The sequence below is a fragment of the Dendropsophus ebraccatus genome, chromosome 9 (genome assembly GCF_027789765.1).
Source record: "Dendropsophus ebraccatus isolate aDenEbr1 chromosome 9, aDenEbr1.pat, whole genome shotgun sequence".
Lineage (NCBI taxonomy): Eukaryota > Metazoa > Chordata > Amphibia > Anura > Hylidae > Dendropsophus > Dendropsophus ebraccatus.
The window spans coordinates 13383962-13456050 of NC_091462.1; the positions used below are offsets into that span (position 1 = coordinate 13383962).

Here is a 72089-nt window from a genome sequence, read left to right on the forward strand (position 1 = left end):
TGATGCCTCTCCCCTGTACCAATCACTACACTGATGTCTCCCCCTGTACCAATCACTACACTGATGCCTCCCCCTATTCTAGTCACTACACTGATGCCTCCCCCTGTACCAGTCACTACACTGATGCCTCCTCCTGTGTCAGTCACTACACTGATGCCTCCCCCTGTACCAAACACTACACTGATGTCTCCCCCTGTACCAATCACTACACTGATGTCTCCCCCTGTACCAATCACTACACTGATGCCTCCCCCTGTACCAATCACTACACTGATGCTTCCCCCTGTACCAATCACTACACTGATGCCTCCTCCTGTACCAATCACTAAACTGATGTCCCCCCCCCCTTTGCAAGTCACTACACTGATGCCTCCCCCTGTACCAGTCACTACACTGATGTCTCCCCCTGTACCAATCACTACACTGATGCCTCCCCCTGTACCGGTTACTACACTGATGCCTCCCCCTGTACCGGTTACTACACTGATGTCTCCCCCTGTACCAATCACTACACTGATGCCTCCTCCTGTGTCAGTCACTACACTGATGCCTCCCCCTGTACCAATCACTACACTGATGTCTCCCCCTGTACCAATCACTACACTGATGTCTCCCCCTGTACCAATCACTACACTGATGCCTCCCCCTGTACCAATCACTACACTGATGCCTCCTCCTGTGTCAGTCACTACACTGATGCCTCCTCCTGTACCAATCACTACACTGATGTCCCCCCCCTTTGCAAGTCACTACACTGATGCCTCCCCCTGTACCAGTCACTACACTGATGTCTCCCCCTGTACCAATCACTACACTGATGTCTCCCCCTGTACCAATCACTACACTGATGTCTCCCCCTGTACCAATCACTACACTGATGCCTCCCCCTGTACCAGTCACTACACTGATGTCTCCCCCTGTACCAGTCACTACACTGATGTCTCCCCCTGTACCAATCACTACACTGATGTCTCCCCCTGTACCAGTCACTACACTGATGTCTCCCCCTGTACCAATCACTACACTGATGTCTCCCCCTGTACCAATCACTACACTGATGTCTCCCCCTGTACCGGTTACTACACTGATGTCTCCCCCTGTACCAATCACTACACTGATGCCTCCCCCTGTACCGGTTACTACACTGATGTCTCCCCCTGTACCAATCACTACACTGATGCCTCCTACTCCTCAGGATCCCTTGCGGTTAAAGGAATATTTGCAGCACCCTGAAGGCCCACTTGGCCACTGGGTGCTGCAGATGATGACAGCTCATTGGGCCTAGTGTACTGCAGGAGTGGGCCACCGGGCCCTGTGATGTGGCCAGGGGCGTAGCTAGGATTCATGGGGCCTCATAGCAAACTGTATGGGGCCCCATGAATCCTGTACGCCCCCCCCCCCCCCCCCCCCGCCAAACACAGACAATGACGCACATATACACACACAGAGGCACCATTAAGGTATATACAGATACTCCACTAACATACACACATATAAGCTGTAATGTGATGACACTAGTGCTGATGTATACACCATGAATAGACTGTACACAGGGAAATCATCTCAGTGTAATAAGAAATACTCAACCAGAAATAAAAGAAAATGCTGCAGATATTAATGGTGGGTTCTTTTATTAGAGCCCAGCATTAATAGAAGCTGCTGCAGAACATCTTTGGGAGCAAACCTGTCAATCACTTGAGACACTACTGACATACACACACACATACACACCAGTGTTACAGACATTGCTGACATACACACACATATAGCCACAGATACATACACACACTGACATAAATATATACACAGATACATATATACACACACTGACATATACCCACAGACACATATATACACTCACTGACACACATACACAGCACTTACAGCTCCCAGGCTTCCCCCTCCTCCTCCTGTAGTCCGGGCTGATCGTCACATAGAGGTATTGAGGACCTTTGGGTCATGTGACCCAAAGGTCCTTAATCCCTCTCCTGTGCTGTCTTGCAGGTCCTGCTCCTCTGTTCAGCCCGCTCACCCGGCACTACAGTGAGGGGGCTGAACAGTGCAGTGGGGGTCCCTCTTACTCTCTGGACCATGAAGGCAGGGCAGGCTTCCTCGGGCCCCCTTCCTGCAGGGGCCCCATAGCAGTTGCCTTCGCTGCCTTCATTGTAGCTACGCCACTTGATGTGGCGAGCCCCATAGCAGTTGCTATGGCTGCTATGGTGGTAGTTATGCCCCTGCTCACCACCAATACCCAAATCTTCAAACGTACCCTTAAAGGGGTTGTCCGGCGAAAAAAATTATTCACAGAATAACACACATTACAAAGTTATACAACTTTGTAATGTATGTTATGTCTGTGAATGGCCCCCTTCCCCGTGTCCCACCACCCCCACCCGTGTACCCGGAAGTGTGGTGCGCTATACATTACCTGTCACGTGCCGACCTCGGTCTCCGATCCTCAGCAGTGACGTCTTCTTCGGGAGGCCAGCGGATCTTCCCGAGTGCTGGCCGCCCTCTGCAGCGTCATCCGAAGCTCAGCCGCGATTGGCTGAGCATAACTGTGCTCAGCCAATCGCGGCTGAGCAGCTGATGACGTGGCCGCGTCATCAGCCGCTCAGCCGCGATTGGCTGAGCACAGTTATGCTCAGCCAATCGCGGCTGAGCTTCGGATGACGCTGCAGAGGGCGGCCAGCACTCGGGAAGATCCGCCGGCCTCCCGAAGAAGACGTCACTGCTGACGATCGGAGACCGTGGACGACACGACATGCGGTGAGTATAATGCACCACACTTCCGGGTCTAGCGTGGGTGGGGGGAAACACGGGGAAGGGGGCCATTCACAGACATAACATACATTACAAAGTTGTATAACTTTGTAATGTGTGTTATTCTGTGAATAATTTTTTATCGCCGGACAACCCCTTTAATACTCATCTTTTTAAACAGGTCTATCAGGTTCTCTTATTTGGTCAACACCCCCCAACATCCTACACCCCCATCAAGCACTTAGACCTGCAGCATGCAGGCATTGGTTGGTGACTGGTTCACCCACCTCTACCTGCACTGTCCTATTTATATAAATGGCAGGACTATAGTAACAATTAAGCACTTTTCCCCCTCTGCCTTTTGTCTCCATCCTCTCCTCATAGACTGTAAGCTCTTGTGAGCAGGGTCCTCACTCCTCATGAATAGCTCATCAGTACATTTCCCCCAGAAAACCCCTTTAAATGTAGGTGTCATGAATGTGCCTGTACCGAACTCCGTGCGCCCCTTGGCTCGTGCTGCGCGCCTGAGATGGCGCTGATATTCAGTGTTTTTGTATGTTTGTGCAGTGTCCTGAACCTTGTCTGAACACTGCTCTATTTCCTTCTGTGTTTCTTCAGCCACACCCGCTTTGCCTGAGATACTCCTGGCCACTCCGGAGTTAACTCTGATGCTGGTTAGCTAGTCTGATAGACTGTTCTCTCTGCCAGTCAGGTTGCTCTTGCCCCAGGTGTTCTGAGGAGATTAGGGCTCTGGTCCAATCAGCTCCTGCACTGGACCTCTGGTCTCCTATATAGTGTCTGCCAGCCTGCCTCTCACTGCTGGATATTGATTTGTCTCTGCCTGCTTGTGGTTCTGTTTCTTTGCTTCTCCTGATTCCTGCCTTGTATCTTTTGACCTCGCTTGCTTGCTGCCTGCCCCCGACCATATTGCCTGTTATTTGACTACTCTTTTGGATCCTGATTTTGTACCTTTGCTGCCAGACTGTTGTGACCCGGATTGCTGACCATTCTTTATTGTGTTTTGTCTGTCTGTCTTGTCTTTTTGTCCCACCAAGCCAGTGCAGGGACCGTCGCCCAGTTGCTGCCCTAGGGTTTAGCCTAGGGGGGCAAGTAGGTAGAGTCAGTGGGCGGGGCTGAGCTTAGGGCTCACTGTCTCTGTGTGTTTGGTGTGACGGGTCGTGACAGTAGGTATATACAGAAGATTTGGTCTTCTCAATTAGAAATATAGAACTCTGACCACAAAGTTCCATAATAAGCAACCATATTACCAGGGGCGTAGCAATCTACATATATATACTCGGTAGCCTAAAAATAAATCTCTTGTGGCCAGAGGCAGAATCCTGCGTGCAGCCACAACAGTGAGTGGCAGAGGAGAAAGCCAATGTCTACTTGTCCTGTCCATCCACTGTATTTAACTATAACAGAGTATTAGGAGCCTAATGGTTATATACATAGGTGCAGGAGCAGACTAACTTTAGCTTAACCCCTTATTTACTGCAGTGTGTAAGTGACCCAGTGTTCTCTTACATGCTGCAACACATAAAAAGAGTTAATACAGAAAACAATTAGCTCTCTCCTTAACTATTCCTGCACTGATAACCCCTGACCTCTGCAGGAGCTCAGAGGTCAGAGGTTATCAGAGTAGTGAGGGAGAGAGCTAATTGTCTTCTGCATTAACCCTTTTTTGTGTTGCAGCATGTAAGAGAACACTGGGTCACTTACACACTGCAGTACATAAGGGGTTAAGCAAAAGGACACAGGAGGCTCTTATCTTCCCTGGGCCCCCTCCCTCTATGGGCCCCATAGCAACCGCCTTCCCTGCCTCTATGGGAGCTACACCACTGCATATTGCAGGCTGCCTTTTCTTCTAGAACTACTGAAATACATTGCTTTAAAGGGGTACTCCAGCTGGGGGGCACTTTTTTTTGCGGCGGGTCCGGCATCGTGGCGCTCCGGTGCCCGGACGCTTCCTAGTGTCTGACGCGGGCCCGAGACGTGGCGTCTCAAGTCCACTCAGCCAGTCAGTGAAAGAGGCGGGATCCTTTTCAAGTCCACTTAGATCCCGCCTCTGTCACTGACTGGCTGAGCGGACCTGAGACGTATCGTCTCGGGCCCACGTCAGACACCAGGAAGCGGACGGAAACCGGGGTCCGGAGTGCCGCGATGTGGGACCCGCCGCTGGAACCAGGGAGATGAGTGGACGTCTTTTCCCTCAGCCACCTCCTCCCCGGTCCCAGCAAAAAAGTGCCCCCCGCTGGAGTACCCCTTTAAGTGAGTTCGGCCATCAGTATAAAGTGTATGGGGCTGTTCGGAGACTACTGATAGATGTCGGTGGAGATAGTGGTCAACCGTGATGGAATTTCACTGCCTGACCCCTTTGTTCTCATAGAGATAAGCTGTCACTAGAGCAGTTTGACTGCGGTTTACCCCTCCCTATAGAGAACACAGTAATGTGAGGCTGTGCCCAATGTTCATGTGCTTGGGGAGGATGGGAGATAACTGTGTCTGCCCGTTTTTTTGGCTGACAGTTATTGAAGGTGTATGCCCCTTAACTGTGGCTCCTCTCCTACACTACCATATGCCATTTGTAGTAAAGATGTTTTCATATAAAACAAAGGGACCTTTGAGCCCCTAGACCCATGTCCCAGATTTGGCTGCTTCCTCTGCACCACCTATAGCTGCCTCCATCTATGCCCTTTTATAAAATAAAAATCAAATAAAGATTCTCTAATGACAGGGATTGTTCCTCATGACTGGCACATAGCTAATGTGGTACCAATATTCAAGAAGGGGTCAAAGAGTGATCCTAGAAACTATAGGCCTGTAAGTCTAACATCTATAGTAGGTAAAGTATTTGAGGGTTTTGCAAGAGATGCTATACTGGAGTATCTTAATGAAAATAATTTATAACACAGCACCAGCATGGATATATGAGGGATCGATCCTGCCAGACTAATCTGATCGGCTTCTATGAAGAGGTCATTTATAGACTGAACCTGGGGGAGGCTGTGGATGTTGTGTATCTGGAGTTTTCAAAGGCATTTGATACTGTGTCTTATGAGGATGCTAGGACTACGGGAAAACATATGCAAATGGATAAGTAACTGGTTGAGTGATAGAAAACACAAGGTAGTCATTGATGGAATATATTCAGATTGAGTTTTAGTTACTAGTGGGGTACCACAGGGACCAGTGTTGGGTCCACTTCTTTTTAATATGTTTATTAATGATCTTGTAGAGGGGCTACAGAGTAGAATCTCAATTTTTGCAAATAATACTAAACTGGGTAAAGTAATCACCACAGAGGAGGATAATATATTACAGAGAGATTTGGAGAAGCTGGAGGCTTGGGCAGTGAAATAGCAAATAAAGTTTAATGTGGATAAATGTAAGGTTATGCATTTGAGCTATAGAAATAATAAGTACAGTTATGTGCTAAATAATAGAACTCTGGGTAAAACTGCTTCCAAAAGTGACATGGGGGTATTGGTGGACAGTAAACTCAACTTTAGTGATCAGTGCCAGGCAGCAGCTGCCAAGGCTAATAAAATAATGGGATGCATCAAAAGAGCCCGAGAGGTTAAAGATGAGAACATAGTTTTGCCTCTTTATAAATCACTGGTCAGACCACATATGGAATACTGTGTACAACAACGGCAGCGGTATATAAGAAGGACACAGCTGACCTGGAGGGGCGCAGATGAGGGCAACAAAGGTCATTAAGGGAATGGGTGGGTTACAGTACCAGGAAAGGTTATCAAGCTTGGGGCTATTTACGCTAGAAAAAAGACGTCTTAGGGGCGATCTGATCACAATGTACAAATATATGAATGGACAGTACAGAGATCTTTGTAGTGGTCTTTTTACTCCTAGGTCTGTAACCATGACAAGGGGGCATCCTCTACGTCTAGATTGAGAATATGGAACTATCTGCCACATGATGTTGTCATGGCTAATTCATTTAATAAGTACAAAGGAGGCCTGGATGCTTTTTCATATTACAAGTTATGGGCATTAGATTTCCGGTGATACGTTGATCCAGGGATTATTCTGATCGCCATTGGAGTCGGGAAGGAATTTTCTCCCTGTCATGGGGCAATTGTCATCTGCCTCATAGGGGTTTTTGCCTTCCCCTGGATCAACACAGTAGGGTTTCTTGAGGGACTCCTTTCAACCTTATCAATAGAGATGAGCGAACCGGGTTTGGGTTCGAGTCCATCTGAACCCAATTGTTCGCCATTTGATTAGCAGGGGCTGCTGAACTTGGATAAAGCTCTAAGGTTGTCTGGAAAACATGGATACAGCCAATGACTATATCCATGTTTTCCACATAGCCTTAGGGATTTATCTAACTTCAGCAGCCACCGCTAATCAAATGCCGAAAGTTTGGGTTCGGATGGACTCCAGCATGCTCCAGGTTCACTCATCTCTACTTATCAACTATGTTACTATGTAAAATATTCTTGATTGAACTAAGTGGCTTTCATCCTTCCAGAATCATCAGCACAACCGATTATCTGGTTTACTTGTAGGATGACTTCTGTGGCCGTTTGCTTTTCTTTAAATGGTTGACTATTCATCTCTTTCAGAACCAGAATCATGACTGGAAAAATTGTTCCAAAAAAACTGGCCAAAGGGGTTGATTTCTGTGGCGTTAACAAATATTATTACATTGTCAGATCCGATCTTAATTGTTACATGAGATCAAGCAACTTCCACCGTGCAGAAGATCTCTCAATCTTCAAGTTGCATCCAGCCTGTAGAGATGGAGATCATTACCTGGCTCATAAAGACGACCTCTTCTACATAATTAAGGGGAATAGTTATCGCCGTGTGTCAAACATGAACACAGATGAAGCCTCTGTGGTGTACACCTCGCCCCCACACATCTCAGAACGAGGAGAGTTTTAAATCTTTCAGTGCCGTAGAGCAAAAGTCTTTAGTCATTTTCTACAACCTGGATAACTGCTTTGAAGGGGTACTCCGGCGAAAGAAAAAAAAGAGGTTTTCAAATCAAATGTGGTCGAAAAGTTATACAGATTTGTAAATTACTTATTTTTTAAAAATCTCCAGTACTTATCAGCTGCTGTATGTCCTGCAGGAAGTGGTGTTTTCTTTCCAGTCTGACACAGTGCTCTCTGCTGCCACCTCTGTCCTTGATGGAAACTGACAGCAAATCCCAATAGAAAACCCTCTACAACCTCTATACAAATGTATTGCACTGATCTATATAAGCAATTGAATGATTGCTTATACAAGTCGCCAAGGAAGACAAAAGATAAAAATCTAATAAAACAATCTAGCAAACCTAATAAAAATCCAAACTAGCCCTCTTTTCCCTTTTTTTCCAAATTAAAAAACCTACCCCCCCCCCCTTAAAAAAAAAAAAAACAAAACACTACAGTGGTACCTTGGTTTAACAGTAACTTGGATTGAGAGCGTTTTACAAGAAGAGCACACAGTTTTTACAAATTGTAACTTGGTTTAAGAGCATCACCTTGGTTTAAGAGCTCCCTGTACTGGGTGGGAGGGGGAGTGGGGGAGGGGCATGGCCTGCATAGTGGGGTCTACAGCTCTGTACTCTGATCCAGGAAGCCTCCCTCACCTTCCAAATCCACTTCAGACTGGAGCTTGCATCAGAGGACAGTACTGTGGAGGTAATCTCTTCATAGCTGTAAACCCTCTCTCACTGGACATGCTGCATTTATGTGCCAACATACGTCCTGCTCATTCCTTCATGATCCCTGCAGTCTCTGCCAGCCCTTGTGTTTCCCATCCTCTTCACTGGTGCTATAATATGCCTGCACTCACACTCAGCTATACACACTGCTGCTATAATGTGCCTGCACTTACACTCAGCTATACACACTGCTGCTATAATGTGCCTGCACTTACACTCAGCTATACACACTGCTGCTATAATCTGCCTGCCCTCCCACTCAGCCATTCACACTGCTGTATAGAAAACTTTCTGTCACTTTCCTCCTGCACAGCTCTGTCATTCTCACTTCCTGATTGGTCCATGCTGAACACCCCCCCCCCTCCCCATTGCTGTCATGTGACCACACAGACCTCTGACAGCAGCCCTGTTTCTTCTTTCTAGCCTGATGTACTACGCTACTGCATTATGGGGATCTGCAGTTCCATCCTGTATCTCCAAACTGCTGCTGTGTTATCAGGTTTATACAGTTACTATACATTATACACCACATGCTGATTGCTATACTGTACAGTAACTTATAATATCACATATCCAGCTGCTGTGTTATCAGGGTTATACAGTTACTACACATTATACACCACATGCTGATTGCTATACTGTACAGTAACTTATATATCACATATCTAGCTGCTGTGTTATCAGGGTTATATAGTTACTATACATTATACACCACATGCTGATTGCTATACTGTACAGTAACTTATAATAACTGTTGACCATGACGTACAAGGCCGTCCACAACCTGTCCCCTCCTTACATCTCTGACCTGATATCCCGCTACCATCCCTCATGCAACCTTCGATCTTCCAGTGACCTCCGCCTGCGCTCCCCCCTTGTTAGTACCTCGCACAACCGCCTCCAAGACTTTGCTCGAGCCTCCCCCATACTCTGGGACTCACTACCCGGACACATCCGGCTCTCACTACAGCGACACATCCGGCTCTCATCCACCATCAAGTCTGCGGTATCCCGGTGTAACAGTGAGGGGTTGCTGGGTGTTATGGTGCAACAGGGGCCTAACTGGAACCTACTTGTCACGGTGGGGTCCGAGGGTGTTATGATGGCCCGGCCTCTCAGCACACTCACAGGAGATGCAAAATAATATGTACCTTGAAGTAAGCAATGTCCACACACTTGTAGGATGAAAGCAATAAGACACTTTACTTGAGGTAAAACTTTGGTACAGTTCATACAGTTGCATAAGGTGACAATATGCATGACCCGGGTAAGGCAGATTACGGGGTAGAAGAACAAACCCCATACCCAGCGTTACCCCTCACTTTAACAGTTCCCTTTTTACCCCCCACCCCCACCCCCAATAACGGACACCACACTGAGTAACGTTGGAAAATACTGGCCACAGCAGCCTCTTTATTAAATAGAAACCATAAATAACTCTGTAAACATTATATATAACTTTTAGATTGCATTTTGTAAACATAAGCCACAACATAGGGAGGTAACGGATAGCCCAACCAAGCAGCACAAGTGTAATCTATAAAACCCCCAGTCGCACCGCGCCGGCTCAGGGATGGCAAATATGCCATGTACTGCTGTCCACCTGGTTCCTATGGAACCTCAGAATAACCGCTTAAGCGGTAACCACCTGCACCAAATCCCAAACCGAACTGCAGATAACAAAAAACAGGGGTTTCCCATCACTTTAAATGGGCCCCTGAACCAACTCACTCAGGGCCATCCGTGACCACCCCTCCGCGGGCTGCCGCGATGATGATCAGGAACGAGCCCCACACCACCGGCCAGGCAAAGCAATAGGGCGGGCGGGCGGGCTGTCTCAGGTCCGGACGAGGCAGAATGAGGTAAGCCCTCCCCTAACCTATTTCTACCCCCCAGCTATGACACTCCCCCCACGCTCCTAACACTACCCCTATCGGCTCATTCATAGAGCCCCGCACTTCTGGATGGCTGCTGCCCCTTCACTATAGCAACCATGCTAGCAGACAGCTTTCCTAGCTTAACCCCTTCCTGCCCACCCTGTCATGTACGGGCTGCACTATACTGCGCCCGTTTCGCCCTTCCTGTCAGGATGGTCCAACACCAGGAGTTAGTTGTGAGATCTGTGGTAGCTTTCAGTGTAGTGATGAAATGGGGTTCTGAGGCAGCTAATAACTCTGATCCTCTCAGTTCTTGTATCTTTATGAGCAGCTTACTGAGGAACAGGTTAGGCAGAGCTGAGGGTCTCACATACACTCCGGCCTGTGCAGAAGGTCTCTGGAGCAGGGTGGACCTAATGACTGAAGTTTTCTGAATTGCAGAAATTAGAGAAGGATATCTCAGTAGCTTGAACTGGAGTGGGACACTTTGGTATACTGGTAAGTTCAGAGAAGTCCTCTGGCATTTGGGGATTCTATCCAGTAGATCACTTACTCTTACACTGATCCCAGATGATCTAGGCTCCTCTACCAAAGGAATCTAGTAGTTTTGGGAGTAAAGATGCTGCTTTGCTTCTCTTCTAATTCCCAGACCTGAAGGTGGACTGAGAACAGTGGTCACTTCACCTGGCAAAGCCGGACACTACACACTACACACTACACACTACACACTACACACTACACTGGTCCTAACCAGGGAATCTCACTCCTTCCAGAAGAAGGGTGGAGTTGGGGCAAAAGTTATCTCTTGGCCCAATCAGAGGGGTTCTGTCTTGGTACCAAGGATACAAGGCTTACCTCAAAGATCTCTTGTTAACTCTTGGTATACAGACAAGAAATACACAAGCACATGTTAGAACATGGATGTAGCTGAGATAGCTAATAAACAAAATGGAGGCTTTACAGAGGCTTCAGAGAGGCCGGACGAAGACGGAGTTGGAGGGAGGCCGGCATGACAGGGAAACTGTCGGGAAGGGGTTAAAAAGTAAGGGGGCAGGAGGAAGGAAGAGGGAGGGGGAGTGGGGGCGGTTTGAGCAGGGGAGGGGGTATAAAACCCCTCCTCTGTTCAACACGTGCAGCCACAGGTGGAGCAGGCAGCCAAAGAGTCCCACCCTCCCTCCCTAAGGTTGTTTGGGGGTTTACGGTTGCATTCGGGGGTTGGGAAGGGTTGTTTGTCATAGCAGCTGGGTTGGCGGGGTAGGGGGTCCTTGGGGTTGGTTACTATTATGGGGGGAGCACATAATAAGAAATGCACCCCCACTTTAACAGGTGGCTCACGGATAATGGTGAGGGGTATGGGCTCCTGTCTGGGTGGTGTCCCGGGGAGTAGTTGGTGGAGTTGGGAAGGAATCGGCCAGTGGTGATTGAGGAACGGAGGGCCCTTGAGCCTGAGGTAACCGGCTGGGGGCGGAGAACATAAGAAGAGGAGGATGGCCGGTTCGTACACGTAGGATTCTTAGCCTCAAGGACCCCCTTCTTCCTGTTTTGGGATGATTAGTTAGATAGCATATTATGTTGATATGTTATGTTGGATTGATTGTTCATGTTTTTATGTTATTTATGTTAATAAACATTGGCTGCTGTGGCCATATATTTTCCAAAGAAACAGGTGTAACGTGTTTCATTGAGGGAGGGGTTGGTTGGAGGTGCGGGGGGTTCTTTCGTGAGTGAGTTAGGAGGGCAGGGCTACGGCAGGGAGATCAGTTTTCCCCATGTCATGCAGTTAAATACACCACACCACAGAGTCAAACCTAGGGACACCGCATTCTACCTTACTTTGGGCAGAAATTACGTTGTCTCCTCCTGCCGCCACTTCCTGATTCTCCCCCCAGCCTGTTCCCGCTCCAAAACCACCACCCCCCCCCCGCCCGGATCTGCATCCCCCCGTGCTCCACCCACCTGGATCGCACGGCTTTGGGGGGTTACCATAGTAACCCAGACGCCTCCCAGTGCATATCTGGGTTACTATGATATATAACGATCAGGCCCCTGCACTGAGGCAGGGGTCTGATCGTTTGAACGAGCAGTCAGTGTGTAACACTGACTGCTCATTCTGTATACAGTATAATGTATCACAGCACTCACCATGTGCTGTAATGCATTATACTGTATATATGTACCTGAAAAGTTAAAAAAAAACACCACACACATAAATAAATAAAACAAATAAAGTAAATAATTAAATAAATAAATACATGAATAAATAAATAATTAAAATAAAGAAATAAATACAGTATAAATAAATACACACATTCCCTATCCCCCTTTATAAATGATCCCCTATAAATAAAGTACACATATTTGGTATCGCCGCGTCTGTAATGACCCCCTCTATTAACCCGTTACATTAATTATACCGCCCCGATTAATGCCATTAAGAAAATAAATAAAAAACTAGCCGCCCCCTAAAAAATTTAGAAAAAAGCTATCAATACGACACATGTACCCAAAAGGTGTACCACTAAAAATGTCAGCTTATGCCGCAAAAAAAATTCCCTCACATAACTCTATTGGCCAAAAAATGTAAAAAGTGCAGGTCTTACAATATGCAAGACACCAACAGTATTTATAGTATAAATGCCATAAACTATAACAAAAGCTATATAACATGGATATCACTGTAATCGTACCGGCCTGACGTATAACGATAACATGTCATATGTAACGTATAGTAAACGCTAAATAACATAGACATCACTGTAATCGTACTGACCTGACGAATGAAGATAACATGTCATATGTGGCGTATAGTAAACGGCATACAAAAAAATGATGAAAAAAAGCTGCTAAATTGTGTTTTTTATTCCTACCACCTCATAAAAAAATTTAATAAAAAATTATCAGGGTGTCACATGTCCCCCCCAATGGTACTGATGGCACCACAAGGCCTCTGTGACATGATATAATGGCTATAAAAAAACTGAAATAAGAAAAGACTCCAAAAATACACAAGGCTTCTGTCATGTATGCGGCCTGTGGTTGAGTCAGGGGACGCACTGCGGCCACATATGGGGGATTTCTAGAAACATTGAAACAGGGGAATAAATATTGAGTTCCATTTCCCAGTTAGTATTTGCTGTGTTAGAAGAAAAAATGAATTAAAATAGAATATCTGCCCCCAAAAAATTAAAATTTAAAATTTCCCCTCCAACGTGCTTAAATTTCTGCGTAACACCTAAAGGGTTAATAAACTTATGAAAAGTTCCTTTGAATACTTTGAGGAGTGCAGTTTTTACAGTGGAGAGGTTTATGGGGGTAACTAACATACAGGCCTCACAAATCCACTTCAGAACTGAACTGGTCCCTAAAAAATCTGAATTTGAAATTTTACTGAAAATTTGAAAAAATCGCTGCAAAATTTGGAAGCCCTCTAACATCGAAAAAAGTAAAAGGACGTTCACCAAATGACGTCACCATAAAGCAGACATGTTGTAGATGTTGCAGTAATAATTAGTTTATGTGACGTAACTATTTTTCTCAGAAAAAGAGAATTTTGAATATAAAGGATTGTAAATTTTTCAAATTTTTGCGCAAATGTAAAAAAAATGTAAAAAGAGTGTATCAACCAAAGTATAACACAATCATAAAGAGGAGATAAAAGGAGAGAGGGCGGGGGCGCCTCCTGGTGCAATAAATGACAGCAAAGGTATCCAGGAAAAGAGAGGATGAGTGGCACTCACCTAGTGGAGTTGTGCTAGGTTATAGGCACAACTCTATGTGAAGCGTGAATGGAGGGGCACTGCAACTCCTGCCGGGGTACGTCAAGGAAGTCGTACAGTTAACAATGTAATGTGCCGGCCGCAGCAGGCTACAGGACCATGGGAATCCCGGCTTGTGTAGGGCGCTGGTGCTCAGTAGACCACAGAATAGCGTGGTTATTCCATATAAAAAGATTTATTTAGGAAACACAACGCGTTTCGGCCACCAGGTAAAAGGGAGCCTTTCTCAGCACCAGCGCCCTACACAAGCCGGGATTCCCATGGTCCTGTAGCCTGCTGCGGCCGGCACATTACAATCATAAAGAGGAATATGTCACGAAAAAAAAATCTCAGAATTACTGCGGTAGTTAAAAGCACCGCAGAGTTATCACTACATAAAGAGAGACGGGTCAGATTTGAAAAATAGGCCCCAGGCATTAAGGCCAAAACAGGCTGCAGAGTTAAAATCTAACTGCATTGATCCTGCATGGTGAACAGAGTAAATGGTGTAGATTCTGTCTTTCACAGTTGAGGTGTCTCTACGATACATATTACACATCTCTCCATTCTTTGTAGGGGGGAAAACTTGTAAAATAGTCAGTGTATCCAACACTTATTTTCCCCCCTGTTCACATTTTGCGGAGCATGTATTAGCTCCTACATGGATAGGGGCACGCACACCAAGACCTGAGCGTTTATGTGCATGTATCCAACCTCTGAGCAAGCACTAATGATCTAGTGTGATACCTAATGAGATACCTACAGGCTTGATAAAGAGAGTAATATCTGCCGAAACATTCCGCAGCCCCCTGACAACGGCAGTGTGGGGACGCCCATACCGGGGTGGGCATACTCCAGTTGTTAGGCAGGGACACAACACATAATAATTGTGTTTTCTTTGTGTGCATCACTTTTTGTATGTAATAAAGCTTTTCATTACACATGATTATAGCAAAAGTTTGAAGCAGTGGTTTGATTTTGCTCTTATGTGGCTATACACAGCATGGGCAGATAACTGCCAATCAGTAGCTTGTGGGCCGAGTTTTCTGCTGCTCATGAATATCCAGGCTACTGAGCTCACGCACATAATGGAGAGGACTATTTATTGTCCATGTTATTCAGGAAAATATCTGTTGATCAACTGCACAGAACAATGTAAGTGATACATCATTCGGTAAGCTATTAAACAAGTCGGGTGTCTGTCCCTTAGTCAAAGTCCCTGCATTAAATAGATAAAGAATAAGAGGGAAGGTGCCTAAAACGTAACTTTTAATTATGATGATTAATAAACACCAACAAATAGTGTACCCATCACCTAGTTACAAATTTTAAAATAGTTGGTTGGATAGTCGCATATCCGGAGTGCGGACTCAACCACAAATAGATGTAATTAAATCATGTGGAGGCTAGATATGCCCCAGCTATAATACGTTAGCGTTGTATTCTCCCAACGCGTTTCTGCCACTGGTTATCGCGGCGTCATCAGGGGAGTATGTCCGCGCCAATGCCACAGTGGTGGAGATTAGCGCTTATAAAAAGTTCAAGCATACCCAAAAATAAGGGTCCGTAGCTATGTGTAAGCTATACACCTAAATACATACAGGGTATGCAAATGACGGGCTAAACAGTGTGCATAAGATCATGCTATTGCCGCTCAGCGGCTACTCACTGGCCCTTGTCTAAGACCAAACGGGGTGCGGTACACGGGAAGCACTGCAATAAAAACAACAATCAATTACACCTCTAAATCTAAGGTGATTGTTATGTAGGAAGAAAAACATCCCTGGTGGATTACTCACTGTGTGCTCCCGGACCCCAGGGTGACTGTATTTAGTGGCTGCAATGGCAGCACTACAGCAAAAATCTAGGGTGTGAAAACATAACCATTCAGTAATGATGCTCACAGACCAAGGGTGTGCTATCACCTCTGGTACAGTTTCTACTCACTGTTTCCCTAGTGCGGTCTCCGGATACAGAAATAAGTCAGCGTCTGCTTTGGCAGCGAACTGACTGAGCACGCCGGCGCTGGCTTTGAATGCCACGACCGGCCCACACCATTGCGTCAGAAGCGCGCGCCTCCAGATGGGAACGCCCCCCGCGTCACGTGACAAGAACGCGTCACTGATTGGGCGGGGAGCAATCCATCCCGCTCTAGTGAGGGAACGCCTACGCACGGTCATGTGACTAATCAGCCACACTTTCGCTGCGGGACGCCCCCTCCCTGGCAGATCCTACGTGGTACTCAGCAAGAGTGTCAGGTGAGCGGTGGAGCGCCGCTGTCCAGGTCCTGACTATGAGGTCGGGTACGGGAGCAAGGAAAATATGGGTTCAGGATACAACAATGAGAACTGCGTGGCAAGAAAAATGTAGTATTTGACAAACTCTGCATCACATAGCAACGGGTCTATTCTTGCCCTATAAAGTGCTATTGTAGGCCCTATTCCTAGGTGGGGTGGCCGCCCTAAAAAGGGCGGTCCCACTCGGGAGCCTAGACTAAATCAACCCTATTATGCCACCTATCTATCTGATGGACCTAGCTTATTGGTCTACTAAGACCCTCCCTGTCTGCCTAAAATAAGCCATCAGAGATCCAACCGGCCAAGGGAGGTGTAGGTCATAAAATGAGGCTGGAGTAAACGGGTGAAATAGGTGTTGTTTAGGTATAGGGAGGGGGTAGGGGGGGGGGGGGAAAGAAAAGAGAGAGGCGGGGGGGGGCGGGGGGCTAGGACGAGTCTAGATGAAGCAGGAGTAATTCTGATGTTCGTTAATACCTTCTGGTGCAATCGTATGTAGGGTATAGATCCATCTGCATTCTTTTTGCAGGAGAATCCTGTCTATGTCCCCTCCCCGTGCCGACCTCTGCAATAACTCCACCCCTATGAACATGAGTTGTCCCGTACTCCCTGCTTGACATGAATTCACATGTTGGGCCAGTGGGGTGTCTCTATAATTACGAATGTCCCCCAAGTGTTCCAACACCCTCTTTCGTAGTTCCCTGAGAGTTTTGCCTACATATTGGGCTGTGCATGGACAGGTCACCAAATAGATAACCCCTTTGGAGCTACAATTTATGAACTGTTTAATCTTATATGTCTGATTAGTTCTGTTGCTGCTAAATGTGGTTGTTTTCATGACATTTGCACATGCCTTACAGTGCCCACATTGGTAGCAACCTATAGTGCTCCTGGCACTCAACCAGGTACGTGACTGTGGTTCCGGTGATAGGTGATACATCATTCGGTTCAGCTTTTCTTCCACTATTTTATGCTATCCTGACATAGGACAGCGTCTCTTTAAGTTCAGTTTTATATGCTCAGGATATGTGTGCCACTTAAAAAAACAAAAACACTTGGGGATAATGGGGCAACCAAATGTTGGGAAGAAAAACTGATCATTACATTTCAAAACAAAATATGAGAAAGAAGGAATTCTGTAACCAAAAACCATGTACTCTGGCTGGTGGCTGGCTATACCCTTTCCCTGTGGTCAGTGACCTGCCGGGCTGTGAGGGGGACCCTTGGGTACTTTTCACAATGGTCCGGAGTGGAGTTGTGACCCACCTGGACTATCGGTACTGCCACCCACAGAAAGAGGAGATGACCCAATGATAATGTAACTACTGTGTAGGTGCTGTGGTCTCCATGACTGTGGAGTACTGTTACCATAAATAAAATCATCTTTACTGCATGAATACTTAGTACAGCGGCTGACAATAGACTTCTGACTTGACTGGACATAATCTGCGCTAAGAGCTTTAGGAGTAGTAGTAGTAAGAGCTGTGCTGACTTGATTGTGTGCTGAGAAATACAGGGAGTTCAGAGTAGCAGAGAGGAGTTGGTCCTGAGAGTCCCAACCCAGGGTAGAAGTGTGCTCTGCTGGAACTTTAGAAGAAGAAGAAGTAGAATACTTAAAGTGACTGTACCACCAGGCCCAGGCTGAAGCACTGGAGGTGGGACGCCCCACCCTTAGTGCGAGGAAACCCTAGCCCCTCTATGATAGGGTTCCATTGATTCTAAAGGAGTCACATCATGGAGGGGCTGGGGTTTCTTCCCACTGGGGGTGGGTCGGCCCGCCACCAGTGCTTTAGCCTGGGCCTGGTGGTACAGTCACTTTAAGAATACTAGAAAGTAGAAGACTACTTGTGCCTGTGTTTCGACCTCTCGTGACACCACCTATTGCCCTACAGTGTCGGGTGACCCGTCCTCCTAGGTTGACACAATCCCCAGACCTTGTTACCTGAGTTGAGCAAGGTGGCCAAATTACCTGGTTACACCTGGGCTGCAAGATAGAGAATGTAGGCTTGTAGCCTATGTAGGCTTTGCTCTATCCGGATCAGTTCCTCTTGTTTCAGAATACTGTCCTGCACTGTTAGAGATGTTCATGGCGTGGGTTGAGGTGATCTCTGACTTGTCCTCTCCTTAGTGGTTTAGCACTGCATAATAAGAATAAGTGTTACTTTGAAGAAGAGAAGAGTCTCTGTGCTGCCCATATCCCTTCCACTACCACACTCCCGACTACATCACTTATATTCCGCAGTAAGACATACTTCCCCACTTCAAATAATTGGTCAGTGCCATAAATAATGATAGGGAAAAATATAATAGGGGTTTAACTCAGCCCAAACTGACACCAAACCTACAAACAATTATACAGCTGAAAACCCAAATTTATATTTATAAAATCACTTTTTATTAATTTTCAATTAAAATACAAAATAATGATAAGAGAACGAATCAGCTCTGGATTGGCAGAGCACATGGGCGACTATATAGTAAATAAAGGTAAAAGGTAAGTGTTGCTTTGAAGAAGAGAAGAGTCTCTGTGCTGCCCATATGCCTGTCCACTACCACACTCCCGACTAGACTAGACTGGACTTGTTCTTTCGTCCCTGACAGGGGACCTGGTCGAGCTAGGGCCCAGCTGAACTACAGCAGGGGCCGTCTTGTCTTGCGTCCTCTCTCTACCAAGACTTGGATAAGACTTCGTAAGTGTGGGTGTGTACTTCCTCTCCCAATGTGACAACTTCCTACAGGGTGTGTAATACCTCCTGTGAGTGGTGGAGGAGAAAGTGCAGAGGAAAGAAAGGAGAATAGAGATAGGTGGAGAAAAGAAAAGAGCTCTTATTGGTGCGCAGATTACAAACAAACAATAACCCCTTGTTCACTATAGCTGTACAATATACAAGTGTATAGATACATAATAGTGACATCTAGTGGCAAAACTTAGGCATAATTTCAATACCACTTCCCTTGAAGTACAAACTTTTGCAAGGGGTATATAAACTAGTAACACCAGTGGTAGGACACCACATATGTACTCTGCTGGAACAAGTGTGTAGAGAGAAGTGATACACGTACTCATGGATGCCTAGTTGTAGCTCTGAACTGCCTATGCCCCCTAGTTGTGAAGTACCCATCTTAAGTGGGTAATATGAGCCCCAGTCGTTGGTTATCTGGATGTAGCAGGTTTACGAGATTTCCCAGTCGTCCTGCACTGTGCAGTAGGATACGTAGACCTTTTCCCTGGTAGCTTTGTCCTACTGGGGTCAGTTTCTCTTGTTTCAGAAGACTGCCCTGCACCTTTTAGAAGGGTTCCTGGCGTGGGCAAGGGTTATCCTAGGTGGCTTCTCTCACCTAAATTTAGCTTAGCACTGCATAGTATATAGTAGGATAACTTTGTAACAAGCTAGTGTCTCACACATCTGTCTGCTTAGACCTCCAGCTACTAACTCCTCACTTCCTCCACCAAAACTAAACCCTCCTACAGGGGTAAATCTAAACCCTCCTGTGAGTGGTGGAGCTGAGTTCTTTTACAAGAGAGAGAAAAGATAGGATAGGTTAGAAAGAGCAAGCACCCACTATAAGCAGCATGTTGCAGTTCCAATGCTCTCAATTTATTTTCTATTTTATATATAAATTCTCTTCTACTTGGATGACAATATACATAAATCACATATTACTTGCATTAGATCCCATCTATATCATAAAAATCAAAGTCTGTCTGTCTGTCTGTCTGTCTGTCCTTCTGTCTGTCTGTCCTCTATAGACTTCCAAACGCCTGAACCGTTTGACCCCAAATTTGGCACACAGATACATTGGGTACCCGGGAAGGTTATTGCGAAGGTCCCGTCCCCGCCAGATGTACAGGAGGGGAGGGGGAAGAGCGCCCCATAGAGATGAATGGGAAAATCTCCTCACTGCAAACACAGGTGATATAATTAGCTGCAGCAGACACGGCAGTTGGAGCCTTAGCAACCAATAGGATTACTGCTTTCATTTTCACAGGGAGCAATGGTTGCTAGGGAAGCTGCCTCACAACATCCACAGAAATAACTGGTAGGCCCCCTACTCCATCTATACAGTACATATATATACCGGACCCCCTACTCCATCTATACAGTACATATATATACTGGACCCCCTACTCCATCTATACAGTACATGTTTATACAGAACCCCCTACTCCATCTATACAGTACACGTATATACAGGACCCCCTACTCCATCCATACAGTACATGTATATACAGGGCCCCCTACTCTATCTATACAGTACATGTATACAGGACCCCCTACTCCATCTATACAGTACATGTATATACAGGGCACTACAGGTATACCAAACTGTGACTGGGTAACACTGCCACACCAGACCTGACCAATACCGCCATACTGTGACTGGATAACACTGTCATACCAGACCTGACCAATATCGCCATACTGTGACTGGATAACACTGTCATACAAGACCTGACCAATACCGCAATACTGTGACTGGATAACACTGCCATACCAGACCTGACCAATACCGGCAAACTGTGACTGGGTAACACCGCCACACCAGACCTGACCAATACCGCCATACTGTGACTGGATAACACCATCATATCAGACCTGACCAATACTGCCATAATGTGACTGGATAACACCGCTATACCAGACCTGACCAATACCACCATGCCGTGACTGAATAACACCGCCACACCAGACCTGACCAATACCGCCATACTGTGACTGCATAACACTGTCATACCAGACCTGACCAATACCGCCGTACTGTGACTGGATAACACCGCCATACCAGACATGACCAATACCGCTATACTGTGCTGGATAACACTGTCATACCAGACCTGACCAATAACGCCATACTGTGACTGGATAACACCGCCATACCAGACATGACCAATACCGCTATACTGTGCTGGATAACACTGTCATACCAGACCTGACCAATACCGCCATACTGTGACTGGATAACACTGCCATACCAGACCTGACCAATACCGGCAAACTGTGACTGGGTAACACCGCCACACCAGACCTGACCAATACCGCCATACTGTGACTGGATAACACCATCATATCAGACCTGACCAATACTGCCATACTGTGACTGGATAACACCGCTATACCAGACCTGACCAATACCACCATACCGTGACTGGATAACACCGCCACACCAGACCTGACCAATACCGCCATACTGTGACTGGATAACACTGCCACACCAGACCTGACCAATACCGCCATACTGTGACTGGATAACACCGCCATACCAGACATGACCAATACCGACACACTGTGACTGAATAACACTGCCATACGGGTAAATACAACCCTGCAGGTATACAGGACACTACAGGTATACAGGACCCCAAAACTATACACTACGGGTGCACGGGACCTCCACAAAACTATATACTACAGGTATACAGGACCTCAAACTTTACACTACAGGTATAAAGGACCCCAAAACTATACACTACAGGTATACAGGACCTCCACCAACTATATACTACAGGTATACAGGACCCCAAACTATACACTACAGGTATACAGGAACTCCACCAACTATAAACTACAGGTATATAGGACCCCAAACTATACACTACATGTATACAGGACCTACACCAACTCTATAATACAGGTATACAGCACCTTCACCAACTCTATACTACAAGTATACATGACCCCAAAGCTATATACTACAGGTATACAGGAACTCCACCAGCTATATACTACAGGTATATAGGACCCCAAACTATGCACTACAGGTATACAGGACCTCCACCAACTCTATACTATAGTTATATAGGACCCTCAAACTATTCACTACAGGTATACAGGACCCCCGAACTATATACTACAGGTATACAAGACCTCCACTAATTATACACTACAGGTATCCAGGACCCTCAAACTATAAACTACAGGTATACAAGACCTCCACCAACTATACATTACAGGTATACAGCACTAACTATATACTACAGGTATACAGGACCCCCGAACTATACAGTACAGGTATACAGGACCTTCACCAACTGTACACTGCAGGTATACAGGACCTCCCTCAACTATGCACTACAGGTATACAGCCCCCCCTCAACTACACACTACAGGTATACAGGACCCCCCCAACTATACACTATAGGTATACAGCCCCCCCAACTATGCACTACAGATATGCGAGACCCCTAAAAACTATACATTGTGGGTATACAGAACCACTCCAACTATGCACTACAGGTATACACTAATTCCACTGATTAACTCAGATGAAACAATACCTTTAGCTTGGCCTCCTGGGCACCTTAGAACAAATCTAATTAACACACTGACACTTTATACCCGGGCAGCGCCGGGTACATTTTCTAGTATAGTATATTCTTACATTCTGCCTACATATCTTATAGGTAACCAAGGCAACTGCTATGGGGCCTAGTAAAATGGAGGCCTAGCTCAAGTTAGCCGCCATCCCTACCCCTTGGGCAGTGTTTATCAACGGAGGATTCTCCTTCTACAAAGGCTCCATAATGTGTATGAAACTCTCTACACAAAGCGCTTGTGTTTGCTGTTAATTTCTAAATGTTCTTTTGAATAAACCACCTCATGATTTTGGCATACATCTGGAGTGCTGTGGACTTTTCTACATTTATACACAAAGAAAAAGAGAGGAAGATGGCCCCTCACTTTTATGTATGCAGCTGCATTTCCATTGCATTATCGTGCAAAGATTAACAAGATAAAGATGTAATAATAATAATATACCTTACATGATACAAAATGGTGCTGGTCTCTCCTGAAGGTGTCCTTGGGTCTGGTAAGTACAGCTGAGGGCAAGGGAGAGATCTGAGTTGGAGTGGTGAGCCGGTTATGAAACATATTCAGTGATAGTAAATATAGCATGCACCGTTCCCATGTAGCCAGCGCTCCATTCTTTCCCTATGGGGCATGTAAGTGTTGCATGGGTTTAAGCTGATGCTCCAATCCTGCACTTCAGGGGGTTATTAGTATAGTGGGGCTACGTTCACACTGCGTATGTTTCTGTCCGTAGTGCGAACTGCGAATATATGCATGTAGTTTTGAGGTTTATGCGTTCGCTGGGAAGTACGATGAGCTTAAGGCCGGATTGTATACGGCGCCGTAAAAAATGGACGGAAATGTTGAAACTCACGGCCGTGGATTTCAGTGCGGTCCGGTATGCAGTATTTAGTCCAGCCAAATTAAACTTGATTTTTCGATCCAAAAGGTTCTGTGAGTTTTATTGGGCTGGGCGACGATTTCCAAGTAAATGACCTGTTTCAGATCGCTACGAAAAAAGCTAGGGAAGCAGAACTGTACTACGGGCATATGTTCGCGGTTCGTACGCATCCGGCCGCATGTCGCTTATTCCCACGCCCCTAGTTTCAGCCGCACATGTACGCCGGCGTACGAACTACGGCCTGACTCATATGCAGTGTGAACATAGCCTGAATGTGTAAGGAGTCTCTCCCTGCACACATGCACCACTTACACCATTTACCAGCTGGATGGATACTTTTCCTCTTATGACTTCCGTTGTGACCGCCATCGTGGTTCTAGTGACAGTTCTAGGAGCGACTGGTGGGACTGCACAGATACTGTGTCAAAGTGAGCAGTGGGGTCATCTAAATGGAAACCACATTGCCAGAATCTTGTCTTTAAGGATCTTTGGAGTCATAGGTTTGGTAGTGTGGATACTCCACAAACTAATTTTGGATGTAGTGGTATTACTGCCCCTTGTATTCCTGAATTCCCTGTTGAGTCATTGCCCTCCTGGTCATCTGTTCTGCTTATGATATTTTTTTTTCTTAAAATCCTACATTATTAGTCTAATCAGCTCCTTGGGAATTATCCTTGGGTTCTCTACGTGTTATTATGACTGCATTCACATGGGTTTATCTACATGAAGCCTTATGACTGTATTCACATGGGTTTATCTACATGAAGCCTTATGACTGTATTCACATGGGTTTATCTACATGAAGCCTTATGACTGTATTCACATGGGTTTATCTACATGAAGCCTTATGACTGTATTTCCACTGGGTTATCTACAGTACATGTAGCCACATGACTAGATGCAAAACTATTCCTTCAGCTTTTCGTACTAATATGTTTCTGTATATTACTAAATGATACTATATACAGTTTTTTGTATGTTAAATTATATTGATTATATAACTATACATATATAAAGTTAATTAATCTGCACCTCTTACTCCTGTCTTCGGGACTTTACCCGGGTTGCACCAGTTCTATGGAATGCATTACCTAAGAATGTCAGACTCACTTCCAATACCCAAAGCTCGGGCCCTGAAAACGGGTCCTGAAAACTCATCTTTTCAAGCAGGTTTATCAGGTTCCCTAATTTGATTGTCTCCGGAGCCCACTCCATACACCCTAAGGCTATGTTCACATTACGTATGAGACCTGCCATACTGTGACCTGGCTGGGTCACGGAACGGCCAGTCTCCGAAAAGATCATCCTGGCCAGTACTTCAGTAGCAGCTAGATGATCTTTAGCCCCGCAGAGTTCTGATGCGGGCGCATCTGTACGTGCCCGCATCAGAACTCCCCACTGTACACTATGGAGCGAGCATCCGGAGCCGCTCGCTCTACAGTGTGCACTGACAGGGCTTTCTGTGGCCGCTGTTCAATGAATAGTCAGTTGTTTGCGGCGCCGCTAGGAGTCCCACCTCACCCCTGGACAGGGCCCCGCATACATACCCCCTCCTGCACGTCCCCCTACCGGTGCCGGTCCCGCCGCAGAGATCTGGAGCAATGATTTCCTATGGCCATTTGACTCCACTCATTTGCACATTGAGCGTGCAGATGAGCTACGGACAGATCTCCATGACATGAACGGCGCTGGGAGTGGGACCTGTAGGGGGGGGTATGTATATGTGGAGCCCTGTTCAGGGGTGGGTTCAGGGGGGCTGCCCGGGGTGACAGGTTGTCTTTAAGCACAGGTCGTTCTGTTTTAGGAGTAAAATGTATGTATGTGCATAGTGAATTGCATAGGAAAATAAATTGCATAGGAAAATAAATGTATCTCTTTCATTAATTCATCCATCAGAAGAACTAAAGTATTACCCACCCTCCAGGTTTTAATAAAAATTTTCAACTGTTTATCACTATGACCTATATAATGATGCCTATTCTTGTACCTGTTCTATGTTTGGTATTGCTTATTGGTATTGTGTTAGGGCCACGGCGGCATCCCGCGCTCCGGACCGCAGCCGTGACTCCTCACCCAGTTCCGCAGCAGCCGGTGTCCACATGCAGGGACCCGGCGCTGTGGCTACTTCGGCCCAGGAGGGCGCCTCACCTTGCCTCGTTCCTGCCCGTCACTGTGCCGGCCGGCGTGCGCGTCCCCGCCGGCTGTCTCACATTTAAAGGGGCAGTGCGCTCCTAATTGGTTTTAGTGTCAATCACTCCCCTATAAGTGCCAGCCCTGCCCCCTCCCAGGTGTTGGAGCCTCTGCATGCTTTCCATAGCGTTTGGCCCAGCTCCCTGTTGTTCCTGACCTTAGTCCTTGTCCCTTGTTCTTGTCCGCAGTCCTTGTCCCTAGTCCTTGCCCGCTGCCTTCCCATTGTTCCTGAGTCCTGTCCGCCACCTGCGATCACGCCTACAGACCTCTGCCTGCCTACTGCTCCTGCCTGGCCTCGCCTGCCGTCACTAGAAACCAAGCCAGGGGTAGCGACCTGGGGGTCGCCTGCCGCAGCAAGTCCGTCCCGCCTTGCGGCGGGCTCTGGTGAAAACCAGCGGCCCCTTAGACTCCGCTCCCTGGTGAGGTTAGTGCCATCGCTAGTGACGGTCCAGTGGATCCACTACCCCAGGCGTTACATATTGGTAATTGTATATCTGGGACCATGTGCATTTTTTTTGTTAATAATTTGAGTAGCAGGCTACAATTAACCTCTAAGCCCAAAGGAAGGGAAATCCTTCAGCCATGGTTCTCTAAAGGTTTCCTCCACATGGGGTTTTTCCTTTCCTGAGTGTTGTAGGATGACTCTGTGACTTTGTGAGGGGACGTTTGCCTTGTTTGGCACCATTCATAGTTATTGCCTTGTGTAGTTTTTTAGCTATACAATCATGGCATTGAATTAATATTAAAATGGACTTTAATATCATGTATGAAGGTTATGCATGGCATATATAACAAACTATCACTGTTTTTGTTTGGTGGTTTAAGAGTTAGGTGGAAGCTGCAGGCAAGTTATGGTGGAGTCATTTTAACTGTTTGAAGTGCTCAATGATTTCAACAATAGGTCTCTTTCTGACGACACATTTCCTTTAAGGACACCTTTAGGGAAACCATCTTGCCTGAATCTAGTCTTCAACTGTCTTTGTTTTGATTTCGGGTTGATATATAGAAACAGATAGAGTTGGTAGCATGGATTTAGGTACTGTGCAAAGGCATGATGGATATATAGTAGTACTAACTTGCTCTGTAGTCAGGAAATCTCGGTTGAATCACTGCCTTAGTGGTCATCTTGTTCTGCTTATAAGGTTTCTTTCTTAAGATGCTGCATCTGTTGTCATTAGTCTAACTAGTTCCGTGAGAACTATCCTTAGGCTTCTCTAAATGGTACCTTATGACTGTATTCACATGGGATTATCTACACGTAGCGTCATGACTATATTCACATGAGATCAGTAACATGTAGCCGTATAACAACATGATGACTTCTTCCATGTGGCCAAAAAATATCACTGGCAGCCCAAAAAATCACTGACAGAGCAGATAATCATTGGCTGCTTGCCCTGCACCATCAAATCTGCTGCGGATCCGCACCATCAAATCCGCTGCGATACGGTATGTGTGAAGCTACCCTAAGGGTTCATTAGGAGCCTTTATGGTTCAATTCATAGGTGCAGGGGCAGACTACCTTCTGCTTAACCCCTTATGTTCTACAGTAAACCAAAGTTCACTTACAAGCTACAAGGAGCTCTCTGCTTCACTGCTCCTGCACTGATAACCCCTGACCTTGAAGCTTGCAGCTGAGAACAGATGTCAGGGGTTATCAGAGCAGTGAAGCAGAAATCTTCTTGTCTTCTGCTTTTTAACCCTTTTTTGTGTTACAGCATGTAAGTGAACTTTGATTCACTTACACACTGAAGTACATAAGGGGTTAAGCAGAAGGACACAGGACGGCTCTTACCTTCCTGGACCCCCTTTGGCACAGGCCCCATAGCAGTTGTCTGGCATGCCACTATGGTAGCAACGCCACTGCAGAAATAGAAAAAAATTGGCCAGCACATCCAATAGGACCATTATAACTATGCAGGTGCACGCTGCCAATTGCTTCTGTATTCTTCAGTATTTTTACAGTATTTTAGCCATGGCAGTGCGCACCTGTGTAGTTAAATTAATTCTATTGGATACGCTGGCAATTTTTTGTCTTTCTGCATTATATGTGGGAGGGGCAGCTGCCTTCATATTGGAACGAGCACTCCACCCATCCTCCATGGGTGATTTGAGGGGGTCTTCCAGTCAAAATAGACCCATGCGAAAAGCTGATCAGTCAGTAATCAGTGGGGTGCTGACACCTGGCACCTGTGCTGATCAGCTGGTCAGAACCCGCACTGTGTAGCAGTGGTGACCTATAAATGCAGCTCAGCTCCTGTCCACTTTAAGGGGTTATCCAGCGCTACAAAAACATGGCTCCTCCCCCCCCCCCACTCTTGTCTCCAGTTCAGGTGTGGTTTGCAATTAAGCTCCATTTACTTCAATGGAACTGAGTTTCAAACTCCACCCAATCTGGAGACAAGAGAGGGGGAAAAGTGGCCATGTTTTTGTAGCACTGAATAACACCTTGAAATGGGAGCTGAGTTGCAGTTACAGGCTACCACTAGACAGTGAATAAAGGCAAACTACTTCCCGTTCACTGTGTAGTGTGGGTGCAGAACAGCTGATCAAAGTGGGTGCAAGTTGTTGGCAACCCGGCTATCAGTGACTGCACAGGATAACTCATTAGCCTATTTTGGCCGGAAAACCTCTTTAAAGTGAATGTACATTCGCTTTAAAGTGTCACTGTCGTATTTTTTTTTTTTTTTTTTTAGTCCAGGCGATTTTAAGAAACTTTGTAATTGGGTTTATTAGGCAAATATGCCATTATCTGCATTTAAAAAGCCTTTTCCCAGGTCCCCCCCCTCCCTCCTCTTTTCTATCCACAGCAAAATATCAGGAAATTGTGACTTGTTGCATTAGACATACCCAGTCTGTTCTAGGGAGAGGGGAGGGGGGAGGAGGGAGTTAGCCGGCAGCAGAGAGCTGAGAACAGAGGATTACAGGCACTGAGCTGGGTGACAGCGGTATTTAGAGGTCAGAGAGGTCAGTGCTGACTGTCAGAGGAGATAGCCAGGTAATGTAGTTGTAAATTAACTCTTTGTTGTCCTGTTTTGGTGTCTCATTTCCCTCTCTCCATAGGAGAACAATGAAGACAGGGGGGAGAGCATCAAATTGCTTTTTCATGATAAAAATTCATTTTTCAGCTAATAAACCCAATTACAAAGTTTCTTAAAATCGCCTGTACCAGTGACACTTTAAGTATTGCCCATGGATAGAATGATGCCTGTGCGGGGAAGCCGATGCCAGGGTGCTTTTTTATTGAACCGTGGCCCGGTTCCCGTGTACGGCGCCATTCTACTCACGGGCACCAGACCGGGGATGAAGCACTGGCGGCGGGCCTCTATGACGCGGCTCCATTAGAATCGAGCTTCAATCACCGGCTTCCCCGTGCCGGCGCCGTTCTATCCATGGGCAATACTTAAAGCGAATGTGCCTGACGGTACATTCACTTTAAGCTCTATCCTACATGCCCAGAATATGTAGATTCATTGTTAGCCCCAGGAGGGGCATATGTACAGTGTGTGGGGTTCATCTTATTGAGATCCCCTTGTCATGGTGGGATGGTGCACACTATTTGATTAAATGGTATCCTAGGACCTACACTTTTCTATAGCAGTATAGCAGCAATTTAAACAATCCATATCCTAGCATTTGCAGTGTGCTATTGTACTAGTTTGTGTTTGCTTTATTATCCCTTATTAGACAGCTGATCCTGATGCCTTATTGGGCGGTCCCTGTAACTAATATTTCCCATAAGACAGGAGGTCCCTATAGCTTATATCCCCCCTATAGGTAGTTCTCCTCATCAGGTAGTTTGTCAGTTTGGTAGTTAACACCAGCAGATAGGTAGGTAGGTCCTCACACCAGCAAAAATTAAAGTGAATGTGGTTACATTGCGACAGTCTGAAGGATGGATTTTTGGTTATTGCAACCAGACCCCATGCATCTATATTAGTTGCGATGCAGGTGCACAACATTTTGTAACCTCATTTGACTCAGATCCTCCACTAGTCACAAGGTTCCACTGCCATTGCACAGTCATCTGGGAGAAACTTTAGGTTGTGATATGTCACGCATTGCCAACAGCTATCTGTTCAGTGCAGCCAAGGATAAACTCGCCCTAAGCTATAGGGGTTACATAAGAGGAACATATAAAAGTGCCTATATCTGACTGCAGGTACCGAGGCTTCAGCGGAGCAACCACTTCTGTCCATAACCAGACTGCACACATTGTAAGTATTATCTCTGATCACAGGTATCACTATAGGCTGTAGCTATATAATGGGGGTGAACCTGTTATGAATGCATTTATGTTGACTCCTGTTATACATGACTAGTACCCTAACTCTACTACCCTTACTCTATTGGCACATGGTATTGTATGTATTGAGTTCCCCCTTAGGGTACACACCCACACACCGTATACACAGCAGATACGCAGCAAAAACGCAGCAGATCTGCAGCAGATTTGATGCTGTGTTCAGTTATTTAGATCTAATCTGCTGCGTATTTGTTGCGTATTTGCTGCGTATCGCAGCAGTAAATAAGCTGCGTATACGGTGTGTGGGTTTGTACCCTTAGGTACCCTCAGCAGATATGCAGCAGATTAGATCTAAATAACTGAACACAGTATCAAATCTGCTGCGTATACGGTGTGTGTGTTTGTACCCTTACACTGTATCCTTGACTGCTCAGCATTTAACTGTAATTATAGTGCTTGAAAAGCACTATATTGTAATCCGTATTCTTCTTCTTCTTCTGCTTCCGTTTCTTCTTCCAGCCATTTTTCTGCGCGTAATACAGCCCGAACCGCTTTGCGCACAGACTCCGTTCAAACTGCGTTTCGAAGCCCTCGGCGGTGTGTGGTGTGCTATCTATTTTTCGTTTCGATCCGATTTGTCGTTTTTAAGAAATTTACGTTTAAAGACCCCAAATTTCCCATAGAAAATAATGGCCCATTGCAAATAATGGCCACACTCTAACCGCTGACAGCCAATCACAGCACATATGCAAATAGCTGAAATATAGCAGCCAATAGGAACTCTAAGGTCTCGTCATGCATTGTATCACACCATCCACAGTCACATGTCCATTATTGGCCAATAGAAGATGTAATATATGGAAGGTCCTTAACCATTTTGTCTCCCTGACATGAGTAAGATTGTCATGGTAACCGAGCAATGATCTTTACCATTATAAGTAGCAGAGGTCAGTCAGTAAAATAGCAGAGCTGAGGCAGCCATGTAGCAGGTACGGGATCCAAGCTGCTCTTAAAGGGACGGTACCCAAGTCGCTCTTAAAGGGACCCAAGCCGCTCTAAATGGGTCCCTTTAAGAGCGAACTAAGTACCTGTAGGAGCGACCCAGGTCCCTTTAAGAGCGACCTGGGTCCCTTGAGGGGGTAAATGGGTCCCTTTAAGAGCTAAATATGTCCCTTTAACCCTTTAAGGACATGGCCCATTTTCGTTTTTACGTTTTCGTTTTTTCCTCCTTGTGTTTAAAAGGTCATAGCACTTGCATTTTTCCACCTAGAAACCCACATGACCCCTTATTTTTTGCGTCACTAATTGTTCTTTGCAATTACAGGCTGAATTTTTGCATAAAGTACACTGCGAAACCAGAAAAAAATTCAAAGTGTGGTGAAATTGAAAAAAAAAAACGCATTTCTTTTATTTGGGGGAAATGTGTTTTTACGCCATTCGCCCTGGGGTAAAACGGACTTGTTATGCATGTTCCTCAAGTCGTTACGATTAAAACGATATATAACATGTATAACTTATATTGTATCTGATGGGCTGTAAAAAATTCAAACCGTTGTTAACCAATATATGTTCCTTAAAATCGCTCTATTCCCCGGCTTATAGCACTTTTATCCTTTGGTCTATGGGGCTGTGCGAGGTGTCATTTTTTGCGCCATGATGTGATCTTTCTATCGGTACCTTGATTGCCCATATACGTCTTTTTGATCGCTTTTTATTAATTTTTTTCTGGATTTGATGCGACCAAAAATGCGCAATTTTGCACTTTGGGATTTTTTTTTTGCGCTGACGCTGTTTACCGTACGAGATCAGGAATGTGATTAATTAATAGTTCGGGCGATTACGCACGCGGCGATACCAAACATGTTTATTTATTTATTTATTTGTTTACTTTTATTTAAAACCTGGGGAAAGGGGGGTGATTCAGACTTTTATTAGGGGAGGGGGCTTTTTACTATTAACAACACTTTTTTTTTTTTTTTACACATATACTAGAAGCCCCCCTGGGGTTAGGGTTATTCCCCCCTGGGGTTAGGGTTATTCCCCCCTGGGGGACTTCTAGTATATACACTTGGATCTCTCATTGAGATCTCTGCAGCATAGATATGCTGCAGAGATCCATGAGATCGGCACTCGTTTGCTTTCGGCTGCTGCAGCCGAAAACGAACGAGTGCCGAGCCGAGGACGGCGCCATCTTGGACGCGTCCCCGGCCGGCATCAGTAACGGAGATCGCTCCTCCGGGACAAGGTCCCGGAGGAGCGATCTCCCCACTAGACACCAGGGAAACGGTGCCTCCGGTAATCGGAGGCAGCTGTCAACTTTGACAGCTGCCTCCAATTAGCTAATTAGCGGGCACGGCGATCGGACCATGCCCGCTAATAGCAGCGGTCCCGGGCTACTCGCGGCACCCGGGATCGCGGCACTTCAAAGCGAGGCCCAGCTTTGAAGTGCAAGTGAGGACATAGGACGTACCGGTACGTCCTATGTCCTTAAGAGGTTAAGAGCGACCTGGGTCTCTTTAAGAGCGAAATATGTCCCTTTAAGAGTGATCTGGGTCCCTATAAGAGCGAAATATGTCCCTTTAAGAGCGACCTTGGTCCCTTTAAGAGCGAAATATGTCCCTTTAAGAGCAAAATGGGTCCCTTTAAGACCGACCTGGGTCCATTTAAGAGCGAAATATGTCCCTTTAAGAGCAAAATATGTCCCTTTAAAAGATAAATTGGTCCCTTTAAGAGTGACCTTGGTCCCTTTAAGAGCAACCTGGGTCCCTTTATGAGCGAAATATGTCCCTTTCAGAGCAAAATGGGTCCCTTTAAGAGCGAAATATGTCCCTTTAAGAGCAAAATGGGTCCCTTTAAGAGCGACCTGGGTCCCTTTAAGAGCGAAATATGTCCCTTTAAGAGCAAAATCGGTCCCTTTAACCCTTTAAGGACAGAGCAAATTTCGATTTTTGCGTTTTCGGTTTTTCCTCCTTGTGCATAAAAGGCCATAGCACTTGCATTTTTCCACCTAGAGACCCACATGAGCCCTTATTTTTTGCGTCACTAATTGTACTTTGCAATGACAGGCTGAATTTTTGCATAAAGTACACTGCGAAACCAGAAAAAAATTGAAAGTGTGGTGAAATTGAAAAAAAAAACGCATTTTGTTTATTTGGGGGAAATGTGTTTTTACGCCATTCGCCCTGGGGTAAAACTGACTTGTTATATATGTTCCTCAAGTCGTTACGATTAAAACGATATGTAACATGTATAACTTATATTGTATCTGATGGCCTGTAAAAAATTTAAACCATTGTCAACAAATATACGTCACTTAAAATCGCTCCATTCCCCGGCTTATAGCACTTTTATCCTTTGGTCTATGGGGCTGTGTCAGGAGTCATTTTTTGCGCCATGACATGTTCTTTCTATCGGTACCTTGATTGCGCATATACGACTTTTTGATCGCTTTTTATTACAATTTTTCTGGATTTGATGCGACCAAAAATGCGCAATTTTGCACTTTGGGATTTTTTTGCGCTGACGCCGTTTACCGTGCGAGATCAGGAATGTGATTAATTAATAGTTCGGGCGATTACGCACACGGCGATACCAAACATGTTTATTTATTTATTTATTTGTTTACTTTTATTTATAACCTGGGAAAAGGGGGGTGATTCAGACTTTTATTAGGGGAGGGGATTTTTACTAATAATGACATTTTTTTTTAAACTTTTACACATATACTAGAAGCCCCCCTGGGGGACTTCTAGTATAAGTGATCTGATCTCTCATAGAGATCTCTGCAGCATAGATATGCTGCAGAGATCCATGAGATAGGCACTCGTTTACTTCCGGCTGCTGCAGCCGGAAGTAAACGAGTGCCGAGCCGGGGACGGCGCCATCTTGGAGCGGTCCCCGGCCGGCTTCATTTACGGAGATCGCTCCTCCGGGATAACATCCCGGAGGAGCGATCTCCCCACTAGACACCAGGGATGACGCTGCGTCCGGTAATCGGATGCAGCTGTCATGTTTGACAGCTGCATCCGATTACTGTATTAGCGGGCACGGCGATCGGACCGTGCCCGCTAATACCTACGGTCCCGGGCTACACGCGGCACCCGGGACCGGCGCGGTTCAGAGCGGGGCCGCCGCGCGGCTCCGCTCTGAACTCCCTTACCGGCATCAGGGCGTAAATTTACGCCCGATGTCGTTAAGGGGTTAAGAGCGACCTTGGTCCCTTTAAGAGCAAAAAATGTCCATTTAAGAGCGACCTGGGTCCCTTTAAGAGCGAAATATGTCCCTTTAAGAGCAAAATCGGTCCCTTTAAGAGCAACCTTGGTCCCTTTAAGAGCGAAATATGTCCCTTTAAGAGCTAAATGTGTTCCTTTAAGAGCAAAATGGGTCCCTTTAAGAGCAAAATATGTCCCTTTAAGAGCTAAATCGGTCCCTTTAAGAGCGACCTTGGTCCCTTTAAAAGCGAAATATGTTCCTTTAAGGGCAAAATGGGTCCCTTTAAGAGCAACCTGGGTCCCTTTAAGAGCAAAATGGGTCTTTTTAAGAGCGAAATATGTCCCTTTAAGAGCAAAATCGGTCCCTTTAAGAGCGACCTTGGTCCCTTTAAGAGCAAAATGGCTCCCTTTAAGAGCGAAATAAGTCCCTTTAAGAGCAAAATCGGTCCCTTTAAGAGCGACCTTGGTCCCTTTAAGAGCAAAATATGTCCCTTTAAGGGCAAAATGGGTCCCTCTATGAGCAACCTGGGTCCCTTTAAGAGCGACCTGGGTCCCTTTAAGAGCGAAATATGTCCCTTTAAGGGCAAAATGGGTCCCTTTAAGAGCAACCTAGGTCCCTTTAAGAGCAAAATGGGTCCCTTTAAGAGCGACCTTGGTCCCTTTAAAAGCGAAATATGTCCCTTTAAGGGCAAAATGGGTCCCTTTAAGAGCAACCTGGGTCCCTTTAAGAGCAAAATGGGTCCCTTTAAGAGCGAAATATGTCCCTTTAAGAGCAAAATCGGTCCCTTTAGGAGCAAAATCGGTCCCTTTTAAGAGCAACCTGGGTCCCATTAAAAGCAAAATATGTCCCTTTAAGGGCAAAATGGGTCCCTTTAAGAGCAACCTGGGTCCCTTTATGAGCAAAATGGGTCCCTTTAAGAGCAAAATGGGTCCCTTTAAGAGCGAAATATGTCCCTTTAAGGGCAAAATGGGTCCCTTTAAGAGCAACCTTGGTCCCTTTAAGAGCGACCTTGGTCCCTTTAAAAGCGAAATATGTCCCTTTATGGGCAAAATGGGTCCCTTTAAGAGCATTCTGGGTCCCTTTAAGAGCAAAATGGGTCCCTTTAAGAGCAAAATCGGTCCCTTTAAGAGCGACCTTGGTCCCTTTAAAAGCGAAATATGTCCCTTTAAGGGCAAAATGGGTCCCTTTAAGAGCAACCTGGGTCCCTTTAAGAGCAAAATGGGTCCCTTTAAGAGCAAAATATGTCCCTTTAAGGGCAAAATCGGTCCCTTTAAGAGCGACCTTGGTCCCTTTAAGAGCAAAATATGTCCCTTTAAGGGCAAAATGGGTCCCTTTACGAGCAACCTGGGTCCCTTTAAGAGCGACCTGGGTCCCTTTAAGAGCGACCTGGGTCCCTTTAAGAGCGAAATATGTCCCTTTAAGAGCAAAATGGGTCCCTTTAAGAGCGAAATATGTCCCTTTAAGAGCAAAATGGGTCCCTTTAAGAGCTAAATATGTCCCTTTTAAAGCGAAATATGTCCCTTTAAGAGCAAAATCGGTCCCTTTAAGAGCGACCTTGGTCCCTTTAAGACCGACCTTGGTCCCTTTAAGAGCGAAATATGTCCCTTTAAGAGCGAAATATGTCCCTTTAAGGGAAAATGGGTCCCTTTAAGAGCAACCTGGGTCCCTTTAAGTGCGACCTGGGTCCCTTTAAGAGCGAAATATGTCCCTTTAAGAGCAAAATGGGTCCCTTTAAGAGTGAAATATGTCCCTTTAAGAGCAACCTAGGTCCCTTTAAGAGCAAAATGGGCCCCTTTAAGAGCGAAATATGTCCCTTTTAGAGCGAAATATGTCCCTTTAAGAGTGAAATATGTCCCTTTAAGAGCAACCTAGGTCCCTTTAAGAGCAAAATGGGTCCCTTTTAGAGCGAAATATGTCCCTTTTAGAGCGAAATATGTCCCTTTAAGAGCGAAATATGTCCCTTTAAGAGCAAAATGGGTCCCTTTAAGAGAGACCTGGGCCCCTTTAAGAGCGAAATGGGTCCGTTTAGAAGCGACCTGGGCCCCTATAAGAGTTACCTGGGCCCCTTTAAGAGCAAAATGGGTCCCTTTAAGAGCAAAATATGTCCCTTTAAGGGCAAAAAGGGTCCCTTTAAGAGCAACCTGGGTCCCTTTAAGCACAAAATGGGTCCCTTTAAGAGCGAAATATGTCCCTTTAAGAGCAAAATCGGTCCCTTTAAGAGCAAAATATGTCCCTTTAAGGGCAAAATGGGTCCCTTTACGAGCAACCTGGGTCCCTTTAAGAGCGACCTGGGTCCCTTTAAGAGCGAAATATGTCCCTTTAAGAGCAAAATGGGTCCCTTTAAGAGCGAAATATGTCCCTTTAAGAGCAACCTGGGTCCTTTTAAGAGCAAAATGGGTCCCTTTAAGAGCGAAATATGTCCCTTTTAGAGCGAAATATGTCCCTTTAAGAGCAAAATCGGTCCCTTTAAGAGCGACCTTGGTCCCTTTAAGAGCGAAATATGTCCCTTTAAGGGCAAAATGGGTCCCTTTAAGAGCAACCTGGGTCCCTTTAAGTGCAAAATGGGTCCCTTTAAGAGCGACCTGGGTCCCTTTAAGAGCGAAATATGTCCCTTTAAGAGCAAAATGGGTCCCTTTAAGAGCAACCTGGGTCCCTTTAAGAGCAAAATATGTCCCTTTAAGAGCGACCTGGGTCCCTTTAAGAGCGACCTGGGTCCCTTTAAGAGCAAAATGGGTCCCTTTAAGAGCGAAATATGTCCCTTTAAGAGCAAAATCGGTCCCTTTAAGAGCAACCTTGGTCCCTTTAAGAGCTAAATGTGTCCCTTTAAGAGCAAAATGGGTCCCTTTAAGAGCAAAATGGGTCTTTTTAAGAGCGAAATATGTCCCTTTAAGAGCAAAATCGGTCCCTTTAAGAGCGACCTTGGTCCCTTTAAGAGCTAAATGGCTCCCTTTAAGAGCGAAATAAGTCCCTTTAAGAGCAAAATCGGTCCCTTTAAGAGCGACCTTGGTCCCTTTAAGAGCAAAATATGTCCCTTTAAGGGCAAAATGGGTCCCTTTATGAGCAACCTGGGTCCCTTTAAGAGCGACCTGGGTCCCTTTAAGAGCGACCTGGGTCCCTTTAAGAGCGAAATATGTCCCTTTAAGGGCAAAATGGGTCCCTTTAAGAGCAACCTAGGTCCCTTTAAGAGCGACCTTGGTCCCTTTAAAAGAGAAATATGTCCCTTTAAGGGCAAAATGGGTCCCTTTAAGAGCAACCTGGGTCCCTTTAAGAGCAAAATGGGTCCCTTTAAGAGCGAAATATGTCCCTTTAAGAGCAAAATCGGTCCCTTTAGGAGCAAAATCGGTCCCTTTAAGAGCAACCTGGGTCCCTTTAAAAGCAAAATATGTCCCTTTAAGGGCAAAATGGGTCCCTTTAAGAGCAACCTGGGTCCCTTTAAGAGCAAAATGGGTCCCTTTAAGAGCAAAATGGGTCCCTTTAAGAGCGAAATATGTCCCTTTAAGGGCAAAATGGGTCCCTTTAAGAGCAACCTTGGTCCCTTTAAGAGCAAAATGGGTCCCTTTAAGAGCGACCTTGGTCCCTTTAAAAGCGAAATATGTACCTTTATGGGCAAAATGGGTCCCTTTAAGAGCAACCTGGGTCCCTTTAAGAGCAAAATGGGTCCCTTTAAGAGCAAAATCGGTCCCTTTAAGAGCAACCTTGGTCCCTTTAAAAGCGAAATATGTCCCTTTAAGGGCAAAATGGGTCCCTTTAAGAGCAACCTGGGTCCCTTTAAGAGCAAAATGGGTCCCTTTAAGAGCAAAATATGTCCCTTTAAGGGCAAAATCGGTCCCTTTAAGAGCGACCTTGGTCCCTTTAAGAGCAAAATATGTCCCTTTAAGGGCAAAATGGGTCCCTTTACGAGCAACCTGGGTCCCTTTAAGAGCGACCTGGGTCCCTTTAAGAGCGAAATATGTCCCTTTAAGAGCAAAATGGGTCCCTTTAAGAGCGAAATATGTCCCTTTAAGAGCAAAATGGGTCCCTTTAAGAGCTAAATATGTCCCTTTTAAAGCGAAATATGTCCCTTTAAGAGCAAAATTGGTCCCTTTAAGAGCGACCTTGGTCCCTTTAAGAGCGACCTTGGTCCCTTTAAGAGCGAAATATGTCCCTTTAAGAGCGAAATATGTCCCTTTAAGGGCAAAATGGGTCCCTTTAAGAGCAACCTGGGTCCCTTTAAGTGCGACCTGGGTCCCTTTAAGAGCGAAATATGTCCCTTTAAGAGCAACCTAGGTCCCTTTAAGAGCAAAATGGGCCCCTTTAAGAGCGAAATATGTCCCTTTTAGAGTGAAATATGTCCCTTTAAGAGTGAAATATGTCCCTTTAAGAGCAACCTAGGTCCCTTTAAGAGCAAAATGGGTCCCTTTTAGAGCGAAATATGTCCCTTTAAGAGCGAAATATGTCCCTTTAAGAGCAAAATGGGTCCCTTTAAGAGAGACCTGGGCCCCTTTAAGAGCGAAATGGGTCCGTTTAGGAGCGACCTGGGCCCCTATAAGAGTTACCTGGGCCCCTTTAAGAGCAAAATGGGTCCCTTTAAGAGCGAAATATGTCCCTTTTAGAGCGAACTATGTCCCTTTAAGAGCAAAATCGGTCCCTTTAAGAGCGACCTTGGTCCCTTTAAAAGCGAAATATGTCCCTTTAAGGGCAAAAAGGGTCCCTTTAAGAGCAACCTGGGTCCCTTTAAGCACAAAATGGGTCCCTTTAAGAGCGAAATCGGTCCCTTTAAGAGCAAAATATGTCCCTTTAAGGGCAAAATGGGTCCCTTTATGAGCAACCTGGGTCCCTTTAAGAGCGACCTGGGTCCCTTTAAGAGCGAAATATGTCCCTTTAAGAGCAAAATGGGTCCCTTTAAGAGCGAAATATGTCCCTTTAAGAGCAACCTGGGTCCCTTTAAGAGCAAAATGGGTCCCTTTAAGAGCGAAATATGTCCCTTTTAGAGCGAAATATGTCCCTTTAAGAGCAAAATCGGTCCCTTTAAGAGCGACCTTGGTCCCTTTAAGAGCGAAATATGTCCCTTTAAGGGCAAAATGGGTCCCTTTAAGAGCAACCTGGGTCCCTTTAAGAGCAAAATGGGTCCCTTTAAGAGCGACCTGGGTCCCTTTAAGAGCGAAATATGTCCCTTTAAGAGCAAAATGGGTCCCTTTAAGAGCAACCTGGGTCCCTTTAAGAGCAAAATATGTCCCTTTAAGAGCGACCTGGGTCCCTTTAAGAGCGACCTGGGTCCCTTTAAGAGCAAAATGGGTCCCTTTAAGAGCGAAATATGTCCCTTTAAGAGCAAAATCGGTCCCTTTAAGAGCAACCTTGGTCCCTTTAAGAGCAAAATATGTCCCTTTAAGGGCAAAATGGGTCTCTTTAAGAGCAACCTGGGTCCCTTTAAGAGCGAAATATGTCCCCTTAAGAGCAAAATGGGTCCCTTTAAGAGCGAAATATGTCCCTTTAAGAGCAACCTGGGTCCCTTTAAGAGCAAAATGGGTCCCTTTAAGAGCGATCTGGGTCCCTTTAAGAGCGAAATATGTCCCTTTAAGAGCAAAATCGGTCCCTTTAAGAGCGACCTTGGTCCCTTTAAGAGCGAAATATGTCCCTTTAAGAGCGACCTGGGTCCCTTTAAGAGCGAAATATGTCCCTTTAAGTGCAAAATCGGTCCCTTTAAGAGCGACCTTGGTCCCTTTAAGAGCGAAATATGTCCCTTCAAGAGCGAAATGTGTCCCTTTAAGAGCAAAATGGGTCCCTTTAAGAGCTAAATATGTCCCTTTAAGAGATAAATCGGTCCCCTTAAGAGCGACCTTGGTTCCTTTAAGAGCAAAATATGTCCCTTTTAGAGCGAAATATGTCCCTTTAAGAGCAAAATGGGTGCCTTTAAGAGCGACCTGGGTCCCTTTAAGAGCGAAATAGGTCCCTTCAAGAGCTAAATGGGTCCCTTTAAGAGCGACCTGGGTCCCTTTAAGAGCGAAATATGTCCCTTTAAGTGCGAAATCGGTCCCTTTAAGAGCGACCTTGGTCCCTTTAAGAGCGAAATATGTCCCTTCAAGAGCGAAATGTGTCCCTTTAAGAGCAAAATGGGTCCCTTTAAGAGCGAAATATGTCCCTTTAAGAGATAAATCGGTCCCTTTAAGAGCGACCTTGGTCCCTTTAAGAGCGAAATATGTCCCTTTAAGAGCGAAATATGTCCCTTTAAGAGCGAAATGGGTCCCTTTAAGAGCGACCTGGGTCCCTTCAAGAGCGACCTGGGTCCCTTTAAGAGCGAAATATGTCCCTTTAAGAGCTAAATGGGTCCCTTTAAGAGCGACCTGGGTCCCTTTAAGAGCGACCTGGGTCCCTTCAAGAGCGACTTGGGTCCCTTTATGAGCAATATGATTCCCTTTAAAGAGCGACCTAGGTCCCTTTAAGAGCGACCTGGGTCCCTTTAAGAGCAAAATGGGTCCCTTTAAGAGCGAAATATGTCCCTTTAAGAGCAAAATCGGTCTTAAAGGGATCCATGTATCTCTTAAAGGGATCCATGTAGCTCTTAAAGGGACGGGACCCAAGTCACTCTTAAATGGACCCAAGTCGCTCTTAAAGGTATGGGACCCAAGTCACTCTTATTGGGACGGGACCCATGTCGCTCTTAAAGGAATGGGATCCAAGTTTCTCTTAAAGGGAAGTCACTGTTAAAGGGGCACTCTTTTCAAGCACTATGTATTTTCCTGGAAATGCAAATCTAGTTATAAATACTCCCCCCTCTCCACACTCCAACCTGTCAAAGGCGCCTGACTGTCATTTTCCGGAGTGGCAATCACATGACCATGTTAGCACCCAGTGTTGGACTGGAGTGCCTTGGGGCCACCAGGGGAAATCATTCTTGGTGCCAGGCCGGACTGGGACTAAAAATCAGCCATGGCATTTCAGAGCACACAGGGCCACTTGTCGTGCGGTGATAAGTTATGAGACCATGTTGTCAGTGCAGCACGGCTACATGTTGTATCATCACGGCCATGACTGGAATTATTGATAATAACACAGTAAATGGGGTCAGAAGCTTCTGTCTCTGTACTATGTTGCGGTGCTGCAGTTACAGGTCATCACTACTACACAGTGTACAGAGACAGACTGCTTCTGGCCCCGATCACCGTGCTGAGTTTAACACCACCACCACATACTGACTAATACCACTACATACTGACTAACACCACTGCATGCTGACTAATACAACTGCATACTGACTAATACCACCACATACTGAATAATACCACCACATAATGACTAATACCACCGCATACTAACTAATACCACCGCATACTGACTAATACCACCACATACTTACCAATGTCACAACATACTGACTAATACCACCAAATACTGACTAATACCCTCGCATACTGACTAATACCACCGCATACTGACTAATGTCACCACATACTGACCAATACTGCCACATACTGACTAATACCACTGCTGCTACTAAATAACATCCACTGTACACAGATCACTATTCCCTCATCCAGTCATATAGAGGTGGACGCAGCTCCACACAGGTTCTGTACACCATATGCATTACAGTGCAGTTACATCAGGTGACTCACAGGGGACGTCTTCTCTGATCAGAGTTCTTCCCTTTTCATTTTCTTCTCCGAGCCACAAATCCACAGAATCTGCCAGACAGACATATTAGGCTCCTTACTCTGGCACTATCCTCATCTCTCTACTAACTGCACATCTGTATTGGCCCCTTAACACCCTTGTTTAGTAGGTAGGCTGACTCTATGTGACCCCCTTATAGTATATGCATCCCTCTATGTAGCCCCCTTATAGATGGCCGCCTCTCCCCCTATGATGTCCCCCCACTTATAGATGGCCCCTATTCTCCCCCTTTTACACATGGCCCCTCCCCCCCTTGTAGATGGCCCCTTCTCCTCTTCTCCCCCCCATCTTATAGATGGCCCCCTCTCTCTTCTCCCCCTCCCTTATAAATGGCCCCCTCTCTCTTCTCCCCCTCCCATAAAAATGGTCCCCTCTCTCTTCTCTCCCCTCCCTTATAGATGGCTTCCTCTCTCCCCCCTCCCTTATAGATGGCCCCCTCTCTCTTCTCTCCCCCTCCCTTATAGATGGCCCCCCTCTCTCTTCTCCCCCCTCCCTTATAAATGGCCCCCTCTCTCTTCTCCCCCTCCCGTATAGATGGCCCCCTCTCTCTTCTCTCCCCTCCTTTATAGATGGGCCCCCTCTGTCTTCTTCCCCCTCCCTTATAGATGCCCCCCCCTTCCCCCCCCTTATAGATACCCCCCTCTCTCCCCCCTCCCTTATAGATGGCCCCTTCTCTCTCCTCCTCCTTATAGATGGGCCCCTCTCTCTCCCACCTCCCTTATAGATGGCCCCCTCTCTCTTCTCCTCCCTCCCTTATAAATGGCCCCCTCTCTCTTCTCCCCCTCCCGTATAGATGGCCCCCTCTCTCTTCTCTCCCCTCCTTTATAGATGGGCCCCCTCTGTCTTCTTCCCCCTCCCTTATAGATGGCCCCCTCCCCCCCTCATAGATGGCCCCCTCTCTCTCCCTCCTCCCTTATAGATGGCCCCTTCTCTCTCCTCCTCCTTATAGATGGGCCCCTCTCTCTCCCACCTCTCTAATAGATGGCCACCTCTCTCTTCTCCCCCCCTCCTTTATAGATGCCCCCCTTTCTTTCCCCCCTCCTTTATAGATGGCCCCCTCTCTCCCCCCTCCCTTATAGATGGCCCCCTCTCTCCCCTTCCCTTATAGATGGCCCCCTCTCTTCGGCCCCCTCTCTTCTCCCCCCTCCCTTATAAATGTCCCCCTCTCTCTTCTCCCCCCTCCCTTATAGATGGCCCCCTCTTTATTCTCCCCCCTCCCTTATAGATGGCCCCCTCTTTCTTCTCCCCCCTCCCTTATAAATGGCCCCCTCTCTCTTCTCCCCCCTCCCTTATAGATGGCCCCCTCTCTATCCCCCTCCTCCCTTATAGATGGCCCCCTCTCTCTTCTCCCCCCTCCCTTATAGATGGGACCCTCTCTTCTCCCCCCTCCCTTATAAATGGCCCCCTCTCTATTCTCCCCCCTCCCTTATAGATGGCCCCCTCTCTCTTCTCCCCTCTCCCTTATAGATGGCCCATTCTCTCCCCCCCCTCCCTTATAGATGGCCCCCTCTCTCTTCTCCCCACTTCCTTATAGATGGCCCCCTCTCTCTTCTCCCCACTTCCTTATAGATGGCCCCCTCTCTCTTCTCCCCCCTTCCTTATAGATGGCCCCCGGTCACCTCAGCCCGCTCCTGTCACCTCCGCTCCGGTCACCGCAGCCCTCAGGGCCTGTTCCGGTCACCGCAGCCCACTCCTGCCCGCTCCTCTAATCCAATCAACGTGGAGCAGTGTGGAGCAATATGGGGCCGCTGCGGGTCGGGCCATGCAGGCTGCGGTGACCGTAGCTTTTTTTTTTTTTTATTATGCAGCCTGGGCGGCCCACGTACTGGTAATCTGGCCAGCCCAGCGGGCATTTGCCTGGCTTGCCAGATTACCAGTCCGGGCCTGTTCGGAGCCCACCCTTCAGCCACTATACTTATCTATAGTAACATTAATAAGGGTCCAGTTACACAGCGTGATATGGGGCAGTGTAGGGCTGAATACATTTGCTAATCAGCAGGGCAGGAATACACAGAGATGTGCGGCCTACAGCAATGATTTTACAGCCGCACAAAAGATCAAATTAGCCGACTATGGGGCATTTGCTTGTCACCTGATCTCTGGCACTTTTACATGGGGCTTCCTAGGAGCGCTTGTTACCGATAATTGGCCGGGCTATAAGACAATTTTCTTTGCATGATATCACTGTATACTACTGTATGCTACCAATAACACCAGTATATAAAGAGCAAATATCCCCACACATATTACCGGCATACTGTTACTGACCAGATCCTGTATACCAAGACCAATATTACCAATAATACCAGGAGGGAAATGTTATCACCATATATATTACCGCCATAGTGGTGCTGACCAAATCCTGTGTACTATGACCAATATTACCAATATACAAGGAGGAAATATTAACGCCACACCACAACCACTACCATCACTATCATATTGTTACTGACCAAATCTGCCAAACTAAAACCAATGAACACCGCACCAGATTACAAAAAACAAAGAACACCATCGCATACTGACTAACGCCACCACATACTGACTAACACCACCGCTGCTAGTGAATAATCCACTGTACAAAAATCAATATCACCTCATCCAGTTATATAGAGGGAGACCCAGCTCTTCACAGGCTCTATACACCATATACATATATCTAGTGACTCACAGGGGACGTCTTCTCTGATCAGAGTTCTTCCCTTTTCATCTTCTTCTCCATCTGCCCAGGGACATTATGAGAACTTCTCCGAGCCACGGATCCACAGAATCTGCCAGACAGACATATTAGGCTCCTCACTCTGGCACCATCCTTATCTCTATACACACTGCACATCTGTATTGACCCCTTTAAGCCCTTTTTCAGTGGGTAGCCCTGATTATTTGTAGCATAAATGTGTGTATATATAGATATCTATATCTATATATATATATATATATAACCCTTATAGTATATTCCCCCCTCTGTGCAGACACATACTGTATATGGTCCCTTGTTCAGTCCTTCATATAGATGGCCCCATGTGCATCTACTATAGTAGAGTGCCTCCCTCTGTGTAGCCCCTTTATAGTAGATGACAACCTCTGTGCATATATCAGGGGTAGGGAACCTTGGCTCTCCAGCTGTTGCAAAACTACAACTCCCATCATGCCTGGACAGCCAAAGCTAAAGCTGTAGTTTTGCAACAGCTGGAGAGCCAAGGTTCCCTATCCCTGTACTATAGTATATGGCCCCTGTGTAGTCCCCTCAATATAGATGGCCCCTCTGTGTAGTCCACTATAGTAGATGCCCCCCCCCTCTGTGCGTGCCCCATTGTATACACACCGCCCCCAGTGTAGTTACCCTTATAGATGGCCCCTTTGTTGTTCCCCTTATAGATGGCCCCTCTGTGTAATTCCCCTTTTAGATGGCCTCCATTGTTGTCCCCCTCTGTGTAGTGCCCACTATAGATGCCTCATCTGCGTTGTCCTCCTTATTGATTGCCCCTCATCCAGTGCCCCTTATTGATGGCCCCCTGTGTTGTCCCCCTTATAAATGCCACCCTGCGTTGTCCCCCTTATAAATGGCCCCCTTGTGTTATCCATCCCCCATATAAGTAGTCCCCTTATGTTGTCCATCCCCATCCCCATATAGCCACCTTAGCTTGTCCATCCCCAATATAGCCCCCTTATGTTCTCCATTCCCCTATATAGCCCTCTTATGTTCTCCATTCCCCTATATAGCCCTCTTATGTTCTCCATTCCCCTATATAGCCCCCTTATGTTCTCCATTCCCCCATATAGCCCCCTTATGTTGTCCCCCTCTGATAAAAAGAAAAAACACAAGACAACTCACCTAACCACTTGCTCCCCCGTCGGTCGCGGGTCTCTTCTTCTCTCTTCCCTGACAGATGAGCAGCTCCATGGTGAAGTCCCGGACAGCGCTTTCACTGAGCTCAGTGTGCGCCGCAGCAGCTGGGACTTCTGGTATGCACTCCCTAAACCGGAAGTCCCAGCCCGCCGCGGCGCACACTGAGCTCAGAGGTGACACGCTGCCCGGGACTCCACCACGAAGCTGCTCATCTTTCGGGGGCAGGGAACACACTCTTGTGATCGAAAGCAAATCACTGCTTGCAGTCACAAGAGTGATTGACAGGGCGGGAAGCCTATGGCTTCTCGCTCTGTCAATCAGAACACTGCTACATTTAACTGGAAGTGATTGTTACGATTGCTTCCAGTTAAAAAGGAAGGTGCGGCCCCTGGCCCTTCTAGGGGCAGGGGGCCCCTCTTGGGCATGCTGGATGGAGACCACATTGCTGCAGTCTCCAGCCCTGTGTCCCCTGACTGAGGGGCAGGGCCCACTCCAGCTTGGGGCCCACCGGGGATTTCCCCGGCCTGGGAACTGGCAGCTGCAGTGGAGCTGGAGAGGTAAGTATACAGCTCTGTTATGTCCCCTGTAGCCTCATCAGCATCACAAAAGAGCAATTCACACCAGACAACCGCCTTTACATGAGTAATACCAAATATATATAGCATGACCTATTCTGGCCCCATGTTGTTTTTATTTTTCTATCTACACAGCTGTATGGGGGCTTATTTTTTACAGGGTGAACTGTAAAATTTGAGAGGCACTTTAATCCCTACTTTTTGGCAGGAGGCTAAGTTGGCAGACATAAAGGCCTTCAGTGCCATCTTAACGTCTTAGAATCACCACATTCATGTAGCGAGGGGGGACATAGGAAACAGCCATGGCATCTATGTCAGGAACGCAGGGAGTGTGAGAGCATACATAGAAAGTATACATTTATGTGCCCCGTAATGCCGCTCGTGGGTCTGTCTGATCTTTGGACGGTATCTGGGAATGTCACATACCCGACTCGGGGTGCTGCAATGTCATGGGCCCGCTGATGGATAGTCCATTTAGCCAGTCAGTCTATTCACTAACTGGATAAGCGGGCAATCCATCAATGGGGTATGTCACGTTGCAGCAGCAGAATCTGCTGGAGGCCATCGGGGAGATAATGCAAAGGCATCACTACGGGGCCACAAGGATGGGTAAGTATTCTTTCTTTTTATTCCCCCCCCCACACACACACACACATACCTGCTTATGTTTTTTTTTTTTTATTAATGGGATTTATCTTTTAACCCCTTAATGACCAGCTCATTTATTGTGTTTTGTCTCTTCCTGTGTTTGAGCAGCCAAAACATTTTTATTTTTTGTTATTGTCGCGGCTGTATGAGATTATATTTACGCAGCAGAAATTGCATTTTTTTTTTTCAGTGTAGTTTGGTGGTAGATAGAAAACTATGTAATTTTTGTAATTTCCTTTTTTGCAGGACGAATGTTGAAAAGGAAGTGATTGACATTTTTTATTTTTATTTTATACGGTTCGTGGTGAATATTACATAAGCTGTTAAACTAGTTCTTCAGGTCAGGGGATTACTGTTTTACAACTCTTATATGCTAATGCATTATACTGTGTGTCACTTTACACGGGCTGCTACTAGGGGTACACTTGGAAGGCTGTTCGCCACAGTAGAAGGATCTTAAAGGGGTTTTCAGGTTTAGAAAGACATGGAAGACTTTTTTTTTTTTTTTTTAAAAAGGGCATGATTCTTGTCTCCAGTTTGAGTGTGGTTTGCAATTAAGCACCATTCACTTCAATGGAACCGAGTTGCAAAACCTGCACCTACATTGGAGACAAGAATCGTGCCTTTTCTAAAAGAAAAAAAAAGCCATGTTTTGATAACCCCTTTAAATTAGTTTGTTTATATACTTGGAAATTTATTGCATTTTTCTTGAAAAATTAAAAAATTACAGAAATAACTAAATAACAATGAACTATTGCAGTCCTTAGGGTAAGTCTGGAGAATTTGTTAGGAGGGGTCAACTGCAAGTTAAAGGGGTTTTCCGATTAAAATTGACTTGTCCCTTATCTACATGATAGGGGACAAGTAGGAGATTGTGGGGGGGTACAACCTCTGTTCCCCCAGCAATCACCAGATCGGGGCCTCCGACTCCTTTGTTTTGTATAGAGCCATGGGTCAGCACATAACCCGCAGCTCTACTCATTTTCGATGGAGCCGCCGGAAAGAGATGAGTGCTGTACTCGGCTCTCTCTGGTGGCTTCATAGAGAATGAATAGAGCTGCAGGTTACGTGCTGACCCATGGCTCTATACAAAACAAAGGAGTTGAATTTTTAAGAAGATTTTTAGGGGTTTGTCTCATACGCTGGAAAATGTTAACCCCCGCTTGACCGCAGCAGGGTTTACTGTGGAGCATCCCCGGTGGTGTTAGTCGGAGGAGCGGACGGTCACTTGTTAGGTGTTGTAGTGTAACATCACTCCGGTGGTGGATGGCCGAGATACAGCCGGACCTTGGGATGTTGTCACGTGACGCCAGTGCCTGGTGGGCACACAGGTGTAATGGCACACCTGCTTTTAGTTTACAAGGACGGTTGTACCCTTTTCCCCTGTGGTCAGTCTCCTGCCAGGTTGCTACTGGGTCCTTTGGGGTTATGTCACGCATAGCCAGAGTGGTATAGTGACCCTCCCGGATGATAGGACCCGCCACCCACAGAAAGGGGAGAATGTTCCAAAGTTGCTGTGTGTGCTGTGTTGGTGGTGGCGAATAATCACAGAGTCTTGAAATAAAGTTGAGTTGGTTTACTACTTGTAAATGTGCAGCAGGTATTACAGGAGTGACAATATAAGGTTTCTTTGAAACACACTTGACAACGTTCCAATAAACACTTGATAAGAGAACGACCAGATCTGTAGGATAAGTGCAGTGTACAATATAGTCGTGTCGGTTGAGTTGTGCTGAGTGTTAGGGCCACAGCGGCGTCCCGTGCTCCGGACCGCCGCCGCACCCTCTCTCCTACATCTGCAGCAGCCGGTGTCCGTAGGCAGGGACCCGGCGCTGCTGTTGCTTCGGCCCCGGGGGGCGCCTCACCTCACCGCGCTCCTGCCCGTCGCTGTGCCGGCCGGCGCGCGCGTCCCCGTCTCCTAGGGCGCGCGCGCGCCGGCTGTCTCAGATTTAAAGGGGCAGTGCGCTCCTAATTGGCTTGTATGTTAATCACTCCCCCCTGTTCCAGCCCTGCCCCCTTCCAGGTGTTGGAGCCTCTACATGCTTCCCATAGCGTTTGGCCCAGCTCCCTGTTGTTCCTGATTCCTGTCCACTACCTGGTCCCTAGTCCTTGTTCCTGATTCCTGTCCGCTACCTGGTCTCTAGTCCTTGTTCCTGGTTCCTGCTCCTGTGTTACACTATTGCTCCTGTGTTCAGCCTGACACCTGCGGTTACGCCTACAGACCTCTGCCAGCACCATCTCCTGCCTACTGCTCCTGTCACGCCTCGCCTGCCGTCACTAGCAACCAAGCCAGGGGTAGCGACCTGGGGGTCGCCTGCCGCAGCAAGTCGATCCCGCCTTGCGGCGGGCTCTGGTGAAAACCAGCGGCCCCTTAGACTCTACTCCCTGGTGAGGTTAGTGCCATCGCTGGTGACGGTCCAGCGGATCCACTACTCCAGGCGTTACACTGAGTTATACAAGAAGTAGAGTAGCAGAGAATAGGATGCCGTGAGAGTCTCAACCCATGTAGGATTGTGCTCTGCCGGGAAGCTCCCAAAGCTCTTCCAGCAGGTGAGCATCTCCGAGCTTCTCCGATGAGACACTCTACTGCCCAGAGAGCTTCGGGGACCTCTGGCCAGACAGTGTGCATCACACTGCCAGCGCCGGGAACGGGACAGAAGATGCGCAGCTGCCGGGAATGGGTCACAGGTGAGTTGAATTGTTTTTGTTTTTACAGGGGTCGCCGCATACGGTGGGGATGCGGCCACTGTAAAAAAGTCGTCTTATATGCTGGAAAATACGGTATGTGTACAGTTATGGGTGTATAGATGTGTGTTTATATGTTTTGCATTCTACCAGTAACCACATTTCCCTCCAAATGTTCTGAAATGGTAAATGGTGCCGTGAGAAGGTAATCCCCTTTGATCATGCCATGATCGTAGACCGTGGCGGCCAAAGGGTAAACAGGTAGAATCTGAGTTTTTTGCTGCTAGACTACCTTCTGTGGCTCTTTTTATTTTTATGGAAATTTTTATGTTTTTATCTCTTTCAGAACAACAACAATGAGTGGAAAAATTGTCCCTCAGAAACTGGCCAAAGGGGTGGATATCTGTGCTACCGACAAATATTTTTACATTGTCCGGTCAGATCTTAATTGTTACATGAGATCAACCAACTTCAACCGTGGAGAAGATCTGGTCATCTACAAGTTGCATCCTGCATGCAGAGGCGGAAACCATTACCTGGCTCATGAAGATGAATTCTTCTATATACTTAAGGGGAATAGTTATCGCCGTGTGACAAACATGAACACGGATAGTGATGCAGTGGTGTACACCTTACATCCCAAATGCCAAGGAGGAGACTACTACCTGTCGGCTTTTAATCATTTCTATATAATTTATCAAAGCCGAGGAATTTACCGTAAAACCAAGAACTTGAATAAGGATGAAGACAGTGAAGAATTCCCTCTGCACCCCAGCTGTAAGGATGGACTTTATTATTTCGGCATAGCTGATCACTATTACTTTGTGAAGCCTCATGATGAGTGGGGGATCCAATACCTAAAAAGCACTAATTTCAACACCAACGACAATCCTGAGACCTTCTCCTTCCATCCCAATGTCATCAGCTTTCTACCAGGGGGTCTTGGGGTTACTATGGGGGCATCTTTTGGTAACTGGGTATGTATCAAGACCATCAGTAATGATTCCAATACCCCTATTCAATGGCAGAAGAAGATCACCAAGACAATTGGATATGAAAAAGAGAAGATGTCTAGTGTAGAGAGTAAATGGAATGTGGCCACTACCGTCTCAGCAGAAACCGGTGGTCTGACGGCCACAATTGCCAAGAGTCAGTTCTCTGTTACAGCTGAATATGGTGGATGCAATGTCAACACAGACAGAGAAAGCTGGAACCAAGCCACCCAAGTTGAGGAGACCATTACCGCTACTCTGCAACCTAATCAGAAGATATATGTCTGGACCTACCAACTTGGCCTTGGTAAAGAGCCTGTGCTGCACTGCCGCGACATGAGAATTTTAGATAACTCAAAACCCCCAACTAATAATCCATTGCCCCCCGCTAACTAGTTATCAAACAGGCCTGATGGAGCTATTGCAGTGTGAGTAAACTGTCATGACTAGAGATGGGCACAACTTGAGCATGCTCAGGTCCATCCGAACCTAAGCGTGCGGCATTAGATTACCGGTGGCTGAAGAAGTTGGATGCAGTCCTGATATACATGGATACAGCCTATGGCCTATCGCTATATCCAAGTTTTCCTGGATTCCCTAGGGCTGCATCCAACTTCTTCAGCTACCAGTAATCAAATGCTGCATGCTTAGGTTCGGATAGATATGGATACATATTTTTGCGGCCAAACATATACGCGGTAAACTCCGGCCGGGGATTTACGCTACTTGCGGCCAGCTACGTACGGAGCGCAAACTTACGCCCGCAGTCTACTTACGCTTCCGAGCCCCTACGTAGCGATCTGACAGTGGTCTTTTACTTGGATATCTTCGCCTAGCCCCGGACACCCCACAGAACCTTTTGGATTGGCACAAAAAGATGGCAAAATGAAGAAATCACCACTACGTACGGGACCGGATGTTACGAGAAGGGACAAAGTCCCAATGCTTCACCTATACTAAGTAAAAGGAGGGAAGATGGCCACCCCCACGAGGAGGACCATTTCTGTTTATCATTGCCAGGCCCTTAATTATAATAATAATAATAATAATAATGATAATAATCCATATGAAATACCTGATATGTAATCTGTAACAGCAGCTTCTCTCAGAATCATGCCGCCATTATGGTAAATAAATCAGTATATAAAGTGTGGACCTGCAGTCATGTTACTTTATTATATTCATACTGGAAAACCCAACAAAGTCAACGACAATATGAGAATATGAAAGTATTTGTTCAAATGACCAAAACAAGGGTGTAGGTATCGTGCGCGGTACAGTCATGTCCGGACCGTAGTGCTTGATGGGACTCAAAGCTGAGGACGGAGGTAAAAGTTTTATCCAGGCCGGGTGCTTATCAGGGCTTATGGGACCCTCAGCCACATGAGAAGACGCTAGTAATGTAGTATACCAGAACATGGTTCCTGTGGCTGGGCTGAGGATGGCACCTGTCAACAAGTGTTATTATATATTTAACATGTTTTATGTGCAACTATTCTGTGTATTTCTGTTACTGGCAGGCAGAGATGGGTTACATGCTTTACACTGCACACAACACACTACAGCGACATCTACTGACCGTAGTGGGAACTGCTCTAGGTAGTGTGGTAAGCTTGGAAGTTGCTAGAAGGGGGTGTGGTTATGCAGATAGGCCCCCTATATAAGGCTAGCTGTTGCAGTGTTTAGCTGAGACAAGCTGAGACAAGAGACAGGAGACAAGAGACCAGTGAGACAAGTGACCAGCTGTAGAGGGAATAACATCACCTCAGGAGATCACCACAGAGAGAAAAGCTGCTGAGGGGAACAAGGAGAAAGATCTTACACAGAGCAGCAAGAGAACAGACAGCTGGAGGTGAGAGAAAGAGAGACCTTGAGAGACAGTTTGTCAGGTGCACCCTCAGGAAAGGGGCAGCACATATACAGTCAGTGGGAATCCTAAAGACAGACACCCAGTGGAGAGACTTGGCTGTAGGAGGGAGCCGAGTTAACTTAGCCTCGGCACCCATCTTCCTGACATTCGGGGGGTAGGATTGACTAGGACCCCTGGATCCTCTGGGAACCGAAAGTTGTGGCCTAAGGCCCGGCCCAGTAACTTTGCAGGAAGCTCCCTGGCAGACAGGGAGGGGAGAAGCAGACTCAAGCACCATTGGGAGAAATCCACAGGATCACAGTGCTCACCAGCGTCCCACACGTACTGGCAGACCAGGACCTAAGGCAGGTCGTCTCTCTTCACACCACCAGGCTCTCACAAGCACAGTAGCTCAGTCAAAGCCGCCAGTAGTCACTGCTGTGTACCAAAGGACTGTATAACACCTGCAAGTCTTACAGTAAAGGAGTTGTTGTTACACTGCCTCCCTCCTTGTCTCCCTGTTGTCTGGTCCACCTGCACCACACCACCATCAAGGGCCATATCACCGGACAGCAGTATTTTGGGGTTGGCCCCGGGGGAACTACAAGTCCACACCACCGACCACTTTACACACGGGTGCAGCCCCCCTACAGAAACCGCTGCAGCAGCCACAGAAGAGAGAGAGATACCCGGGAAGCGCCAGAGAGTCCCCCTGTACCTGCAGAAGCCCTCGTGCCCACCTGTGACCGTGACAAAGTTCCAGCCATCCTGCAGGTATAGCACACTCTCCCCCTGCAGCCCTCAGTGCATCCCCTCACAGAGGAGCTCAGCGCCACACTACCAGGAGAGACTACCAACACCATCATCCTCTCCTCACTCCCCTCACTCTCTTCCCATTACCCCGGCTCGCTGCATAGTTCTCTTTTGGCGTCACGAACAGGATAGGCTGTGTGCCTGTCACAAAGTACCAACACCTCAGCTGTGAGAAAACTGCCCTCAAGTGTGTGCTAACCGCAAAAGAGGGGGAACACTGTACCCACAGAGACTTTAACTGTATGCTGCTTGTGAGAAAAGACTGCTAAAGTGTTTCTGCTACTGTTTTACTGAACTGTTTCGCCTGAGAGAAACTTTGCTTAAAAGAGGGGGAAGATGGAACCCATTTCCCTGTGTGTGGATTTGCAGATGTTCAGCATGGACCTTGCTTTATTGAAAGAGACTTTACAAGCCACCATGTTTGTTTCACTGTGCCACCTTTACTGTGCTCTCAGAGACTTTGCCACTATCCTAAAGAAGAAGGATTTGTTTGCTGCGTCACAGTCGCAGTGCACCGCCCCTCAAGGGGTTAACTACAGCTCCGCTGAAGCGCGGGAAAGAGTAAGTCCCGCCTCACCTCAGAGCAGCTACGCAGCACCACAACAGCAACGGTCGCCCGCCAAGTCTCCTAGAGGTCTGCACAGACAGCGCTTCCGGAGTCCACTGTGTGCCGCCATCTTGGGTGAGTCCCAGCCTCATAGGAAAAAGAGCGCCTCCGTCCCACACAGAAAGTGGGCGGAGCCTGGACCACCCGGAAGAGGAGGGGGTTCAGTAGCGAGCAGCATAGCGAGCAAGCAGCAACCCGAGACCGGAGTTCCCGCATCCGCCATGTCCGCCAACCCGGATGGCATGCCTGAGCCGCAGCCTGCCCCTCACTCCTCGGAGCAGGTCTGCATTAGTATGCCTCCGGATGCAGCGCTCGAGACAACAGACTCAAATGAGGCAGGGGTGCTAGAGGCTCCACAGTGCCAAGTTCCCGTCATCCCCTGGGAGGAAGGGGCAGCGATACAGCCCCGTTTGATGGACGGTCGGCCACCGAGCCCGGAGGAATCCGTGATCCCCAAGTGGTGCTTTGGGGACGAAGGCTGCCTGCAGCAGATCCTCACTGAGATCCGGGAAGCCAACGCAGTCCAGGGGACCCAGCCCCGACAGCGGCCAAGCACCGACACCGACCAAAAGTATCGGCAGTTTTACCAGGAGAGGACGGACCGAGAGCGGGAGATCCGCCAGAGGCTGAAGGAGCCCACTGAGAAGGACGCACGCCCCTTACGGCTGCAAGGGACTGTCCGTGAGTTCAGCCGGGACCGGGGGTATGGGTTTATTGAGGACAACCACGGGCCCAAGTGGTATTTCGTGAACCGGGCTTCGGTGAAACGCCCTGACCTGCCGGAACACTTGCACTCCCTGTTCCCAGGAGAACAGGTGGAGTTTACCCCCATGCTGGGACCCCGAGGGTGGTGGGCAGCGGGTGTCACCAGGGTACCGCCCCCACCTTATAGCGGCCTAGATGAGGACTGGTCAGAAGACCCCCACAGACCCTCCGTAGCCCTCCGTGAGACCCCAAAGGGCCTACGTCTGTTGCCGCTACCGCCCCCAGACACTGATGGGAGTGCTCCCAGCTCCAAAATGGCTGAACCAGCGCCTTCTCCCCCTTCAGCCCCAGCAATAGCTGCAGAAGCGGCTCCGCCTGATCCGGTCCCCACTGTCACAGCTCCAGCGGTACCCACCGTCACCATAGAGGTACCACCCGCAACTACAGAGGCCACCCTGGTGGTTGCAAAGCCTGTGTCCACGGCAACCTGGTCCACAAGCCTTCCGGGTGTCCGGGACGTCGCCACCACCACCATTGTGGAGGCGAATGCCACCTGGCATATGCACTTAGCGCCAGGGGTGAAGGTGCTCAGTGGTCCTAGCACATCCACCGGAGAGGAGAAAGCAGTGTCTGCAGGGGTCTCGGCTGAGTCCTCCATCCCCACACCATCAGGAGTAGCAGCAGCACAGCTACCAGCGTTTCCGCCACTCCCACCAGGTGAAGAGCGACCACCCTTATCCAGCGCTAAGGGCAGAGCCGCCATCTTGGCTCTCTACAAGTTGCAGCAGCGCTGAGTTCGTCTGAGGTACTGTTTACCCACTGTTGGCAGGAATGCCTTAGTTACCTCAGAGACTGCAAAAAGTTAAGTTTATTGCAACGTTTAAGATATGTGCCTGGCATCTGCCATGATCCAAAGTATACTTTTATAAAGTTTTATGTGTGCTGCAACGTTTTCTTTTCTAAGTAAAAGTGCCTGGTCTTAGGACCATGAAAGTATTGCATCTAAAGTGCTATTGTTTGGGGGGTTATGTTTTTGTTGGGGTTTAGTGTGTTAAAAAGACACATATATGCCATGGACTGCCCATGCCAGTGTTTCACTTTTACCCAGAGACTCTAATGGACGCTACCCAGGTCATGTGCCAAAGAGTTTGTTTGCACTACTACACTGTTATTGCAGCCATGTGTATTGCTTATTCAAAAAGAGCACTCTAATATGGACGCTGTGCTAAGTGCCAATAGAGAGACTTTAAGAGTTCCCTGTTGGGCAGGAGCCCACTATGTTTACAAAATTGTTTGCACTATATTTGCCTATGTGCCTAATGAAACTTTTACACTTTTATACAGGTATGGTGCCTTTTATTTGTGTTTCCAGCTTTCATCCTCGCCCCAGCCCGTCGCCGAGGCCGGCTTATTTTTAGAGGGGGAATTATGTAGTATACCAGAACATGGTTCCTGTGGCTGGGCTGAGGATGGCACCTGTCAACAAGTGTTATTATATATTTAACATGTTTTATGTGCAACTATTCTGTGTATTTCTGTTACTGGCAGGCAGAGATGGGTTACATGCTTTACACTGCACACAACACACTACAGCGACATCTACTGACCGTAGTGGGAACTGCTCTAGGTAGTGTGGTAAGCTTGGAAGTTGCTAGAAGGGGGTGTGGTTATGCAGATAGGCCCCCTATATAAGGCTAGCTGTTGCAGTGTTTAGCTGAGACAAGCTGAGACAAGAGACAGGAGACAAGAGACCAGTGAGACAAGTGACCAGCTGTAGAGGGAATAACATCACCTCAGGAGATCACCACAGAGAGAAAAGCTGCTGAGGGGAACAAGGAGAAAGATCTTACACAGAGCAGCAAGAGAACAGACAGCTGGAGGTGAGAGAAAGAGAGACCTTGAGAGACAGTTTGTCAGGTGCACCCTCAGGAAAGGGGCAGCACATATACAGTCAGTGGGAATCCTAAAGACAGACACCCAGTGGAGAGACTTGGCTGTAGGAGGGAGCCGAGTTAACTTAGCCTCGGCACCCATCTTCCTGACATTCGGGGGGTAGGATTGACTAGGACCCCTGGATCCTCTGGGAACCGAAAGTTGTGGCCTAAGGCCCGGCCCAGTAACTTTGCAGGAAGCTCCCTGGCAGACAGGGAGGGGAGAAGCAGACTCAAGCACCATTGGGAGAAGTCCACAGGATCACAGTGCTCACCAGCGTCCCACACGTACTGGCAGACCAGGACCTAAGGCAGGTCGTCTCTCTTCACACCACCAGGCTCTCACAAGCACAGTAGCTCAGTCAAAGCCGCCAGTAGTCACTGCTGTGTACCAAAGGACTGTATAACACCTGCAAGTCTTACAGTAAAGGAGTTGTTGTTACACTGCCTCCCTCCTTGTCTCCCTGTTGTCTGGTCCACCTGCACCACACCACCATCAAGGGCCATATCACCGGACAGCAGTATTTTGGGGTTGGCCCCGGGGGAACTACAAGTCCACACCACCGACCACTTTACACACGGGTGCAGCCCCCCTACAGAAACCGCTGCAGCAGCCACAGAAGAGAGAGAGATACCCGGGAAGCGCCAGAGAGTCCCCCTGTACCTGCAGAAGCCCTCGTGCCCACCTGTGACCGTGACAAAGTTCCAGCCATCCTGCAGGTATAGCACACTCTCCCCCTGCAGCCCTCAGTGCATCCCCTCACAGAGGAGCTCAGCGCCACACTACCAGGAGAGACTACCAACACCATCATCCTCTCCTCACTCCCCTCACTCTCTTCCCATTACCCCGGCTCGCTGCAGTAATATAAATGGCACATGGTAGAGATAATAATATGGGGCCAAGGGACTGCAAGCTACTCCTCGGGTCAGAACCATTAAAGGGGTAGTGCGGCGCTAAGAAATTATTCACAGAATAACACACATTACAAAGTTATACAACTTTGTAATGTATGTTATGTCTGTGAATCGCCCCCTTCCCTGTGTCCCCCCACCCCCGCACGTGTACCCGGAAGTGTTGGTGCATTATACATTACCTCATGCGTGTCGCGCCCGTCCGCCATCTTGTGCTGCAACGTCATCTTTGGCCGGCCGATGTTCTCCGTTCTTCCGATTGCGGGCCGCCCTCTGCCGCGTCATCAGATGCTCAGCCGCGATTGGCCGAGCACAGTTATGCTCAGCCAATTGCGGCTGAGCATCTGATGACGCGGCAAAGGGCGGCCGCCACTCGGAAGATCGGAGAACATCGGCCGGCCAAAGATGATGTTGCGGCACAAGATGGCGGACGAGCGCGACACGGATCAGGTAATGTATAATGCACCAACACTTCCGGGTACACGTGCGGGGGTGGGGGAACACAGGGAAGGGGGCGATTCACAGACATAACATACATTACAAAGTTGTATAACTTTGTAATGTGTGTTATTCTGTGAATAATTTCTTAGCACCGCACTACCCCTTTAAGCTCTGATCACTATTACCCATTGGAGAATGTAATGTCATGATAAGTAAGGTCACGGTCTGAACTTTCTTGGTGTGTATATACTGTGCATAGGCCATGTAAGGGAATGTTTATATGACAGCAGTGTAGGATGTCCTTGTGCAGTCGACTTCTATGGTCATGGGAATGAACATCTGAAGCGGTCAGGCCAAGGGGAGCAGCAGCGAAACAGGGGGGGCAGATGTTGGGTAGGTTGGTAGCCCCCCCTACGGTCACTTGTCACGATGAGCCCCCTCCAAGGGGGACCAGCTGGCCACCGTTGAGCGCTGGTTCGGCAGCACCACGCGCAGTTGAGAGTTGTAGTCGCTGTAGTGCAGTGTAGAGAAGTGAGCCTGACACAGGTGCTGGAGTGTGGAAAGAAACGGATGACTAGACTCAGATTAAGTAAACCAGGAATAACTTTTACTTGTAATGTTGTGAAGGTCATATATAGAATCTTGCAGCTTAGAATACAACAATCCTTTGTTTAAGGCAATAAAAACTCCAGCAGGGAGGCAAAGTTCTCACATGCTTTTGCAGAGATATATATATAGTCCTGATGAGACTTGACAATCTTTAAAAATACAACAGTGCCTTGTAAGACTTGAATACACTTTAGATAAGACAGCTGCTTAGAATATACTGGAGACAATACTGAAAATACTGATGCTGAATTGATTATAGGTAGACAATATACTGTAGGTGAGTTAGTGTTGGTGAAATAGACTTTATTGGTGCTGCAAGGTTATGTTAGGATGCTGACAGTAATGGGATTGGGGCCTATTTAGGCACAGTGGCTCAGCTGGGGCTGTCGAAGACAAGTCCTGAATCCATGGAAAAAGATATCCGCTGGTATTATTATGAGGGCACAGAGTGACACAATAATAGGATCCACCTAGTGGAAGAGCTAGTTGACTGGGGGATCCTCAAGGGACATGCCCTGGCTAACTTCAGCAGGGATGCCTACTCTATGTGTCCTCCTCCCCAGAGAATCAGAGGGAAACTGACGCTACACTTCCTCCCACCAAGCGACTACTTCCTACAAGGGTGTGTAAGAGCCCCTGTGAGTAGTGAAAAGAAAGTCTGCAGAGAGAAAAGCATAGGGATAGGTAGAAGAGAAAGTGACCTCTCCATATGGCCACAAGATCACACAATACAAAAACAAAAAGTAACTCTGTTCACTATAGCTGTGCAACAAATACAGAATACTGACATCTGGTGATGAAACCTTTAAATACCTTCATCACCACCTAACTTTGAGTGAAGGGCTTTTGCAACAGTTGCCAAACAAGGAACACCCAAGGTGGGGCACAACATACACACAGTACCGACCTATATCCACATATACAAAGTAGTGGACATCCGCTCTTGGACACTGCATAAGTGTTCAAGATGAATCCCCTAATCATTTCTCTCTTTGCTACAACTGATGGGGGCTTCCTGTAGAATGGTTCGTTGTTTAACCCCTTCACGTCAGTAATCTGTATATTTATGTTCCTGACTGAGGGGATATAGATGTGTGCGGGACCGCTTTAGATGTGTGCGGCCCTGCACACATCAGTGTAACGGGAGCCCAGCATAATGACAGACAGGCAGCTGCTATCCTGCAGCTTCCTGTCAAAAAACCCTTAAACGCTGTAATGCACAGTGACCGCAGCATTTAGGGTAGTCAGTGACAGGACAAGCTCCTGTCACTGACTGATCGGGACCTCCGACAGGTCACTTACCTCCGTCCTGTCGGATCGGTGTTCTATGTATAGAGTCTGCTCTCAGTGCTCCGGGACGAGGATTTAACTAATAACAGCACAGCACAGGTTACATTTATCTAATCTGCTGATAGTTTCCCTTTAATAACCAGCTTTTATATTGTCTGCTGCTAAAGTCTAAAGGCTACTACTTTGTGTAAAAACTTGTTCTTCAGAAGACAGGGTGACACCTATATAGTTAATAGGATTAGGCTCCCTGTGCACCTTCAGTGAAATTGGCATTGAGGTTTGTAAAACTGGGGCCAACCTTGTACCCACTACTGCTCCCTTTCCTAAATAGTGAGCATTGAGACAGTGTTTTGTAAAAGTGTCTTCCTCAGATGTCACTCCTCTATCATGTATTGTGTATAAAATATTGGAGACTAGAATTTTATACATGTCATACACAAAGCTCAGCACTAGATGGCGACAGCTGACTGAGAGAAAAACTTCACCTGTCGAATTTGCGCAGCCATGAGAAAGCATCAGTCTGTATCCAGCGGTGAGAAGAGACGTTAGATTCCAGTAAGACATTATTTACGGTCACAAGGTTTCCTAAAATAACTTGGATTCATGTGATAATGGATCAAAATTATATTAAAGTGATATTTTATTGGAATGGTGCAAAAAAATAGTGAAATACTCTTCTGTCCTAGAGCATAACACAAATACATGGAAGGGTCTGCTATTTGTACGACTGTGACAATAAGATGGACATCCGAGGCTTCATTTACTGGGTCACGTTATAACTTACTGGTAAGAATTAAAGGGATTGTCCAAGATTTGCACTTGGATTTTTTGCAGGTGAGAAGTCGCATGCAACTTGGCTACAACTGACCTCAGTACAAGACACATGCGACTCGGACCTGCTTGGGACTTCTATGCCATTTAGTTATTTCTTTTGACAGTCAAAATGAATCTTTTGCAGCCAAATATCACCAAAGTCTCCATATAATTTATATAACAGAGACGACTACATGTAATACCAGTTTCACCACTAGTGGTCGCCAGAGGACACTAAATAACTAGCTTTTTCCCCGACAATATCATCTGCTTCCAAGGAGTCTAGAGAGCCAGTCCTGCAGCGGATTGTTGGATGGCTCTAAGATTAAAGGGATCATCCGTTAACAAATAATAAGAGAATAAAAAATACTGATATATATTTTGGATGCATGGCAAGCATTGGTCTAATGGTCAGGCACTATTAGGATACCTGTTGAGCTCATCTCTTAAAGGGGTACTACAGCAAAAAAAAAATCTTTCAAATCAACTGGTGCCAGAAAATGGCAGAGATTTGTAAAATTACTCCTATTAAAAAATATAATTCTTCCAGTATTTATCAGCTGCTGTATGTCCTGCAGGAAGTGGTGTATTCTTTCCAGTCTGACACAGTGCTCTCTGCTGCCACTTGTGTCCATGTCAGGAACTGTCCAGAGCAGGAGAGGTTTTCTACGGAAAGTTCCTGACATGGACAGAGGAGGCAGAAGAGAGCACTGTGTCCTACTGGAAAGAATACACCACTTCCAGCAGGACATGCTGCAGCTGATAAGTGATGGAAGGCTGAAGATTTTTTGATAGAAGTAGTTTACAAATCTATATAGCTTTCTGACACCAGTTGATTTGAATTTGTTACCCCTTTAATGGACAGGACATTGCCTTAGCTTCACTTATCTCACTATACTTTTGCTGTATTGGTGTGACCAGCAGAGTTCCAGTATAGCAGCTGCTGTGGGTGCTCACCTTCAGGGGATGTTGTCTGTAGTGTTGCAGTGGAGGTGAAGAAGGGAGGAGAGGTGAGTATGATGTAAAGATGCTGGGGCACCTGGAAGATTTCCTGGGAATCTGGAACGTCTCGCCTGGTCTCCTGGACCTTCAAGTTGAACTTTAATTTCAATGATGTAACATTTTAGATCCTGGCCAGTACATCACAGAGAATACACATCTGCTCATAGATATCAGGGCCAGTTGTAAAGCTCAGGAGCCAGTGCTACAACACAGGCAGGATGCTCCATGCAGCCAACAGTCCTTCTCAGTATTTAATTAGACAGAAACATCCACAGCCAAATCCTTCCCCCGAGCTTATTATGTTATATGGATGGGAATACAAGAAAATATATACAGGAAGGTGGGGGGGACAAGGACACTGAGCCCTATACTCTGTGCAGATCCCTACACCCGCCACAGCTTTATCTTCTGCAATAGGATCTTAATTGATTGATTAGTTAGAGAAGTGATCTACATTTTAGGGTCCATTTACACAGAAAGATTATCTGCCAAAGATTTGAAGCCAAAGCCAGGAACAGACTATAAACAGGGAACAGGTCATAAAGGAAAGACTGAGATTTCTCCTCTTTTCAAATCCATTCTTGGCTTTGGCTTCAAATCTTTGGCAGATAATCTTTCTGTGTAAATGGACCCTTAGAAAACATGGCCATTCACATTAGATTGAATGAAAGACCACTTGTTTCAGTTACATACATATATAAAATATGCAGTTCTCTACTCATTAAGGCTATGTTCACACTACGCAAAGGTACGGCCGTTATTGCCATCGGCAACAACGGCTGTACTTTTTGCGGGGTGGAACAATGCCTTATTTTCAATGCGGTCCCGGCCGGAGCGTATACACATTGTACACACTCCGTCCAGGATCCCGTGCAGGGCCGCAAATAACTGACATGTCAATGAATTGCGGCCGTAGGAAACCCTGTCAGTTCACACAATGAAGCGAGCGGCTCCAGCCGCTTGCTTCATTGTGTGCTATGGGAAACTCTGATGCGGGCGCGCTGATGCACCCGCATCAGAGCTCTGCGGCCAGAAAGATCACCCGGCTGGTACTTAAGTACCGGCCGGGATGATCCGTGCAGAGACCGGCCGTTCCGTGACCCGGGCTGGGTCACTGGAACGGCCGGTTGTTCACGTTGTGTGAACATAGCCTAAAGGGGTATTTTATTGAAACATAACTTTTGATATGTTGCTGCCCATTGTGAGACTAACAATTCCTTCCCTACTTGTTATTATCTATTTAGTCTCCTTCCCCTAATTCTGAACTGCTGCTTTCTGCTGTGTGTAAGCTTTTCTCTCCGTCTCCCCCTCCTCCCCCCTCCCTTCTGAGACGGCTGATGTAAACAGTCCCTGGCTTATCTGCAACATTGTAGCTTCTTTGTAATGCTAAAAGGGTTAATCACAATGAGTTCATTAGCAACTTGACCTCTGATTAACCGTCCCAGTATTACAAAGAAGCTACATGGTTGCAGATAAAGCCTGCCAGGGACTTATTTACATCAGCCGTCTCAGAAGGGAGGGGGGGACAGAGAGTAAAACTCACACACAGATTTTTGTATTTTCATCAGAAAGCAGCAGCTCAGAACGGAGACTGAATAGATAATAACAAGTATGGAAAGAATTGTTAGTCTTGCCATGGGCCACAACATATCAAAAGTTATGATAGAGTGGAATACCTTTAAAGAGGACCTGTCACCCCCCGTGCTGGTTTGACAGGCTCCCGACCCCCTGTTAGATCCCCCTATGCTTACGTGATCCCGCCGGGTCCCGCTTCCTGATGCGGTCGGGTCACAGAGATATCAGCGCATAAAGCCCGGCGCGCGCGCTGAGAGATGAGTCCGATGCCCATAGAGAATGACGGAGCGTCGGACTCCCCATTCATTCTCTATGGGCATCTGACTCTGCTGTCAGCGCGCGCGCCGGGCTTCGGGCGCTGAAATCTCCGTGTCACGACCGCATCAGGAAGCGGGACCAGGCAGGATCACATGAGTATAGGGGGATCTAACAGGGGGTCGGGAGCCTGTCATCCCGGCACGGGGGGTGACAGGTCCTCTTTAAAGGTATTCCACGGCACGGGGGGTGACAAGTGTCCTTTAAGGTGGCTATATGCAGTAACCCAGGGGAGCCAGATGTTGCTAGCTAGGGCAGGTGTAGTGTACCGCTTAGGCACTTGTCACAGTGGCCAGGAGTGGTACCACCCCTAGATCTACCCATTAAACACATGACCCATTAAAGTTGAAGTCCATCAGTTACTGAAACAGTTGGAACTTTACTTTAGAAACAGTACAGTACAGCTTGTTCAGCATCTGCCTACAAGTGTAACACACATGAAATATGAAAGGCAGCATAATAAGACAAATAACATGTCTAAACATTGAACAAAACTAGCTAGACAACAGGTTGCTTCTTTTGCACCTGTTTTGCCTTATGTTTAATTTGTACCTCTGAACTCTGTCTGATTCTAGCACTTGCTGTGTGGTGATTGACAGGTTTCCACCACACCCGTCTGGTTTCTTCTGCCATCTCTGGTCCTGGGCTGCAGATAGTTTACACTGAGTAGTGATGGACAGCTGCCTTCACCACTTATCTCCCTTTCCTACCAGTCTGTGTTCTGTGCGGTCTGAATGTCAGAGGGCCGGTCCAATCGTGTCCTGGGCTGGGACTCGGACTTCACATAAAAAGTCCTCTTGGACATTGATTGCGATAGTCTCTTGTAGTTTGAACTAGCGTTTCATATTGAATTCTCTCTACCCGTCCTTCTGACCTCTGTTTTTGCCTGCTGTTCCTGTACCTTTCTGTTATCTCTGGTTTGACCTGTATCGGCCTGACTATTCTCTATTGTGTTTGTCTGTCTTGTACTGTGATTCACTTATCTAGGGAAAGGAATGTCGCCCAGTTGTCGCCAACACAGCTTAGGGTTGGGCTGGCAGGGACAGTCTTTTTTTTTGGGGGGGGGGGGGGGCAGGCAAAAACTGCAGTTCTTGAGTTCCCATCTCATTCTCTGTTCAACTGTTATATAGCTGCCTTTAGAAGATTGCACCTGGATACAGTAAGTATAGCTGTTATATAGCTGCCTTCAGAAGACTGGACCTGGATACAGTAAGTATAGCTGTTATATAGCTGCCTTGAGGAGACTGGACCTGGATACAGTAAGTGTAGTTGTTATATAGCTGCCTTCAGGAGACTGGACCTGGATACAGTAAGTATAGCTGTTATATAGCCGCCTTCAGGAGACTGGACCTGGATACAGTAAGTAAAGCTGTTATATAGCAGCCCTCAGGAGACTGGACCTGGATACAGTAAATATAGCTGTTATATAGCTGCCATCAGGAGACTGGACCTGGATACAAGTTAGTATAGCTTTGTTTTAAAGCATGATAAAAAAATAACTAATGTAAATTGCAAACATGCTTAAAGGGGTAGTGCAGTATAAAACCTTTTTTTTTTTTTTTAACTAAATAACTCACATTACAAAGTTATACAACATTGTAATGTGTGTTATTCATGTGAATTGCCCCCTTCCCCATGTTTCCACCCCCGACGTCCCAGACGTCTTCTGTTATGCTCAGCCAATCGTGGCTGAGCAGCTGATGACGCGCTGGAGGGGGGCCGGCATGAGGGAGGCTGGAGCAGTCAGGCCGGCCTCCAGAAAAGTGACGTGATCATCCCTAGATGGCGGCCGGGGTCGACAGTAATTCTGTGAGTATACAGTATCACACTTCCGGGTCAAAGGTCAGGGGGTGGAAACATGGGGAAGGGGGCCATTCACATAAATAACACACATTACAATGTTGTACAGTTCCATATAGAGAAGAAAAGCCAAATGCACTCACCCGTCAGTAGTGAAGAATCTTTATTTCATAGTGCAACAAAATTTCCAAATTGCACACTGGTCGGGGCAGACGCCATCCAAGTTACAGCGTGGTCATGATTGCCATTTCGCGCGCATGCGCGCTTCATCAACATTACAATGTTGTATTACTTTGTAAGTGTGTTATTTAGTGAAAAAAGTTTTTATATCGCACTACCCCTTTAATATCAAATCTACTGTTGGTGATACTTTAAGGTAAAAAACAGGGAATCCACTAAGACTATGCTCCCTAGTCTAACCAACCTCAAAAGAATTAGAAAGTCCACATCGAAGGTGCATGTCCATAAGACCTGAGTATAACACTAAACTGTAGATATAATATGACTGTATCTCATCTAAATTCTGCAGATATGTATTTCATAATTGTTGGAGCTCACCATGTCTGTTACAGAGCCTCAGATTCCCTCCCTTTCCTTTATACACCCATACCTAAACAATAAAGTACAGGTTGGGGGCGTGGTCTAGGAATGGCGCCGAGCGGCCGCATACTGTAAGAGCTCAGCTCCTTCTTCCCGGCACCGAGCCCATAAGCACCGGCCAGACCGCACCACATGTCCCGCCCTGTAACCCCAAGAACTGGCAAACCACGGAGGACAAAGAAGTCGGTAACTGCTCCCTCTCCAGGACCTATCCGGCGGTATCTGCGAAGCACAGGGGTGAGTCCAGCGGTCTCCCCGCCGCCATCACGGAGCAGCAGCCTCCCTCCTATAGCTTCCCCTGCTTCTGCCTCCTACCTGCCGCTCATCTCCAGCGTCCCGGACCGGGGCTCGCAGACTCCCCATAACAGTCGGTCACCTCCGGCACTGCTCCCGACGGGAGACCCGCCACAGACCTCGGACACCACGTGCCTCCCTGCGTCCTCACAGCCGCCATTGCTGTGTAGCGGTCCGGACCTCCCAGCAGCAGACTTGCTCCTCACAGCTCCCTGCACATCAGCATCTGCACAAAGAGACTGCCTCTCTCAGGAGGACGTGTCCCCCCCTTCAGCTGCAGGTTGGGCCCCCTCTGTAGGTGCAGTTGTTTCCCCTGCAGCTCCTGCCATGGGGGAAGATCTCAGGGAGCTCAGGCAGCAAATAGCAGCCATGCCCACCAAGGCAGACATGGAGCGCTATGTGCAGCGCCTAGAATCCACATATAAGCTTGAAATAAAAGCTCTTTCTGCTAATCTCTCTCAACTAACTGATCAGGTGCAGCGCCTGGAGGAGGACGTTGTCACTATTTCTACGGCACAAACTGCCCAGCATAATGTACAGTCTGATCAACAGGTCATGCTCGCCCAACATACCCAGCAAATTCACTCTCTCTTTAATATGGTGGACGATCAGGAAAATCGCAACCGCCGCAATAATGTCCGGCTTAGAGGCACTCCTGAGACTGTGGACGCTGCGGCCTTGCTTCCTGCATTACAAAAGTTCTTCAACACCTTATTGGAGAGGCCTGCTGACAATGTGATAGAAATTGATAGGGCGCACCGTGCACTTGGCCCTCGCAATCTTGATGCGGACAAACCGCGCGACGTCATCTGTCGTATTCATTTCTATCAAATAAAGGAGGAGATTATGCGCAGAGCTAGGGACAATGAGAGTCTATTCATGGATGGTCACCGTATACAGCTGCTATCAGACCTTTCCCACCTCACACTAGCAACCGCTACTGGACTCACTACGCAACCATAACCTGACGTATTCTTGGGGACACCCATTTCAATTGCAAGTGAGAAAGGATGGTCGCCTGCATACTTTACAGTCGCCAACGGACGTGGAATTCTTCTGTGAATCTCTGGATCTCCCTGTTACTCGAATCGCTGACTGGCCGTATACTACTCCTCCCATTCCTCAGCGGCAGCCTCGTCGCAGGGACAGACGATGTCGAGACCCACCTGGAGAGGATGACCACCCCCGAGAGGCAGAGGCTGTCTGAGTGGACTTGCTGCAGCAATGTTTGGTCTAGCTGGGACATGTACAGTTAGGAACGTGGAGAGACTGCCGGATATGCTATTCGCCCTATGTAACTGACACTGCTCACTTCGAGTGCCTCTCATTGCTTATATTGCATTTCTCAGTTATAATAGATTGGAGCACTTGTGCTTTGGGGGGTGGGAGGTAGATGTTTTCAGCATAATTCTGTTTAGCGGTAGTTACTACTTACTTAATGGGAACGTTCTATTATGGGGCGGGTGTTGTTCATGTGTTGTGTGTTTGCATATTTTCTCTGTGTAATTATACTTGGTGCCGCGCGGGAGGGAATGCTTTGGCTTACCTAGGCAACTCCCCTGCTTTAGGGTAGACCGCTATTTTGTGGTCCTTTTGTACTTCTTTTACCCCTTAGTTTAGTTGCTAGGGGGTTTGCCGGAAGGCTTCTTCTTCTTCCTTTTTTTCCTTTTTTTTTTTCCTTTCTTTCCTTTTTTGTCTTTCATACTCACCTATTCTGTTGGCTTCTCTTCTTTCTTCTACTTACTTTTCTTCACTTCTGTCTGTTCCCTAACCTGCCTAACCCTTCCTTCCCTCCCCCCCCTCCCGTCCTTAACCCTTATCCGACATGGCCGCATCCCTCAAGCTGTGCTCCCTGAACGTTAGGGGTTTTAACACTCCTGAGAAGCACTCTCAAATCTGTTACAATATGCATAAGGAACATGTCCACTTCCTTTTTTTACAAGAGACTCATTTTAAAACACATCACCTGCCCCAGTTCTCCAATAGGCACTATCCTGTGTGGCATCACAGCACGAACCCTGAATCAAAGTCTAAGGGGGCTAGTATTGGCATCCATAGATCGATACGTCACGAGGTGTTAGACACGAGGGTCGACACAGAGGGGAGGTATGTGTTTTTAAAGTTGTCTGTCCAGTCTAAAATATTCACGCTTGCTTGCTTTTATCTCCCAAATCAGGACCAAGTTAAAACCTGTCATCGGTACCTGCGACTGTTGGAAGGCTTTGCGGAGGGCCTTTTAATTGTTGGAGGGGATTTTAATTTCATTTTTGATCCGGCTCTGGATTCTTCCTCCGGTGGAGGCCGTCAACCGCTGTCCCATATGCAAAAACTGACGACCACTATCGACTCACTTCAGTTGGTGGACATTTGGCGAATTTTGCACCCAACTGATCGGGACTACACCCTATACTCCCCACTGCACGCGTTATATAGCAGGATAGATTTTTTCTTGGTAAATCATCACTTACTCACCTGGCAGCCACAGTCCCACATTGGGTCGGTGTTTTGGTCTGACCATGCACCGGTGTTCTGCTCCATAGAGATTCCGGGCTCTGCCACAGCTTTTCACTCCTGGAGGCTAAATGAAAATCTCCTTAAGGACCAGTTGTGTGTCTCTGAGATGCAGAACACAATAAAAGACTTCATTTCTGACCATGCCAATGACGACACTGCTCTCCTGTACCAATGGGAGGCCTTAAAATGCGTTATATGTGGGGTACTTATCAAGCATGGTTCCCGACTCAAGAGGGAACGAGCAGTGGTAATATCCCGCCTCCTGACACAAATACGGGACTTGGAAGCTTCACACAAAACCACTCTGACACCCCAAACGTTAGCTGACCTAACAACTGCCAGGGACAAATTAAAGACCTTACTGAATCAGAAGTACACCAGATTTAGGGACCGGATGAGACGTTATGCTTACGAAAATGCAGACAAATGCGGTAGAGCACTTGCGAGGTTGCTTCATCCTCGTACCAATACAGTCTATATACCCAAACTTCATCCCCCACAGGGACCCCCTATTCATGACCCGACACTTATCGCGGACACCTTCAGAGGTTATTATAATGACCTGTACAATATTCGTGGCCACTTTCACAACGGCCCACCACACGTCCTCCAACATAACATACAGGATTACATCTCAAACACGGCCTTACCTACCCTTTCGGTTGAAGAGGTGGATTCTCTTGAGGAAGACTTTACAGAGATTGAGATTACTGATGCTATTAAATCTCTTCCAACGGGCAAAAGCCCTGGCCCGGATGGCTACACCATCCGTTTTTATAAATTGTTCTCCTCTCTCCTCTCACCTTTTCTCGTCAGGGTTTTTAACGCAGTTACACGACTGTCCCCCTTTCCAGCACAGGCTATGGAAGCCCATATCACAGTACTTCCAAAACCGGGGAAGGAACCGACCGCTTGCTCTAACTTTCGACCCATTTCTTTGATCAATAATGATATCAAATTGTATTCAAAGCTCATAGCTAACCGTCTCTCTCTCTCTCTTGCTCCCTTCTATTATATCTAATGATCAAGTGGGTTTCATCAAATCCAGAGAAGCGAGAGACAACACCAATAAAACTTTGCTATTGGTCTCACTTGCCCAAAAATGAAAAGTGCCTATGTGTCTGGTTTCAGTCGATGACGAAAAAGCATTTGACAGAGTGCACTGGGCCTTTATGGAACATGCTCTCTGCCAAATTGGGATGGGCCCCCTCATGGTATCTCGGATCATGGCACTATATTGTAACCCCTCCGCGAGGGTTAGAGCAAATGGAATCCTTTCAGATCCCCTCCCTATTCACAATGGCACTCGACAGGGGTGTCCATTGTCACCTCTGTTATACACCCTGGTGATGGAACATGTAGCTGTGGGCCTAACCACCATAAATTGGCCTTGTATGCGGATGACCTCTTATTATATGTTACAGACCCACATACCTCTTTCCCGTCCATAATCTCAGAAATGGACAAATTTAGCAAGGTTAGCAACTTCAAATTTAATTATACCAAAACAGAAGCATTGAATGTGTCCCTTCCTCCGGCTACGGTGCTCTCTCTAAAAGCCAAATTTTTCCTTTAAGTGGGAAAAGACCGCGATTAAATACTTAGGCACACAAATCCCAACTGACCTCACCCTTTTGTATAAGCTGAATTACGAACCCCTTCTTAGCAAAACTAAATCTTCCCTCCAGGAATATAATCTCAAATTATTGTCGTGGTTTGGCCGCATAAATGTAATTAAAATGGATATACTGCCACGATTCCTTTACATTTTTCAGACGATACCTATACAGGTCCCCAACGCCTTTTTTGTCCAACTTAATAGAGCCATTAGCAAATTCATTTGGGGTACTTCTCGCCCCCGCGTGTGTCTTAAAACTCTTTGCCAATCTAAGCAGACTGGAGGAGCGGGCCTCCCAGATTTTAAAGCATATTACAGGGCATCTGTCCTTATGCGGGTGGTAGACTGGCATAGGTCCCAAGATCTCAAACAGTGGATTACTATAGAAGAGTACCTATCCCCATGGGCACTGAGTTCTCTCCCATGGATTGACAAACGGCCTTACCTTTCCTAACTAGGCATTTTCTCTCCCTTTGGAACAGAATGTTACCTAGCGGCTCCCTTTCCCATCGACCTGGCCCATTAACACCCCTCTTTGACAACCCTGACTTTCCACCTGTACTCAGGCAGGACAGGTTTCTTGCTTGGGATAGGAACACATTTCCGAGGCTGACTCACCTTACCTCAGGACGGACGACTTTGCCCACATTTACACAACTTAAAGACTTTCACCCGGATAGGCGCATCCTGTGGCTGGAGTACCTCCAACTACAATCGTTTTTTAACGTCCTTCCCACGGTCGCAGGTTTTGCATCAGGACCTCACTGATTTGGAGGTGGTTATAACGCAGACAAGCCCTCCGCATGGCCTTCTCTCTGAGATATATGCCATTCTTGGCTCTCTTACATGCTCCACATCTCTTTGTTTTACACAGGCGTGGGAACGTGAATTGAATGTACAACTCAGTACATCTGACTGGAACAGATGCTTTTTGTTCACACATAAACTTCCAATGGCATGCCATGCGCAGGAAAAAAAATTATAAAATATTGACGCGCTGGTATCGATGCCCATCTCTGCTGCATTCGATCTTCCCCTCTGTGTCGGACCTCTGTTGGAGATGCTCCTCAGAACCTGGTGCCATGTTGCACATTTGGTGGAGTTGCGCACATCTCGACAGATATTGGCCTAAAATATTCCAACTTTATAACACCCTGACCGTCAACTCAATACCGGTATTGCCCCAAATTGGCCTCCTCTCCATGATCCCGGGTGCTATCTCCTCAATCAAAAAAGGCCTACTCCGGCATTTCTTGACTGCCGCTAGAGTGGTGCTCCCTCGTCATTGGAGATCCTCGACTGCTCCTTCCCTTGTGGAATGGGTCTCTGAGGTCAACTACATTATGCGAATGGAAGAGATGGTGGCAGAGGATGCCAATCGTAATGACCGGTTTAACCGAACATGGATGGTATGGCTGACCTTCCGTGATAGCCCAGATTTGGGCTCCTGGCTAGCCTCCCCCTGAGTTCAGAACACACCCTTGCTCTTTGATAGCGTCAGCTCACGGCCTGTCCCTTTTTCCCCTTCCGTTGCTTCCCCTTCCCCCTTGTTTTCCCTCCCCCCCTCCCGTTTCTTTCTTTGGCTTTTTTCTCTCCTCCTTGCTCTCTTCTTTTCTCTCTAATACTTTTATATTCTTCTTGTAACATTAGTTTTATTCACCTTTTTTGGTTGAAGTTGTCAACAAGTTAGTAACGGCTTTGTTTCAATGGCTGAATGACTATTAATATATCAGAAAAGTATAGGCTGACAACAATGGAGATGCTTATACTTGTTGTTCGCTACCTTAACGGTC

General features: G+C 47.0%; 1 protein-coding gene across 1 annotated transcript; it reads left to right on the forward strand.

The window, feature by feature from the left end:
* Nucleotides 1–29857: 29857 nt before the first annotated feature.
* On the forward strand, nt 29858–51145 carry LOC138801973 (uncharacterized). Its single transcript, XM_069985069.1, has 2 exons — nt 29858–29967; nt 49963–51145. The coding sequence occupies exon 2, from the start codon at nt 49973–49975 to the stop codon at nt 51002–51004; it is 1032 nt and encodes a 343-aa protein (XP_069841170.1). The 5' UTR covers nt 29858–29967; nt 49963–49972; the 3' UTR covers nt 51005–51145.
* The last annotated feature ends 20944 nt before the right edge of the window (nt 51146–72089 follow it).

Bases quoted from the DNA above. Each gene is read 5' to 3' on its own strand.
- LOC138801973 (XM_069985069.1), top strand. From the start codon at position 49,973: ATGAGTGGAAAAATTGTCCCTCAGAAACTGGCCAAAGGGGTGGATATC.